General features: G+C 40.5%; 3 protein-coding genes across 4 annotated transcripts; 1 reads left to right on the top strand and 2 right to left on the bottom strand.

The window, feature by feature from the left end:
* Nucleotides 1-12923: 12923 nt before the first annotated feature.
* Nucleotides 12924-27463, bottom strand: VDAC2 (voltage dependent anion channel 2). The gene is made up of 9 exons (XM_054163335.1): nt 27304-27463; nt 23173-23244; nt 22162-22211; nt 19858-20010; nt 19723-19775; nt 19057-19284; nt 17543-17693; nt 16585-16642; nt 12924-14575 (listed from the first exon to the last, which is right to left on the bottom strand). The coding sequence occupies exons 2-9, from the start codon at nt 23237-23239 to the stop codon at nt 14484-14486; spliced, it is 852 nt and encodes a 283-aa protein (XP_054019310.1). The 5' UTR covers nt 23240-23244; nt 27304-27463; the 3' UTR covers nt 12924-14483.
* A 15706-nt stretch (nt 27464-43169) lies between these two features.
* On the bottom strand, nt 43170-59016 carry SAMD8 (sterile alpha motif domain containing 8). Of its 2 annotated transcripts, none has more exons than XM_054163704.1 (6): nt 58878-59016; nt 51021-51628; nt 49193-49288; nt 48362-48479; nt 46885-47035; nt 43170-44752 (listed from the first exon to the last, which is right to left on the bottom strand). In XM_054163704.1, the coding sequence occupies exons 2-6, from the start codon at nt 51599-51601 to the stop codon at nt 44448-44450; spliced, it is 1251 nt and encodes a 416-aa protein (XP_054019679.1). In that variant the 5' UTR covers nt 51602-51628; nt 58878-59016; the 3' UTR covers nt 43170-44447. The 2 variants fall into 2 exon arrangements, with proteins under 2 accessions (XP_054019679.1, XP_054019681.1); XM_054163706.1 differs by lacking the exon at nt 58878-59016 and adding an exon at nt 58201-58310.
* A 6464-nt stretch (nt 59017-65480) lies between these two features.
* Nucleotides 65481-67436, top strand: LOC104297661 (dual specificity protein phosphatase 13-like). Its single transcript, XM_009897640.2, has 3 exons — nt 65481-65641; nt 65938-66155; nt 67237-67436. Exons 1-3 carry the CDS (start codon nt 65481-65483, stop codon nt 67434-67436), a joined length of 579 nt encoding a protein of 192 aa, XP_009895942.2.
* The last annotated feature ends 4497 nt before the right edge of the window (nt 67437-71933 follow it).

The following is a 71933-nucleotide window of genomic DNA, read 5'->3' as shown; positions in this document are numbered from 1 at the left end:
TATCTAGTCAAAAGAAATAACACCTTACTAAAGTCTTAATGACCATAATAGCTTTCAGATGGAGTGGCTAAAGGAATATACATGTTTGCATGCAGAGCTTCTAGCTGTGGTGTACATTGTAATTTTACTTTCCAAGTAGATAACAAAAAATTGTAAGGGTTACAAACACAAAAGGAGACACTAACAGCTGGAGCACCCTCTCAAATATTCCTGCTTTCAGAGAGTGTAGACTGACCCATCCTAAACATTCAGAAGTCACTGGAGGATTGATCACAGACCCTGTAACTAGTTATTAATTTCTAAGTTGCATGAATCCTCTTAGTAAAGCTGAGCCAAAGGCGGGGGGGGGGGGGGGGGGGGGGGGGGGGGGGAACCCACCACCACTGTTAAGTAACATTTTAGCAACATTCAAAAACAGACAAACAATCATAGTTCATTAATTTCAAAACTCCTGTTCTTTGAATGGTGGGAACTGGCAGTCCCTGTCACCAAATCTAGAGGAAGACATTTCAAGAACCTGGGGATAAAGCCACATGCAGGGGGCTAGCATTTTGCCTCTGCTTTGGATTCTGCTCCATTTTAAATATGCAGAGCATAGTGTGAGCATTTAATCAAACCTGTCTCCATCCTGATCACGTAATTACCATTAGAAAGAAAGCAATGTGTCCCTAAACTATGGATTGATGAGCCATCTGTAAGCTGAAACAAAGAGCAGAAGGAAGCTTAATTGAATCAAATATTTAGAATACATTACACTCTATCTTTTAGTTACTCAGAAGTTGGCCTTCTCTTCAGGCTTCTGTCCTGCACATCTGGAATTAATTTCCACTAACTGCATTTACTCCTTCAACCTTACTATAAAGTGTCTGCTGATAATATATAATTATGGTTTCATTTAAGTGGTGACTCACCTTTAGGGAATTTGTGGGGACAGTGGGAATTTAGGTTTGCATTAGGTGGTGAAAGTGGACCTCATGGTAATATAGCATATGTTTTTGTTTTCTCTAGTGGTGAGATTATGCATGGGAACTTACAGATCTGCCCACCCCTCCCAGGTGGAACAACTGTCTGAGCTCACGTTATAGTGGCTCCGAATTTTCCACACCTAAAGAAGAGCTGACATGGGGGGTACAGCTATTGCTCAAACCCTATCAGCCAGCCATTCATACAACACTGGCATCTCCTCTAGTTGCAGGGACTGACCATGGAGAGGCCAACAGAGGTGACAAATGCGCAGCTGCAACTTGCTTAGAAGCAATGGGGCTGAAGGATAGTGCATTAAAATCAACCAATCAATTGGTCCTCTTAATGCAGTAACTCCCTAAAGCCACCATGAGAATAAAAGCATGTAAATCCTAGCTACTGATCTAGTTTTTCAGTCCCTGCTCCAAAGATGTCACATTTGAAATGGTGTGGTAAGATACTTGTATGGGTGAAAGGGAAAGGAACAGAAGACTGTTTCAGAGCAGACTTTGCATCTCTACTAGCTAATTAAGTACACAGCAATCGCTTGGCAGTGTTGCCATGCCCCCATTTTATGCTGGCCTTCTTTGATACACCCAGGGGAAAGGTAGCAAGAGCTTATCTACAGTTTAGAAAACACCTGGGACTCAGACTGGGTGCCTCCAAACAGAAACAACTCACTGCAAGAGCAGACACAGCAGTTCTTGAAAGATCAAGGATCACTTCTGCATCTTCAGTGCTGTGGCTCTTGATCATGCTGGGACATGTGTGGGACAAAGCAGGGAGCATCATCAGTCTCTCACATTGCTGCAGGCCTAAAGGAAAACTGAGCTTCTGGCTGTAGTGTAACTTAGAGGTATTTGTTTGAACCTCTGATACTGTTGCCCCTCCTTTTAACAAACTCGCTGAGTGTTTTTAATCTGTTTGAGTTTAGCCACATCACACACAGACTACACTTTCTGTGAACTGCCGCTTATGGAAGACAATTAGCAAGCTTTCTGTGATAAAGCCCTTAGGATACCAGGAGAAGGAACATGCATAAAAATCTCATCCAGATCTCCTCCTTCAAAGTATGAGCAACTCCCCATACTCCCCAGCAGCCTAGCAGCTCAGACCTGAGGCACATACCATGTCTCAGGCACTGCAGTCTTGATGATATTTGGGTGGCAACTGCAGCAAGCACCATTATCTTGCAGCTGGTGCGTTTTTGATGGCATAGTAGCACAGCCACCTTTATCCCTGTGTTCTCTTTATCACTTGAAGAAATCCATCCTAAACGGCCACAGCAGGGGTGAATAAGTCAAGATATCAGTACTGTTTTAAAAGACTGTTCTTCCTACTGGTTGAGATGAAAACAGCTTGGTTTTATCTAATCATACAGAACCTGCCTCCTCCATCTCTTGCACCACCCTTGCACTACCACAAGGAACATGACCACGCTGAGTGGCTCCATGTGTTCTTACAAACAACAAGAATGCCAACACATTTGGATAATTTATGGGTTCCTCAAACACAAGAGGTCTGAATCCATGTCTGAGGAATTTGCAGTATGTTTGATTTTACTACTCATTCCATTTTAACAGAGCACTAGCATGTCCTTCACAGAATGAAAATGTACAAAGGAGAGAGAGGGAGAGGGAGAGGGAGAGGGAGAGGGAGAGGGAGAGGGAGAGGGAGAGGGAGAGGGAGAGGGAGAGGGAGAGGGAGAGGGAGAGGGAGAGGGAGAGGGAGAGGGAGAGGGAGAGGGAGAGGGAGAGGGAGAGGGAGAGGGAGAGGGAGAGGGAGAGGGAGAGAAAAGAAAATGAGAAAAGAGAAGCGTTGTTCTGGGGAAGGATTTCAGATGAAAATCCAAACAAAAAGTACTGAGCAGGAAACAGCAAAGCAAATGCTTCCCCCTTTGCACACTTAAGCTGCAAATGAGAATTTCATGCCATAGTAAGCACTGAAGTTTACTCAAAGAAACTTAATAATTTTTTCTCTGTCTCCTTGCCCATTGGTTCCTCAGCTCTCTGGTCTGCCAGGCCCTTCCCCTGGGCAGTGGTGCTTCTCTGCTGCATGTTGTGCCGAGTGATTTGCACTGGGGTGAAAGTCTCTGCACAAGTATAAAGCATTACCCCTGCATAATTCCAGTCACACACAACTTGATCTCATGCATTTGCAGCTACTCATGTTTTCTAAGTCACCTGTTGTATAATAATAATTTTTAAAGCAATGTTTTGAAAAAGGAAATGAACAAACATAAAACCCGTAGAAGAGGGAAATTAATGTGGGATTTCAGACAAGTTATTTATCTTCCTTTTTGGCTCAGTGCAATATTGTAGGAATAAACACACAACTAGCTGCTTTAGTATTTACTCCTATTATAGGAAAAGTAAACATTGATGATAAGTCACTGCTTTCCAGGATTAGATTTCATATTTTAGAAACTGCTTTAAATTAATGCAGAGGCAAACATTATCTTTTCTTATTCATATATTTCCCTAATGAGTTCTAAGCAAATTGTGCCTACTTATATTTTATGATTTTAAATAATTAAAACATTTTATGGAGGCAACTAAAATTCTCCCCAGAGTTAGCAGAAAGATTATTGATTGAACAGATCTCAAGCTACAAGGCAAAAATTATTATTTAGTTTAAAGGCTCATAATTTTAATCCTATTCAGCTACTGAAAATCCAAGAGACAATTTTTACAGCAACCTTTTGAGTTATACTGGGGTGGGGACTTGGATTATGTTGGTGAACTGAAAGTAGTAATTTTTTTAGTTCATGAAATCAGATTTTCAGAAGATAGTTAATGAGAGAGTCTTACTGCTGCTGTCACAAGTAAATGCAATGTCCAGATACTGAATGCATACATGACAACACGGTGTTCATTACCCAGGACAGAGCCTGGCTCTACATTCACAACACCAAGAATTGGAATCAAACCCACAAATACTAAACATCAACAGAAATAGTCCACTCTCAGTAGAGAACTAATTCACAGGACACACAGTCTCTGCGTGTCATGTTGTGTGGCATAGCCACAGGAGTCCCATAGGGTTATAACACAGATGTTAGTGGCCTGTGGCACAATCTCTAGCAACAAAAAGGAACAAACAACCAAAACAACTAAATCACAACAACAAGAAAGAAACAAGAGAGACATCTTTTTCACAGACAGGTGCAAAAAAATACTGTAGAGAAGAAACAAATACTTGGAAATCTTCATGGAAAGGAAAACCAGCAATAACTGAAGGTAAAATTTAGCCTTTTTTTAAGGGAAACCAGATAGAACCTCTTGCTCACCCATGATGTCACTTGTATCATTTAATGTGTGGAAGAACACATTAGGAGTTTTCATTTAAAGGTAAGAGGGGGAGAGGGGAAGAGGGGGGGGAGAGAAAAAGAAAGAAAGAAAGAAAGAAAGAGAAAGAAAGAGAAAGAAAGAAAGAAAGAAAGAAAGAAAGACAGAAAGAAAGAAAGAAAGAAAGAAAGAAAGAAAGAAAGAAAGAAAGAAAGAAAGAAAGAAAGAAAGAAAGAAAGAAAGAAAGAAAGAAAGAAAGAAAGAGAAAGAGAGAAAGAAAGAAAGAAAGAAAAGAAAGGAAAGAAAAGAAAGGAAAGAAAAGAAAGGAAAGAAAAGAAAGGAAAGAAAAGAAAGGAAAGAAAGAAAGAGAGAAAGAGAGAGAGAAAGAGAGAAAGAGAGAAAGAGAGAAAGAGAGAAAGAGAGAAAGAGAGAAAGAGAGAAAGAGAGAGAGAGAGAAAGAGAAAGAAAAGAAAATTTAGAAGTAAACAAAAAAAGAAAGAAATTAAAAACTAAAAAACCCAGAACAAACTAAAAACAGAGAATCAAAACAAAAAAAGGGGGGAAAAGAGAGAAGAAATTACAAACATTAGGCAAATTGTACCTAAAGAACCAAAATGCTGACTTCTAAGCATTATTGTTTACACTATAGGGCCTATTCTTTACCCTATAACAGCTAAATTCACATGGGCTGTGGCTCAGTGTCCTGGTTTTGGCTGGGACAGAATTAGTTTTCTTCCTAGTAGCTGGTATAGTGCTGTGCTTTGGAATTAGTATGAGATAAATGTTGATAACACACTGATGTTTTCATTTGTTTTTAAGCACTGTTTGTACTAAGTCAAGGATTTTTCAATTTCTCTTGCCCTTCCCATAAGAAACCTGCAGGGGCACAAGAAAGTGGGAGAAGACACAGCTAGGACAGCTGACCCAAACTGGCTGAAGGAATATTCCATACCATATGACATCACGTCCCGTCTATAAACCTGGGGGCAGTTGGCCAGGATGGGCACATTGCTGCTTGGCAAATGGTTGAGGATTGGTCAGTGGGTGGTGAGCAATTGCACTGTGCATCACTTGTCCTTCTTCAGTTTTATTTCCTTCTCTTTATAACTTCTTTTTCATTGTATTTTTTTATTACATTTTTTTTAATTAAAAAAAATTAAAATCAAATACTAAACTATTTTTATCTCAGCCCACAAGTTTTACTTGTTTTCAGTTCTTCTCCCCATGCCACTGTGGTGAGCATGGAGGAGTGAGGAAGCGCCTGCAACTAGATACCAGTTTACTTGCTGACTGGGGTTAAATCATGATGCTCAGTGCTTGCTCTATTTCTTTATAAGGTACATATTTCTGCATTTGCTTACTACGACTCAACATTGCATATGTCTGCTTTCAGGTAAAAACCTGAAAGGCAGGAGCAGTAGTAACAGCTGCAACTAGCAGAAGTATAAAGTTGTGTCAGATGACAGTGGACACCTCTGAATCCAGGTGGAGCTGGATATACAAGGGACAGGGAAGCAGTAGTGAGACCTTCACAATGCTCCATGCAGAAGGACCCATCCCTGCCTCCACCTGTGACAAAGTCCATCTCCACAGCTACAGCTGAGTAAAAGCACCTCAGTTGCCTTCACCAACAGCTTCCACCTAGCTACTGGTAGCTCCTCAGCCTCCTGGGTACATCAGCAGGATACTGCTGTGCCATTTCTGCAGTGTCACCTTCAACGTCCTCTAGCCATCTAAATGTCAGCTGCTATAAAATGCTCCCCTAAGACACTAATACATTATCTCACTGTAATTAGTGTGGTCGTTCCGAAGCAGAAAGCCACAGTTAATTGTGCAACTACTGTGCCGTCATGTATTATATCAAAGAGATTAATACAACCTGAAAAGAATTGCAGAGCCCTCCTTAGATTTCTTGGAAGAGCAGAACTGGATTATATTCTAATGAGCCTCAAAGACATTCCCAATGCAGAGCAACAGTAATTCATTCTTAGAGTGCGATTACAAACAATATTTACTAGGTCAAACTATTGATAAAACAGGTCCTGTACAAAAAGCTACATTTTCTCAACAAGTGTGTAAAGCAAGCTCCTATGTCTCATCTGGGTCTTCCCATGGCTGTTGGGAATTTTAGGTACAGTCATTTCCTGGGAACTACTCCCACCAACAGAACAAGCTAAATAAATTTGCACAAGTAATCTTAATTTTCACCATCCCTATGACATATGGGCAATCGTTTCAGCATTATAACTCTTATGTGTGCTTCTTCATGACTTTATTAGGTGTTATTTTACTTCTTTCACCTTGAAGCCAATAAACTGAGAACCTATAAACAGGAAGATATTTGGCTTCATCCAGCCTGTGCAAGTAGAGAATCCCTAGGTCTCAGAAGAGCCATGAGGCCTTGTCACATTTCTCTAGCAGAAGTAGTGGAGCAAATTAAGGAGCCACCAACAGAAGTTTTAACTGCCTTTTCTGAGTTTAATTATCTTCTCTTTCTCAAAAACAAATTGACAGTAACAGCTACAGCAACTGTAAATCATCTCAACTAACACCATGTACTTTTTCTCCAAGGGATCAAAGGCCGTCAAGTAGAAGGGAATTAAAACAGAGGAGAGAGAATAACAGGAGAGGGAACAGAGGATTTTCCTACCTTCACATTTTTCCTATGAAAGAAATTATTAAAATTAAAGCCTTTCATTTCCTGGAAAGTCTACTTCTCCACCTCTTTTTCCTTCTCTCCCTTGCTGCTAACCAGGATGAGGTCTTTGTGCCTGAAACTCTGCCCCTCAGCTAGCCAATTGCTGTGGTGTGGGCAACTCAGCTCACATGGCCAAGGCAGGCACGTTCCCACTCAAAACAAACACCAACACAGCTGTGCATGTGGGGAAGGTTGCTACAAATGACTGCAGTGAGACTTGCCTGGTACACTTCTTTGCTACAGCTTGCTACAAAAAAAAAAGAAAAAAAAAGTAGAAAATCCATACTAAAGTACTGTACCCTGAAAAGGTATTTCATAGAACCATAGAATTGTTCTGGTTGGAAAAGACCTTCAAGATCATCAGATCCAACCATTATCTAGCTACCAAGCCTAGTGCTAAGCCACATCCCTAAGCACCACATTTATGCATCTTTTAAACACCTGCAGGGATGGGGATTCAACCACCTCCATGGGGACCCTATTCAAGTGTTTAATAATCCTTTCATAAAAAGTTTCTTCTAATATCCAAACTAAATCTCTCCAGGTGCAATTTGAGGCCATTTCTTCTCATCTTACCACAGTTACTAGGGAGAGGAGACCAACACCCACCCCATTACAACTTCCTTGTGAATTGCTGTTTACTTTAATTCATTTCATAAAACATTGACTCCTGACACACTGAAGAGAACCACTAATGCTCACCTGTTGCTCTCTCTGCCAACAAAGACACTGCAGCTGGTAATGTAGAAGGCGGTCATTTCCACTTGCCACATGCATGGCAATGTCTGTCAGAGCTGGTCCAGAGCTCAATTGATGAACCTCCCAGGCATGACAGTGAGTAGCCTGCATCCAAACACTATTACAGCAAACAAAACTAGCCTCTCCTCTACTATGGGCTGCTCCCCACCTTCAACTAAAATATCTAGCATACCCCCTTTTCAACAGCCCTGCCATGTGAAGAGGTTGATGGGTGGTAGCTCTCTTCTCCATCCCCATGCTTCAATTGCTTAACTGGGACTTAATTGCAAAGATGGGGGATGAGTTTGTGAGGTACCTGCATTTAGCAGTGCAAAGTCTCTGTGCTGCAGCCACATGCCCATACTGCTGGCACACCATGTGGCCACCACAGGGGCTGTTAAGCCCAGGCATGGTGCCTAGTGCCATCAGACATTGCAAGATGTCGAATTAGCCAACATTTTGAATCCTTCCCCTTAGCCTTCTGGGGCTGGTTGGTTTGTTGGCAGCTAGTGCGCCCAGTCCTCGTCAGCAAGCACTTCACAAAACTGAGGGTGGCCAGGACATCTCTGTGGAAATCAAGGGATCTTGAGCCTTTTGGAGCTTTCTACAAAGGTGTTGTCAAGTCAGGAGGAGGCCATCAGTTATGAAGATAACTTCCTTCATTAATTAAGAGGGGATGCATCCAGGAATCAGCTGCCATCCAGTGTAGGGAACAAGGCCAATCACTCTGAGGCCATTGCACTCCCGGCATTCTTAGACACGGGGCTGAAGGACATCCGAATGCCACCGTACGCGGGGGCTTCCCTCCTCTGATGCTATTGCTCTTGCTCAGAATCAGGCTTAGGCTTACTTCAGCCTGTGTTCCCCCGTTGGCTGCGAAAAGGCTCCCGTGATACGCGCACTGCGGGCGCTGCTACCTGGGAAGCTCCCCAGAAGGGCTAAGGAACACCAGCGGCCACCAGATGGCGCCATTAGCTCGCGGCCAGGAGGGCAGCGCGGGGCGGAGCCGCCGCAGGGTTTTCCCCAAGCGGGAGCAGCCCCAGCCGGGTCGGTCGCACTCCTCCAGGCTACACAGCAGCAGTGAGCGGATTGGGTCACTCACAACAGTAAATTACAACAATGTTTTGTCAGTAGTTGCAGCGGAAAAGGTTTCGATTGCATCTATGCAAAAAAAACACCACCACACCCCACCTTGAAGCCAAGCCCTGAACATAACAAAACTTGTAATTTCTTAAATGAAGCAGTGTTCCTAATAGACTCAGTTAAGATGTGTTTTTAATAATGCCACCATGGAGCAGTAAAATAGCCAAGGATGAAGCTCACTGGTTCCTTGTGAGCTGCCTCCTCAGCTCTCCCACTTGCGCTAAGCCCAGATTCAGGGCAAGCACTTAGGACTATGCTAGCACATCCAAACCTACTCCATGAAGTACACCATCAGAAAAACTATATAATAGCCATTTAGTATTTTAGTGCTCACAGGAGCACAGGCAAAGTAAACCAAAAAGATACCAAATTGCCTTAAATGCAAAACCATTAAGCTGAGCCATTGCTTCAGCATTAGGATTTCCCCCCATCAATCCAGATTGAAGAACATCTCATTAAAAGATCCACAAAATTTTAAGAGTTCTGATGTGTGTGCTACTGTTAGCCAGCAGTAATTGTACTACAAGTACTGCTGGATTTTCAACATTAAATTCTTTTTTAAAAACAGGTCCTGTAATAAAGGTCAAACATTTGGAGCTGGAAAAAAGTCTTGACTGCTTGCTGTTGCTAAAGGTGCATCAGAGCTTTTCTGAACACCAGTAGGTAGGTGTAGATATGAACCAAATAGCAGTGTATAATACCTCACAATTTTTTAATCTTTAATTGCCTTTGATGAGCACAAAGCACTGCTGGGTAAAGCACTGGCTGAACAAATGGGTCCAAAGAGGAGTGGTCAATGGAGTTAATCCAGCTGGCAGCCAGTCACAAGTGGTGTTCCTCAGGGCTCAGTGTTGGGACCACATCTGCCTAACATCTTTATTGAGGACCTTGATGAAGACATAGTGTAGCATCAGTAAGTTAGCAGATAACACCAAGTTAGGTGGGAGTGTGGATCTTCAGAGGGTAGGGAGGCTCTGCAGAGGGACTTGGATAGATTGGATCAATGGGACATTAATAGGATGAGCTTCAACAAGGTCAAATGCCAGGTCCTGCAGTTGGGTCACACCCCCAAGCAACGCTACAGGCTTGGGGCAGTGTGGCTGGAAAGCTGTCTGACAGAAAGGGACCAGGGGGGGTGTTCTAATCAACAAGCAGCTGAGTATGAGCAAGCAGTGTGTCCAGGTGGCCAAGAAAGCAAATGGCATCCTGGCTTGGATTAGAAATGCTGCATCCAGCAGGAGTAGGAAGGTGATTGTCCCCTTGTACTCAGCTCTGGTGAGGCCACACCTCAAGTACTGTGTTCAATTTTAGGCAGCTCAATACAGGAGAGATGTCAAGGTACTGGAGCAAGTGCACAGAAGGGCAACAAAGCTAGGGAAGGGCCTAGAGAATAAATCTTATGAAGAGTAACTGAAGGAGCTGGGGCTGTTTAGTTTGAAAAAGAGGAGGCTGAGGGGAGACCTCATCACTGTCTACAACTACCTTAAAGGACATGGTGGATGGGCTGGTGCTAGTCTCTTCTCACAGGCAATTAAAGACAGAACAAGAGGGAACAGCCTCAAGTTGGCACTGGGTAGGTTTAGACTGGATGTTAGGGAAAAAATTTTCACAGAGTGATCAGGCATTGTTTGACCCAGCACCTCATGGTAAGAAGGACATAACACAACTAAAAGGCAAGCCCAGGAACAATCATATGGGAAACATCAGTAAAAGAGCAAGTATGCACACTACAATAATTGATAAAATCTGTGGGTTTATTCCTATTCCAGATCAGGGACAGAAATACTCCACTGCAAAGGAAGATTGACAAATCATAAATCCACTTGCAACAGATATAGTCCTTTCATACCCCTTAACAAGCCAACTAGCTTTTTTTTCGGGGGGGGGGGGCTGGGGGGGACTCACCTTTCCCCTGGCTCACAGGAAGCATTTGTACCTGCCATTAAGACACTGCTGCTGCAGGTGTAACCCAGTATGTCATTAGTGGCTTACCTTCCATAGAATTGCTTCTGTCATTGCCGAGTGGTATGATAAGGAAACAAGAACCTTTGACATAAGCAGGGCTGAATCATCTGTGTGGGCTGTCTTCTGTTTGCTGGATTATATTTCCTATGAAAGTGCAGTTACCATAGATTTAAATGCATCTTCACAGTCAGTAGATGGACTACTGCAGTAACATGCCAAATACCAGAAGAGAACATTAGAGGGCAGTAAGCACACTCTACTACTACCTGGCTTTATCCGTGCCAACAGCCAAGCATATCAACTTGAATTGACTGGCCTCACAAGGACAGACAAGGGATGAGGGTTGACCAGAGTGTATGGGGCTTACAATATATTCTACCTTCTGCAAGGTTTGCTGTTCTGGGTTTTTTGCATTTCTGCTCCAGTTTCCAGGCTGAGGTTCGTCTCTTTTGTTCCATTTTGCACACAGCAGTGGCAGTTTTTGCAGACTTGTCTGCATGTTACACCAGTAACTTTTCTCCTGTTTTTGTGATTGTCTTCCCTTTGTGTAATCCAACACGCCTTGTCCTTATCTCAAGTGACACTTCTGCTTTCCTGGCTCTTTTCTTTCCTCTTCGCCCACCAGAGGGGAGAAGGAAGAGAAAACCTGTGTTATAACAGGACTGCTGGGACTCAGCTGTCAGTTGAGTTAAAACCAGGACACCACGGGAAAGGTAAAAACCTGTGCCCCAGTTCTTGGGAATAAAAACTTTCCATACGCATTCCAAGGCAGTTCCAGATTTTCTGGTTTTGAATGACTGCAGCATGAACATCAAGCTGAACCACGTGGAGATGCAAGGTTAACTGAAACAAGCTGAAGAATTTCTATGGCACAGAACATAAAAACGTTCAAGTCACTTGCACAGTAACTTATAAAATCGAGGGCAGCATGATCTCCTGTAAAAGGGTCTTTTATTTATGAAAGCATGATTGAATCTCCTGGCAAAACGCACAGACCACCTCTACTCCAGCTGTACCAGGCAGGAATGCAATGCTGCAGTCCAAACAAACAAGACGCAGGGCAATGCTCAGGTCATTGGTTATCTTGAGTGCCTTTATTTTATTCAGAATGACACCTGAGGAAAGGCTAGCTAGCACTGAAAGTTATTATTAAGGCGTTTTAATGGTTCTATCAAAATGGAGCTATTTAAACTACCAACGCTCCTCACCATAACACTCCAATGGTACCACCAGCTTCTGTGACAAACTGGAAAAGCGAGTCTGACAGCCATTTTTATAAGCTGCACTTGAGAGATGTCAGGAGACACTGAATTTCCTTTTCACACTCAAAGTGGTGATTTTTAACAGAATGTTTCAGGAAAACTCATTTTTGCAGTTCTCTTAATTACTGCAGAGCCCTTTTTATTTCTCCATTCCAAAAAATGAAACTACTTACAGTTCAAAGGCTACAGACCAGTACAGTGATGCACATGAAAACAGAGTAAAATGGGTAGGTTCAAGCTTTCCACTACATATTTGGATGAAAGGTTGAGGAAAAAAACTCTGCAGATATGCTTTTATTTTACTTTCCTCTTTGTGATCTTGGGAAAAACAGCTGATGAACAGGTAGTGAAGTAAAGAATTAGAGTAGTTCTTAAAAAAAAGTGTCAGACCACTACATGGCTATCAAAAGTTTCCAAAACCAGAAAAAAACCATCACTGTTGCAGCTGTGTTTTAAGGATGCAATCATGCATCACTATCAAGAGTCCTTTATTTACCCAGCTGGATGTGGTATACAGATACATAGCATTTTATTTCTCAGAAGCCTAGACACACTTTGTGAGGCACCAAAGATGGTTCTATTAATAAGAGAACCTGTACTAAAATCCTCATCTGGCTGCATGGTCTCTAGATTTAAGTGGTCTAGCACACAAAAACACTTGAAACTAAGTAACGTGAGCAGTAAGAGCAACACATTGCACCTTACATGCTTCTTCCATCATCAGGTGGCAGAACTGCTCCTTAGAAAAGGGTATTAAGAACAGCTGTAAAGCACAAATGTTGCCAAGCCTTCATTACATAACAGACTAGTCAAATTCACTGACAAGCCTGCCCAAGAGCCTAACCAAGAAGCATAAGCTCTGCTGTCTTCCACAGGGAAGGTGGTTTAGCTATTCCACAGCTAGAGCCTAAACACAAGCAGTTTACAACACAGTACTCAAGAATCTGCATGCAAGGGCAACAATGCTGGATGGAACAAGACTTCAGACAAATCACTAGGACTTTTACAGGGGTTAAGTCTAATCCAGTATGAACAGAACATAGCCAAAGCTTCCTGATCATAAGCTAACCACCTACTCTATAAAGGAAGTTGCTGTGGACTACAGACTGCAAGACTAAGTATTAAGATACCCTTTTCTGCTATGAGAGACTAAGAAGCAGGCTCTAGGCACTCCCCTGAACTCAGTGTATCTCCATTCTTTGGCTCATACAGCAGGCACTGTACATTATACATAAAAAGCATTCACAGCTAGTTACAGTTAACCTTAAGTGATGTTATGATCACAGACCAGCTGTCCCCCATACTTCCATTCCTTGTTAATTCTAACCTGGCAAAACATGAGATTTTTGCATGTTTCTGGGCTCAAAATGTGTATCTGCCATGATTTATTCATAAAAGGGAAAGCAAAACCGGATGCATTTTCCTCTATCTTCTTTTAAAATTAAGCCTTTATTTCAGTCATTTTAAGCAGAAACCTCTCACAGCAGTTGGGATAAGCAGGCTGCTATACCATTACACTGTCACATTCAGTTGCAGAGATAGGTCTCACTTCATACAAATATAAGCAAAAGGTGTGTTTGTGGTGAGGTTTTTCACCCCTTGGGCAGAAGTATTAAGGAGCAGTTCTGAAATGATTCAGTGTGCCAAGTACACAATCCTGCACTCTATGCATCAGGAAGCCAACCAGTAATGCAGTAAATCTTGTCTGTGGAACACAGGGTAAACTAAACCATTGTGTCATGACAAATCTTACCTGACAGAAAAGCACATTCAAATTGCTTGAGGAATCCAATTGATCAGTGAAAACCATCTATATTCAGTGTTGTCATGGGTGGGGTGGAGGTCCTTAACTGCACAAAGGTATAGAGCACTACTTTGATTATTTCAAGTTACAGCTTAAAACATTTAATTTAGCACTACCCTCATATCTTAATTCTTAAAATATATGAGGCACAAGTATGTGTGTGTACTTGTTTTATTCACGATTTATCTTGGGATACCAAATGTATTTCTCCTTCAGGTGATTTAACAAAATTGTTGACCTCATTTAAAAACATCCACTGATCCATTTTTCATTCAATGCCAATATTGAATGTTAAAAGGAACATAAAAACAAACATGCACACAATTGTACAGGTTTCATAAATGTCTATTTCATTATTTGTGGGTAGCGCATTAAACAGTTAAATACATTTAAATAATGTTTAGGTGACTGCACTAATGCAGAATTTTAACTAGATGGGGAACCAATTTAACTAGAAACCAGCTAACAAGTAACTGTCTAGATACTTCAAATACAGTGCTTTTTCTAGGTGATCCTTCTTGGGGAAGAGAAAAAAAAAAAGAAAGCCTGCTGGTCACATTGGAAATACATTTTAAGGCCAAATTCTTCTGATATCCCTTCTCTGAGGCAGTTTCTTCGCCTTTTTAAGCCTCCAATTCCAGACCAAGACCAAGTTTATGGCCACCAGCATTGATGCTCTTTCCATCTATCAGGGCAGACAGTGTAAGCTTCACACCTGTAAGATTTTTAAGCAGCATGTTTACAACACACAATCAAAATAGCTTTCATACAACTCAATCTTCATCACTACAAGTCCCAGCTGTAGCTCTATTGCTATTTCATTAATTTCCTCCTAAGATTTCTAGAGAAAAATTCATTTATCCATGAAATATACTGGAACCTATTCACATGAATCAAGCTAGATGCTTTGTCTGAATACCATGTTATAAAGTGGACATGCAAAGTCCCTATCTGGTAAATACACAAGACTTCTTTTTTTCTACATTAAGGTGTGTAAAGGTGTTATGGGGGACTCCAAACCTCACTTCCCCCACCTCCATCAGCAGAGGTTTGAAGGGGGGAAGACAAAGCTGCACCAGGGGAAGTTTAGGCTCAAGGTGAGGAGAAAGTTCTTCACAGAAAGAGTTACTGGCCATTGGAATGGGCTTCCCAGGGAGGTGATGGAGTTGCCATCTCTGGAGGTGTTCAAAAAAGGATTGGATGCGGCACTTGAAGCCATGGTTTAGTTGGTCATGACGTGTTGGGTGATAGGTTGGACTTGATGATCTCTGAGGTCTTTTCCAACCTTGTTGATTCTGTGAAAGGTGCAAAATTGACCTGCCCTCTCCATGGGGGACAGGTAAAAAGGCGCACATTCTTCCCGCCAGGAGCTGAGGTCTCTTGCATGTATTCACCCATGGGAGAAGCCCATGCTGAGACCTGGAATTGTGATTGGCTGGGTTCTTCACACCCAATATATATTGGTACTGGACACATTGTCTAGGAAAATCTTAAATAGAGTGACCAGAAACCGGTCTAGGCTCTCATTTTTAGATCAGTTTTGGCACTTGTTTTGGACTCACTCTGCTCTCTCTCTAGATTCACGGTGAAATTGAAGAGGTCAGCACTTGGACTTGGCTTCTCCCCGGACCTGCCTACCCTGCAGTTCTGCTCCCTGCCTGCCATGAAACTTGCAGCTTTGCTTGCACTGCTCAGTGTCACTCCATGAGTTTTGCCCCATGCAAGCTGTGTCTAAGGACACTTTAGCTTTGGCAGGTCCTTTTCCCGTTGGATTTGTGCCACATGATCTACAAATTGGATTATAAACTTGCAGTTCTGGAGCCTGCCATGAAAGAGAAACCTATGGACTATCTTTAAATTCCTACTCCGTTCTCAGGAGTAAAATCCGACTCATCAGCTTTCCCTAAGGTCCTGGCTTATCTCAGTTTTGTAAGTGGGATGAAGCTATTTTGTGTCTTAGCCTTTTCCATTTTCTGAATTCTCTAAATTGTACTAAAGTTGCCCATAAGCATTCCTGTACAATTCACGACTGAATAAAACCTGCAAATAAATTTAACTAGTCTGTATATAGTTTTGGGGTGGGGTTTTCAGGAAGATAAAGATAACTATCTCTTTATAATTCCCACCTCATTCATTTAACCCCAATCAAAACAAAAATGAGAAGGGAAATTATGTATAGAAAGATAGACACTTGTACCAAGGAACAGATGCAATGAAACTACAATTTGTACTAGTTTTCAAATAAGGAACTACCCAATGGTAATATAGCATTCACAGGTGTTCTCATATTTAAACAGAAAAATTTAAGGGTTTTTTAGTAAATATGAAGAGCAGGAAAAGTGTTCTTCTGACAATTGTTATTAATTGCCAAAACCTGCAACCATTCCCTTTAGTATGGCTGGAGAAAGCAATGCTAAAAAAACAACCGAACAAAAAAAAAAACGTACTTCACACAGCCTAAAGTTAGGCTGTCAAACACAATACAGTCCACTCCTACACAAGTCAATCAGGAATGTGATGCAGAAAGCCCATTACCTGCAATGGAATTTGTCTTGTTTGGATAAAGACTTCATTTGTAGTGTAAGTAAATGGAAAATGTCTACTATTTCTTAAACGAAATTATCATGAAAAAGGGAAATAACTGCATATAAATGCAGAGATCTCCAAGATTTTCTTGTGATACATGAAAGATGTATGTGAAATAATTAATGCAATAACTCTTACCTGGCCTCAGGGTCTGGGTATAACCCACTCCAACTAGACTAGAATTGTTCACTTTTGCCTGAAAAAAAGAGACAAAAGCAATTGAAACGCTGGCAATTGACTGAATGGTTCTTATCATTCAGAAGCTACAATAAACACAGCAATAGTGCCATTATCAACTTAACCAAAATTTACTTGTTCTCTCAGTATCTCTGTGCTTACCTGATTCCCTCTTCCCAGCTATGCCCTTGCTCTTTAAATATGTTACTTTATCTCTAAGTTGAAGAGCACAGAGAACATAAGGGCAGGGAGAATCTGCAACTTAGCTCAGCAACTGAACTTTCCCACCCGCCCCCTTTTCAGAAGGCCACAGCAATTTATCACCTCAGTCTCCCAAAACAAGCCACTTCAGAAGAATCCTCTGTGTTCATATGGCTACAAAAGGATTAAACTGCAGTTCAAATCAACCAAGCTGCAAACATTTCATATCATCATCATAAAGAATGTGCAAAATTATTCAGTTCACTTTGTATCATTTTCTCTACAGGAAGATTTCAACAATTCAGGTTCAATTCCACTTCACAGAGAAAACCTCTGAGCCCATCACCTTTTTAACCAGTACTGTCAGAGTTGCTGCCATGAGAATGTAGCAGCTCTCTTCAAAACCCATTTTAAGTGTGTGTGTGGGGGAAATCTGTAAACTTACAGAACTTAATTCAAAGAGTTTTTCCTTTCCTTTTTTTTTTAAGTTCTCTAGAGAAGCACAACATTTGACAGTCAGACTCTAAATGAGTTTTTGCTTTATGCAAAATTACAGAATTTTAAAACTTGGTTTAATTTTGACTGCCTGGATTGTAAGCATACTTCCAACAAGACTTCCTGACCTATTACATCCTTTTGTACCAGTAAGACCGATTCACAGAAACTAAAAAAACCACACTGTGCTTAGCATAACACTTCCAGTTAGAGGCATACTTACAGAGATGGAAGCAGTGGAATCCAACTTGTATTTAGCTGCAATGCCAAAGCGAGTGCTGTTGCTACCTGCTGTCCAAGCCAGGTTTACAGCAGTTTCAAGATTGTCACTCACTTTCTGGTAAATTGACCCACCGAATTCTGAACCGTCATTGCTGCACAAATCAAGAATGAGAGTTACTTTCTCAGATTTACATAACCCCAACATTTGTTTGGTTGGGCGTTTTTTGAAACTACTTCAAAACTTTCTTAAAATGCAAACATATGAACTGCTCTTTTAGGAAGAACTTCTTCACTGTGAGGGTGGAACAGATTGCCCAGAGAAGTTGTGCAGGCTCCAACCCTGAAGTGTTTAAAGCCAGGCTGGATGGGATCTTGAGTAATCTACTGTAGTAGGAGATGTCCCTGGCCATGGCAGAGTGGTTGGAACTACACAATCTTTCAGGTCCCTTCCAATCCAAACTATTCTATGATGACTATGAATTAAAAAAGTCATTTCACTTTTTTTTGACAGAAGAAAGGGAAATGAACAAAGACTTTATGGCAGAATTAAACTGCAATAATTCATGGGGGAAAATAAAAATAATATATTTCAGAGTGCTACAGATAATTCTCACGTTGATGTTGAACTAAATACTTGAATGCAATTCCAGACCACATCCTTACAAAACTAAATGGACTTTCTGAATTCTAGAATGCTTGAATACATAGGCTATACCTAAAATTTAGATGGCCTTGTGTCTGACTGAAATGAACTCCTACAGCCCGGACTGCAGTGTTTTGCAGCTTCTTCCCATACCCTTCAACTTCCATAAACCCAAACAGAATCCCCATCCTATCCCTCCAAAAGGATAAAGTTCTTGCTCAAAAACCAAGTCATTTCCTAACTGAATACATTACAACACCACTAATTTTTATTAAGACTGAAAACACCATGTCCTTTAGCAGGTTTTGACCAGCTTACTCTGGAGAACATTAAAGATCTAAAGGCAGCACATCTGAAGAAAACTCATGAACAAGATGTTTACACTTGTTTAGTTACGCTCTGCTTTGTGCACTCTTCATCCCAGGCAACCAAGATGAATTTACTTAAAAGTCCAAAAGTAAAAGTTCATTCTTGCTTCAAAAACTGCCTTCTGAAACAGTGCAACGTTAATTATCACCTCTAACAAACCCGCCACCCTTAAATTACAGCCAGATACAATGCAATGGCAAAACTAGAACAAACATTATGATCAGCTATATATAACTGAACAACCACACTTCCAATTTGGATGTATTTCAGGTCTTTAATGACCTGTAGCATGTATTGAATACACAGCAAGTGGTAACAAGCCATGGGCATTTACTGTTTTGAGTAAGAAGGATACAAAGTAATAGTTATCACTTATACAGTTTTGTATTGAAAAAGCACACTCCACTTCGTGGCCTTGCAAACACCTCTTGGCATTTCAAATCTTCGTATTCTGACTAGAAGGAAAGCAGAGAAAGGCTGCGGACACAATTTTCAGTACTTACACATTAGTGTGCAGTTGGAAGTCTCCAGTCTTGTAGCCCACAGAGAAGTTATTTCTTGTCAATTTTGATTTGGCACTATCAAAAGTCATCTGATAACCAGCAAGCCAGCCTTCATAACCAAAGACAGCTGAACCATGGATTGCAGGCCCAGCAAAATCGAAGTCAACATCACAACCTAGGTTTAGGCATTCACGTTTATAAGCTGACTTAATTTTACCACTTTTCTTTCTGAAACAGAAACAGAATCATCTTAAGACAAGGCTTGACTTTTTGCAATAAAAAGTGCCAAATTTGAGCCATGTGACTCTACACAATGTATTCAAATGTCATATACATGCAACCTGCATACTGGGCCAAAGCACAGCTAACCCATCAAGAAAGTACAGGGCTACTGCAAACAGGCCATTTTTAATGTAGAAGTGTCCTCATGCCTCCAAGTATTTCTATTTCAGAAAACAAGCAAAGTGGGCTATTGTGAAACATCTTATAGTAGCCCTGTAGAATGAGATGTGATTCTAAAGAGCAGATGCCTTTTGCACTGGGATTTGATAATTTTGATCAATAGCAAACCACAGAAACATCTGTGCCAATACAACAGACCAGATGAATGTCTGTCATGGGTGTCATTAGTGCCCTAAATAAGGTAGAAAGGTTAACAATTCTTACCCTGTATTTGGTGAGAAAGTTGTATCAAATGTCAACTTCAAGCCTTTGGCAATCTAATGGAATGGGAAGAAGATAAAGCTATAAATTCAGGTCTGATAGTTAGGTAAAACAAATACAAACTCCCCTAACTTTTACCTGATCTTCAATGGCAATTTCTGTTCCCAGAGTGTTATCTGTGTTCCATTTTTCTGTGAAAGTCAGTCCATACTCAGCCCACTTGTATTTGGTCTCCAAACTCCCATTCACTTTTCCAGTGTCTGTGTTTGATGAACCAGATGTTGTGAATTCCTAGAAATGAAAGTGTCCATGTTACACAGAAGACATGTGATCCCAAAAGCATTTCTGAGTGCCAAGAGAAACTACTTGCCTTCAGCCAACACTAAGATCTTGTTGTTCTAAGAAACATGGGTGACAATTTGTGATGGGAGAAGAGGGAAACACCATGAATGGGAACTAGACAACCCATGCCCATATGGAGGCCTCCACCCAGTCCCCATCTCAACTGCAGTGTTTCTGCCACTATCACAAGATATGCAAGTTTGCAATGTAACCCATAAGCAAGGACAGTAGCCACCGTAAGTATTCTCTTTAAAAGCAGAAAAAAGTTTCTGAAATACAAAGTGAAGTCTGATACTCCTAATGAACAAAATAAAAATCAAACCAAGAGCCAAAAAAGCACATAATGCAACTCCAGTAAAATTCTTTACGAACTGCTGAAGTATTTTCATTATTCCAGTCAACCATTTCCAAGGATAAATCAGGGACAGTTATGAAAGGTCACACAGAATGCCATCATTTTTCACATTGGGGGTGGATGGTTCTAGGGTTTTGTTGCCTTTTAAGAGAGTTTTCAGTTGAACTTATGCACCAGCCTTCTTACACAAGTTACAGGCAACATGAATTTTAATGGCACATTTAAAATTCTTGTTCCACTGACGCTTTGATTTAATGACACACAGGAAGAACATTCACGTTTGAATTGTGAGCTAGGGCAACAGTCTGGTTTCATGCTTCTGGTAGAGCCTTACTTCGAATTCTTGGAAGTATTCAAAAGTCAGCAATATCACCCACATTTCCTTATTAAACTAAGTAGTCCCTGACATGTCTCACTATTTGGAATCTCACGGAGAACAGAATAAATAGTTTCTGTGTACAACTATTGAGAAACTAAGGCAACATACAGCAGAAATGCAAGTCTGGTTTGCAAATATATGTTAAGGTGCTCTGTCCACTGAAATAATACTGCCCTTCAGATTATTTTTTTTTTAATTACTATTTCCAACTTCTTTAAAAATATAAAACAAACATTTTGACTTCCTCCATTTACAGTATTATTTTCAAATCAACTCCCCACATTCATCCCTGACACTCAGGGGTAAACACAGATTTGAAATCACAAGTCCTTAAGCATTCATATTTTCACAGCTCCAGACCTACTGCACATCCCAAGCACATGAGATTGTTCTTTAACGGTGCCTGCTCAGATTTAATCATGGCCAAGACATTTACTTGTACTGTGTTACTAAACCACCCATGCAGTTCCATACTTCCAGTAAGGTCAGTTTCTCGGCAAGTGACAAGGACTACACAACTTCCAAATACCTTCAGCCTTAACTTCTTGCTTTGTCCTATTCCCTACTGCACAAGCTATATGCAGCTACACTTTCTCCTGCTGGAAAGGATGGCTTGTAACTGATACTGGATTCAGAAGAGGTCTTGGATTTTTCAGAGTTTTACCAATGTTACTGGTAATCCTCAAAAGAAATAAGCTATAACAACAGCTACATCTAAACCAGGGCTCTTGCAAACTGTGCTTCAATGGGGATACAGACTTCTAGAAAAAACACAGCATACAACCCATGCACCTTGTTTCCAACAGCTAGTTACACTGTTAAAGCTTCCAGATATGAATAAAAAAAATAAATCTGTCTTTGTATCTTGCAAAGCCTGTTCTAGAAATACAGAGAAGTTACACGAAGTACTTCTTGCATGGAACATTACTGCAACACTGTAATACCTTTAAAGAGGAGCCTAAGATTTGATGCGCTAATTCCCTGCCAACTACTTCACACAAGCGTCAAGATGACAGAGATTTCTACTAAATACAAACACCATCACAAGGTACTTTAGAAATAAATTCTGCATACTATGATTGATATATTGAAATACTTCAAAAATGTGTCAACTATTTGTTCACCTTCAGACATGAGAGACAACTAGTAAGTCTTTTTATTGTATGAAGCTAAACAGTGCAATACATCTGTTAAATTCAGAATGAAGTCAGGTCTTTAGGGGCTCCTGAAATTATTTTATACTCAAAGTTTATCATTCATATAACCTGCAAAGTACTTCAGAGCATCTGCAAGAGGTGCCCTTTATGATTATGTATCAGAATATATACATTTAAAAAATAAAATAATAGAAGGTATTTAAACTCACCACTCCACTTGCAGATTTTGTTTTCACATCCAGTTTCACCAGCCCAAAACCTTAACAAACAGAAGCCAAAGTTACACCAGGAGGCTTTAACTAAGTGTGCACATTTTCTAAGAAGCTGGTTTTCCAAGAATTCTCAGCTGTGACAAGTATATACATATATAAAACCAAACATAGGCTGACCTCAGTAACATTCCAATTTTAGATGCCACAGCATGCGGCCACTCCAGAATAGGCCAGGAGTTCTGTTCTATCTCCACAACATAAAAAGAGGGGAGTAGCCTCTCAGTTACATACTGTATATTTAAGTACAAAACAACAACTTCCAAGAGTAAATTTAGTTCCCAGGATGGCATTGGCTATCCCAATGCACAAGATTAGTCTCTCAATACCAAAAAGAAATATGCCAAAGTAAAAAAAATTGTAAAAATACAATCACTAGGAAATACACAGCCATTGAAACTATAGTGTAAGTAGGGTTTATGCGAGTGTTGATTCACAATGTTGCGCTTAGAACTGAGCAACTTGGTCAAAAAGCCCCCAGATGCATTCCCAAAGACCAGAAAAAAACAGTGCTGTAACAAGGCAGAATTTAATTATGCAGCTGCATGTTATTAAAGCATTTCAAATGTTGAAGGATCCTTCATCCCAATAGCTATTCCTCTTTCTATTCCAAACAAGCCTAGAATATTGCTGGTATATATCCCTTTTCACATCACCAAATGTTGTAGCAAATGAAGTATTCTCCTTAGTTAAACTGCACTTGCAATTCTTGAATACTTGTACACCTCTCACATTTATGCAGCTATAGCAGGAAGATCTAACATATTTCACATCAAAACAGCCTATAAAAAACCCTCCAATGATCTGCTAGTTAAAAGTAAGAAAACCAGGGTACCTTCCCCCTCCCCCAAAACACAGGCACTTTCGGTATTCGGTTTTACGTATCTGCTTTACAAGGCAATTCATTGCTGCACCACAAACACCATGTTTTACACGAGGTACTTTTCTTACCATATCCTTTATTGAAGATATCTCTGGCAGATTTGCCAAGGTCTACATAGGATGGAGGAATCGCCATTAGAGCTGAAAGGTAACAAGGTAATTAGTAGTGAACCTTCTACCATTGTGCACATAAAAAATGCCACCACAACTCCTTAAAGATACTATTTAAGGTAGAGTCACATGTGAAGGCAGTTAATGGACAGATGGCTCAAACACTTACAGCGTCCTGTTAAACACGTAGAGATTTTCAGTGACGGTCACTGTGAACACAGTATTTTCTAGGCTTAGGGTAGTTTGCTTGTAGAGAAGAGGCATTGCAAGACCACCTAACTTCATTTTTCAAGTAAATTTCTCCACACATCTTTAATTACCAGAAATGAACATTTCCAGGGTTGGCAGTTACTACCAAAACAAAGGAAACTGCAAATTTTAAAAACTGTCATTTTTCCAGTTATTTCCTGAAGTTCCACAGTCAAATTTGACAGACATGAAAACCCCCTGAAAAGGCCTACTAAGTTCTGCAATATCCTTTGCCCCATATTTTAAGTGGTAGACATACAATTTAAAAAGAAACATCCAATGCCATCAACCAGCAATCAGTCTGATGAAGTTCTCCCTCCCCTACCTATAGCATACGAAGTTTAACTTTGTAAGGTTGTGTTGTTAGTTTGAAACAAATAGTAGAAGTGCCAGGTGTGTGAAGAGCTCTCTTTAAAGACAGGGAGCCTCACTATTGAAGAGCCTGTCATTCAAGACTAGCTATGATCCAGCCTCCCAGGCCCAACATATAGATACCAGCCTAAGGTCTCAGACAGGCCTGTATCGTCCTCCTCCCAGTGAAGATACACTCTTAACTGTATCTTCCTGCAGGTACACTTTTCACATGATTTCAATAGCGAAAGATCACTATACAGGCCCTGTGTTTTAAAATGTTGAAAGACAGAAGACAGAGCATACAACAGAGTAAATAACTCCTCTCACATGCTGTTAAAGGGGGAGAAAAAAAGGAGGGGCAGAGAGAGGGGGGAATAATGAAACCAACTAGATAAGTACCATGAAAAGGCTGAACACAAACAAAAATCTTGTGTTTTCAAATTGATTGGTCACATTTGAGACCCAAGTTGACAGTTTTAATCAATCTAAGAAAAACAGATGATCATAACTAATCACTTATCTTGTCCTTGTGTGGAAAAATATCTTCAGAACCTCAAAAATAACAAAGGTGGTGCTCTCACAAGTTAATGTTTGACCGAAAGCAGAAGTCATTTGTATAGAGTACTTTTAACCAATATTTAATCAAGTTTTCCCCATGCACACAAAATTTTTCTCCTTCTAGTTTCATGGCCTATCTACATAAAGGGAAAACCTTCCTGGAACATCCAATTAAAAAACAAAATAAAAGCTTCCTTTGGGGCACCATTCCATTAAACAGACTGCTGTTTCAAAATAGCATCCACATAGGAGAATAATTAAAAGAAAATAAGGTAAAAAAAATGTACAACTACACCTGTCATATACAGCCTAATATGTCTGGACTGCTACTATTTCTTTTTAAAAAATATCTAATTTAGCAAGCAATCAGAACACGTAAGACTGTTCCTTATCTTTCTACAATTTCCAATGGAGTCTTCAGAGTACCTTACTCCACCTCCCTAAGCCGCAACAGGGCAATTTCAACCTCCTCTGGGCAGCACTGACACTCAAAATTAAACTTAATAAATAAATAAATCCCTCCTTTCATTAGTAAGGAGTTCTAAACTCTATAACCAGGTCCCTATAGCAAGACATGCATCACTTGTTCAAAAACAAGTCTGTCTTTGCATGGAGTTCATCTGTATCTTAAAAAAACCCCACCACCACCACACAAACAACCCCACACAAACATTAAAATTACCTGGAGCATAGACCCTGAAGTTTAGAAAGGGTTAGCCCAAGTACATGTGCATAATAAATAAGTCTTGAGGGGAAAAAAAAAAAAAAAAAATCTACAGAAGAAGAGATACTAAACCAAGTGATGTTAAATTGTTCCTACTATTTCGTCAATAAAAAGCAGGTGGTGGACCAAAATTCTAAGGAAGTGTGCAAACATGACTTAAATTTCTGCCGTACAAGCTGTGCAACTCATTAGCAGTTTAAAATAACTTAGATAAGCTTTATCTGTGTATTTTTCCTTTAATTAGTGTCTCAGTTTTAATGAACATCTTTAGAATAATTATTACTAAAGTTTTGTCCTAGCCTTTAGCACAGACATGCTTTTAGAGTATAAATAAATGACCTCTTTGGTTTTGTTTTCAGTGTTTCCACTCTGACTAGACAATCACTGCAGACAAGAGAATTATACTAAGCAAGAATCTTCGGAGAAGTTAACAAACTGGTATCCGTGTCCAAAGCCAAAGGCTTACTACAGTGAAAAGGACGTTGCAGTTTTATCTGGCCTAGTTAAACATCCTTCCCATTGCAAGGTAACTGACTATCTTTTAAGACGCTCCAGCCTACAGATGTGAGTTTTGTCACAAAAAGTTTAAACAGTCCTTATTAAAACTGTCGCTGCTGTTCTAAGCCTACACTAACAAGGACAGATAAGGACAAAAGCAGAAACCTAGAATTAATTTTGGATATATTAAAAATCTGATAAGCCATCACCATCATCACAATGCTCATTAAGACACAGAGACAAAACCCCAACAAAACAATTGTTCCTGTGTGTCCTCCAATAACTTAGTGAGGTCTGCAAATACTTATAATCAGAAGTCATTTTCTCCAACCCTAAAGTTTTTTACTTTAAAGCTACTAGTTAGGACTAAAATGTAAGTACCATTTACCAAGACATTTGTTGTAAGAGCAACTATGAGATAATTTATTCCTCATTTCCAAACCACAAAATCTACTTGAATCAAGTGGAAGCTCCACCCTGATCTTTGTTCCATGCCTCCCTAAAAAAAACAAAGTTTAATTAAGCTGTTAGTCAAGAGCTACAAACATCCTTCTGTATAAAGAAAAAACAATCCAAGAAAACAGAAAAACGTGTTAATGTTATGAGTTATTATTACATCACTGTCTTCCTTCGATGTAGTCTTTCACAACTCTCTCAGACCCTACAATTAAAGGAATGCCAGGGACTTCTATAAAGATTTCTAATAATTTTAAGATCTCAGGATATTGAAGGTCTGTCTACAAAGGCTACAACAGGCTACAATTTTTAAAAAAAAAAAAATCACCGAAGTATTCGTGCGATTTTTAAAAAATGCCATTAACTACACCAAAATCGCATTGCAGTGTTGTAAACGGCAATAGCGAAATTTACATTACTCGAATACCAACTTGTTCAAATATAATGGGCATACTGGCGTGACCTTTAGACTTGCACTGCTACTAAATCTTAAAAAAAAAAAAATAAATCACAAACCCCAAAACGATCTCATTACCCTTGCTGCAACTCTCTCCCTACTTCTCGGAGGTGGACACACTAGCCTAGTAACCATATCAAGGCTGATTTATAGTTTCTACGGAGAAGGAAAAGAATTAAGTATGTGAAAATTAACTGCATACTCAGAAACTAAAAGCAGGGGTAAGGCAGAGACTCCCAGTAAAGGGCAATGAAAGGGAAAACGGTAGTGCGAAACGCCAGGCCGGGACAGACGGGAATCCGGCACACCCTTCCAGGGAAGCGACCGGGCGGCGGCGCCCAGCGACAAGTCTTTCCCCCGTGTCCGGGCCCAGGCCCGCCGCTGCCGCCAGGGCGAGCGCCGCCCGCTGCTGCTGCAAGGTGAACTCCTCCACGCGGCCATCTTGGGCATCCCGGCCTGACCCCCTCCCGCCGCGCGCGCCCCGCCGCCCCTTATGTAACCGCGGCTCGGCCCAGCCCGGGTCCGCATGCCGAAGAGGGCGCGACACCTGCGCAGGCTACAGGGGCAGGCGGAGGCGAACGACGCGAACGAAATCCCCAACACGCACACACTCCCTCCCAGCCTCACCCGCCCTGCCATTAGCCCAGGCGCTGAAGGCGCTCCCCGTCTCGCCACCCCCGACGCGCGGTCCCCGATCCCGATCCCGCTCGCCATCCCGCCACCCGCTCGCACACGGGCGAGCCCCGCCCGCTTCCCCTGCTCCCACGGGGCCGGTCACGGCCTGGACCGGCACCTGGCTAGTGAGGAAGGGCAGCGGGGCCTGGCAGAGCAGGGCTGGGGATGCGGGAGGGTCTCTCCGTTAGAAGGCCGCGCTGCTGCAGCCGCTGGCACTGGAGGGCGAAGTGAAGGAGACACCGATCCGCCCGCCCGCTGCCGCCGCGCAGGACCCCAAGCAGCCGGGGCCGCTTCGACCACTGCCTGCCTCTCCCACCGCACCGCGACGCCGCCCGGCCGGCTGGAAGCGCCGCCGCCCAAAACACAGAGTCGGAGGCTGGCGAAAAACGGTGCACCTCTGAGCGAGGAACCGGGCAAAGGAGCCGCAGTCCAGCAGGCGCTTGCAGGACAGCCCCAGCGGTGCAGAAGGGTCCTGTGGGAAGGCGGGGCCGACGGGGCAGGCGGGGCCGCCTGGCGTGGGAGGGCGGTGATGGCTGCCCCAGGCGACGGTGGGTGTGGAGGATGACGCGTCCTGGGGCTTAGGGGCGGGGTGGATGGGGAAACAACCGTCGGGGTTGCGGCGGCCGTTGGATACCTCTTTTAGGGGGAAGCGAAACCGGTAGTGATAGAACGGTCCAGAAGAGCCCAGCGCCGCGGGGAACGCAGAACAAAGGCCGCAGCAGGAACCGGCTTGTGAGCCATCTTGTAGCGGCCGCATCGAAGGAGCGTTTCCCCTTAGGAGAGTTCTAAGTCAGTTACATTCTCTTCCACATGGGGATGCGAGGCTGAGGTGCGTCCCTCTTCAGCACACAGAGGAAAATCTATGCGCAGGGCCACTGCCCTTCCGAGAAACTGCTGGTCTTTCAGGGCCCACCTGCCGCCAGTCTTGGCACGCTGATTCTGCCTTGGAACAGCCACGGACACCAGCTCTGCAGCCGGCCAAGGCTGTGCCGGTAGCATTTGCGCAGGGAGCATGTTGAAAGCAGCCCTTGTGCCTCACAACCCTTGGGGAGCACTGGAGTGATGACACTGCGCAGCATCCCTCCAGAGTAGTGCTCACCTTCACTTGCCTACTTCCTACAAGCGTTTGAACACGTTACACCTAACATGCACTCCTGTTGCTGCCCCAAACTCCACAGACATACAGCAACACCCAGCAACACAGCTGTCCCAGAGCTGATCTGACAGCTTGTACTCATCTAACATGGTTCACTACCTCTTTCAGGCAAGTGATGCAGTCTCTCCAATTGCCCAAACTCCATTTTTACCTTCCAGTCACCTCCCACTGGAAGACACACACAACCCGTAACAAAAGCCAGCTCATCTCGGGTCAAGAGAAGCAATGAATCTCAAGAAGCTTTCTTAGATGTCCTCCCCTGATCATAAATAAGGCCTCTTAAAGTGCAGCAGTCACCACAACACTCTGCACCAGGAATCCACTGAGTCACCAATGCAGACCATTGCTAGGCCAAGAAACTGCTGGATAGGCTATTCTGAAATTCATAGTTCTCCCCTGCTTGCTTGGATTATGACATCTAAACTTTCCAAGAAAGTAAAAAATATTTACAACTAGAAATTATATTTGCATGGTATGAAAAATACATACCATCCAACAATTTACCAGAACACATGGTACAACAGTAACTTCCCAGGTTATTATAAAGAGCAGATTAGTGATAAAGCCAGTCAGCAACTGCTGGTTATATCAAAAGATAGGCAACTGGTTTGGGGTTTTGCCTTTTTGGTTGGTTGGGGGGGGGAGTGGTGTAAGTCAAATACTTTCATATTGGAAGACCCAACAGATTATGTTTCATTTTGATATTTTTGAATAGGACAGCTTGGTGTTCCACAGAGGGATATGTATTGATGAATCATGAAGGAAACCCACATGCTGAGATCATAAATAGCAATAAAGAGAAAAAGCAGAAAACTGTCTTATGCGAGGGAACATACATGAGAAATAAAGGGTTGATTAAGTAAAAATAGGTCGTAGCATCAACTGTTCATTAAAGATATGCATTTGTTATTCATACCCGTAGTATATATGCATTCTGAATAAAAATTCAACTACATGAGACATCAGCATTTTGTCACCTCTTTTTTTTTTTTTAATATTAGTATTTTAGTCATGGTTCAGCTCTATATTTAGCAAACTGGGAAAGTAATGACTGCCCCACCCTGGGGAAAAAAAACACAACAGTGAATCACTTGCTTTGTGAGACAAAGCAGAGACAATTCAAGACAGGCAACAGCACACAAACTCCTCTGTGTTAACATTCCAGGCATCTGTAGTGACAGCCTCTGCCTATTCCTCACTCATACAATCATGCCTTATTTCTCACAGCATATCTGCTAAAGTTTTGAGTGCCAAGAAAGGCCCGCCTTCAGGCCTGCAGTAGCAAGCCATCTAAATTGTTCTGGACCTTTCTTTTCAGTGCTGTCCTCATACCATTCAATGCACATGTCTCCTGTGCAGGTGTGCTCACTCTAAATGGGCCTGCTTCCACTGAAACTAAGCAACTCTGAGTTTGGGTTTTGGGATGGGGTTTTTTTGTGCCACTTGAACAATTGCCCCTTCATAGGAATACAATCATTTGCATGCATAACTGACAGAGTCATGTGCTTTACTAGTGCCACTTGGAAAAAAAATCATGCATCACTAAGAATATTGCCATTTGAACACAAGCTCTGCTTATTTCTCCATATATTATAGTCACTTAAGTAATGTTTTGTGACCAGCAGAAAGTGAGCAAGTGGCCACGGTGCACATTGTTGTCTTTCAAACAGCTTAGATAAGTTTATGTTCATGTCTAAGATGAGCCTGAAGGCATTGCCCACTCTCCCCTCCAGATGCAGACTTTCAGTCTGAAGATTCAGTGAAGAAGAAATCTTCGTGAAAGTCTAGCAATGAATGACTAAGTAAATTAGGACTCCTCACTCTGAAACCAGACCAGAGCTCATTAAAATATAACCATCAGGGAAAGTGTGGAAAAGATCTTAAACTAGCCGGAAGCAAGTTCAGAACAAGCAAGAGAGAGGTGGGGTTTTTTCCCACCAAAAGGAATGTTGTTCAGTAGAATTATCTGCCACAGGAAGCTGAATGTTTATATGGGTTTCAGGAAAAACTAGAAAGGTTTGTGGAAGAGAAATACAGAGAGGATTGTTAATTACTAATCTATTCAACCATTTTGTATGGCGGAAAGGCCTCTTTGGAATCAGAAAATCTCTGAGCTGCAAGTAGAGTTTACCCTGTTCTTACACTTTTTATTTAGGCACATGTCACCTAAATCATTGCTTAATTAATCATCTCAGTGGCAAGGTTAGGCTAGCTACACATTTTGTTCAATACAACTGCCCTTATGCAAGCTTCATGCCTTTTATTTTTTAGTATTTTTTCCCCCAGTTTAAAGTAGTCTTCTTTCAGCTTAGCTTAAACAATTAGGAGGAAGTTTAACTTAAATCACATTCTAAGATGCCCTTAAAACAACAGATCTACACAGAAGCCAAAACATTTAAATCATCTGATACAGATAGGTAACCATATAATTCCTTATCTCGGAATAAAGAAAACCAACAAATATTAGACTGCAATTTTAAAATTCAGAGGGCAAATAAAAAGCAAATTTGAGAGAGCCAACAAGGGACACAACTATTTCACAGGCTCTACCTAAGGCTAATAGAGACAGCACCTTACAGCTACATAGATAATGAAAGCTGATTGCCTGTAGCTCTACAACCAAAGCAAAGTAAAAATCTGTGTCTTTCTTGTTATAGGGACACTGTGCACACTATTGTTACATATTCAACGCTAAAGCACTCTCTTCCCAAACAAACAGTAAAAGGGATGTGAAAAGGATTCTGATAAAGAGAAAGGAAAAACTGAAATGGAAACAAACCCATGAAGAAAAGCTTGCACTTCTTCATTCTTCTGGATTTATCTTTGGTTGATCATAAATTCTTTTCCTTCATTTTTCTTTCTGTTGCAGTTCGCATTGCCTCAGGAGCTCATTTTTAAAAAAATCCTCAGTAGCTCAAGGAATAAGTAACCTTTTACCAATGACATCCTGAAATACTTGTGAAGGGAGGGGCTATCAAGTAATCAAATGCTGATTTGTAAGCAAAACGCAACCATTTATGCAAAACTCATTGAGAAACTCAGAGATACAGCCAGTGTTCTTATATCACTTACATGGAACCATAGATTTTAATGATTTTGCAACAGTTCTCTAAGAAATATTAGACATTCCTGCTCATGGTGCAGACTGTAGCAGTTACTGTGTCAGATGGATGCATGGCACTTTGTTTTAGATTCTTCATTTTTTTTCAGTTAACTGAAATTTTTCACTAAAAGTTGAATGAGAATTACATGCCTCAGAAAAATCAGTGCATTTTTTACTGAAGAAATTACATTGCAGAGCAGCAGGCTTCCAAGCCTTTATTCACTTAGCTGAAAACAATTTAGTTGCCTTCATGAAACTGAGTGCTTCTCATTGTAAAGCTTGACCCAGTGAGGGACAAAGGTGCACAAGAAAATGAACAATGTTTTTGGCCTTGCCTCTTACTGAGAACACTCCATGATTAAGCCTAAATTCTATAACTAACACCATGAAGGTAAAAAGGAACAAAGCAAAGATGAGCACTGGAGGAAGAGAAATGCTCAGAGGGTTGTGTTGAAGTCATTGCAAGTTATGTACTGTGTTCAGAAGTGGTCACAGAAGGTTTGGGGAGGGAAAATGGACCAAAATTTGTCTTCAAGCAAATCCTTCCCTGAGGAAAAAAAAACAACAACAAACCCACATGCTTCCTGGCATCACAACCTTTTACATTATTTCTATAATGTCCCTGTTATGCTAATAATGTGATGATGATGGTATTTACTGTAAACTGCTCTGCATGCACAGGTCCAAACCTGGATGCATCTCTACAGTAACAGCACACATTGTTGGCCATTAGATTTTTGATGGAATATGTTTTCACCATCAACAAATACACAGTGTAAAAACATAAATAATATTTGCTGTCATTCCAATCCAGACTTCAATCAATTTTTCCCTGAAGGCATGTTCTTGTTAAGGGCACTTCTCTCTTTAGGGTTCCTGTTTGTAGTAGGCTTTACAAAAATAGCAAGTAATGGAAGACAATGGTTGAAGGGTTTCAGGCTGCTGCAGGCAATAGCCAGGTTGAAGGGTTTCAGGCTGCTGTAAACCTAAGCTCCTTCACCAAATGATCTTGAACTTCAGGGAATCTGCAGCCAGGGACAGGCTGGCTGAGGTCTGACATGGGTATGTGTCTTGGTTCCCAGAGGCCAAATGCCATCATCCCCTCTGGGTAGGTGAGACAGGTTGGTATAGGGTAGGACCACACTGCAGGAGATGGGTCTTTAAATAAGTGGAATACAGGACATTCTGGAAGCAGGTGTGTTAGGGATGTCTTCGTGGTGTCAAGTGACAGGATGAGGCTTAGCTGGCCAGTAGGTCCCTGCACTGTGCTGTGGTGGTCACTTTTTGGTTCTGGGTGCATCTTTCACCTGCAGTGAATGGGTGCTATGCCAGTGACCTCTGAGCAAAGTCAGGACCAACCATCACCCACCCTTAAAGAGCGTGAGGCCTCAATTTTACCTTGTAGGCACATAGGAATAAAGTGCCTGCTGTACACATCCACGCTGTTCTTCAGCCCCAGCAGTCAAGACGCTTTGCTGAATTAGTTCCCTGACTGCTGCCTTTCAAGAGTACAGGCAGTGGAGGGCAGGCTTTCCCGGCTGGCTGAGCAAGGCCAGGTCAGCTTGCAGGAACGAAACTGTAGATGCTGAGAGCTCAGACTTTTGCAAAAGTTGTGTTTCTTTCCACTATCTTTGTAAAAACAAAGTTACATCCTGTATTACACTGAGTGCTTGTCAGTAGCTCCCACATCACCCAGCAGCATGTCCCACTGGGAACCACAACTTAGATGGAGTTGATGTAAAACTGATTGATCTGAGAACAGATGAGTTTCATTGGAGCAATTTGACACAGATGGTTATCTGAGAGGAGAGGCTTATGTTGATAGGACAAACGTGTTACAAAGCCTACAAGAAGTGATTTATCTACAGATCTGTTTTGACAGCTCTCATGATAACAAATACAAAAGTAGTGAATGAAACCTTTTTCACCTCTATGATTTCCTTGGAAAACTGTGTAGTCCATGCCCTCACATGGCATGAGTATATGTACAGTATATGTACAGTGAGCAACCTTTGCCAACATATGCGAATTCTCCAGTCCTTCAAAGGTTTTAATTTTACACAGACACACACCCTCCTAACCAACCAAAACCAACAACAGAAAAAAACAAACCCCAAACCCAAACAACCAAACAAAATGAAAACAACAGCAAAACCAACCCCCCCAAAAAACCCAAAACAAACAAAACAAGCAACTGCACTATAATCTGCGCTCTCTCCATGGCAGATTTTTCCTCTTTCATAGAAATTTGACTATGCATATGTACTATCATGTTCTAGATATGTCACAGGTGCTCAGTGCAGGTATCAGTACAGCAGAGCAAATGACAGTGATTCTTATAATTAGGTTTGCCTAACAATGCCCAGTAAAATGTTGTATTTTAGTAATATATTATTTCATTGACTCCTCCTTATTTAGTCAGAGTGAAAATTCTAATAGAGAAATTTGTATCAGCCTGAACAGCTTTTCTAAGGTTTTGATTAAAATGTTCAGTGCTTTACAAAGGAAAAAGAATGTGTTTATCCCAGTGAAAAAGTTCTTGTAATTGTTTAATTGTGAAGGTTCTGTACTTTTCACATTGAAACAGATATTTCAGACATCACATGGAAGGATTGATGTTTTCCTATCTGGCAAAACTCACCCATTCAATCTAGAAACTTCATGAGGATCTCCCATGGTACAATTTGGCAACTGATTTCTCCAGAGGGTATATTGATGGAGCATGCTCAGTCTCTCCACTTAATATAATTGGTCTGAGCCATGTCCCAGGAGCAACTGTGCATACAGCTTAAGTGAGATGAGATTTTTTAACATGCTTTTAACTCTGTATTGTAAACCTGACTGTGATTCTGAGCAGAATGGAAAGTTGCTACAACCATTCAGGAGCATGAGACTCTCAAATGCCTCAGTGCTGAGGAGCGGAGAACAGAGAAGGGTATAGAAACAAAAGACAAGACAGAAGCAAAAGTAAGTACTGACACAAAGGGATAATGAACTGTGAGAGGAGCAAAGGCAAAGACATCTGTTGACAAGAATGTAGAACCTGGGACTTTAATGCAGATTTTCCTGCAGCAATTAATTTCTCTTCTATTTAGGAGTCTTCGTGCTTCTGCAAAAAGGGAGTCATGACATTGACCTCTTTTGTAGAGCCCAGAAAAAAGTGAAATGTTGAAAAAAAGTTGCCCTGCTTTCCACCCATTACATAACTACAAATTATTATTTTTTAAAATGTCACATTGAAAAGTGTGTGCACCCAGATGTAAAATTAACAGAGCATGTATTACACGGGCAGATAAAATACTGCGTTAATATCTACAGACAAAAATCCAACACTAGTCAGAAGCACTGAGGAAGTGCTGGGACAGAGAAGGCATCTGAGTGGTCTCGCATGTTGTAGGCTGGCCAGAAATGGACACCATCCTTCTGCTAAAAGCTCCATTTTTCAATTACTGCAATTCACAGCTTGGAGAAACAGCCTGATTAAGAGAAAACCAGAATGATCTATCAGACCACCTCTGGGAAGGAGTCATCTCAGGCACAGCCCAGAGGCCTTCAGCAAGTGCTACACGTAGCAAACCACTCTCTTCTCACTTATTTAATGCAGCCTGCAGGACAGCACACACTTTTCTATGTATTTCCAGTCTCATGATTGGCAGCTTGCGATTGTCACACGACATGCTTTGGCATCAGCCAGGGGGATTATTTTTAGTAGGCAGGACACAAACAGAGGCAGAGCCTTCAGCTAAGTACACTGCAACCCTCTTGTTACAAAAAGACTGATTCACTTTTTGGCACTAGCATTAAAGCTTTTGGCTAATAAACTGTCTGTTGCTTCTGATACCAGCAAGCAGTTCCCTCCGTAAGAACTGTTTATCCTGGGATGGGGAGCAGGAGAGCCCACCTTCTTGCAAGAGAAGGCAGCGCTTAATAAGATGCACTGAAAGCTACCAACAATCAAGGGTAGGGCTGCAAAGATCTAGGCCTAATGTTAGCTGTTTAGCAAATCAGAGCGAACAAGTAATTTCACCAGAATTTGTCACAGATCAGTGCCAAAATAAAAATGTAATGACTCATAAGCAGTAGCTGCAGTCTGAAGACCATAGCTGTGACCTCTAATTACTACATCACCCAGAACATTTATCTATCCAGAAATAGTTTGAAGTATGTCACAGAATCACAGAATGTTAGGTGTTGGAAGGGACCTCAAAAGATCATCTAGTCCAATGCCCCTGCCAGAGCAGGATCACCTAGGATCACACATGTCCAGGTAGCTTCTGAATGTCTCCAGAGAAGATGACTTCACAAACCCTCTGTACAGCCTGTTCCAGGTCTCACACTGAAACAGATTTTCCTTAGTTTCATGTGAAACCTTCTATGCTCCAGCTTGCACCTGTTGTCCCTTGTCCTATCATTACCTATCACTGAGAAAAGCCTATCTCTGTCTTCCTTGACACTCACCCTTCACATATTTGTAAAGATTAGTGAGTTCACCACTCAAGTCTCCCCCAAGCTGAAGAGATGCAGCTCTGTCAGCTTTTATGCACATACTTGTAACAGATTCATGTAGCATGCATCACAGAATCTCACAATGTTAGGGGTTTGAAGGGACCTTGAAAGATCATCTCCTCCAACCCCCATGCCAGAGCAGGATCACCGATACCAGATCACACAGGAATGCATCCAGGCAGGTATTGAATATCTCCAGAGAAGGAGAAGCCACAACCCCCCTGGGCAGCCTGTTCCAGTGTTCCATCACCCTCACAGTGAAAAATTTTTTCCTTATGTTTCCATGGAACTTCCCCCTCAACTTCCACCCATTGCCCCTTGTTCTGTCATTTGGCATCATCAAGAAGAGCCTGTGAGAAATTGTTCTGTTTGGCTTTCGCAAGGGGAAGGTGGGTGCCGGCGTGCTGGGCGCGCGGGGTTCAATCCTTAAGCTGATTGGCTGGTTGTAGTCTGTGTTGTGGAGGATGTGTGTTGGGAGAGAAATGGAGGGAGGGCGAGGCCTGAAGACTGGCTGGGTCGAGAGTGCAAACCCTGTCCCAGCCCTGACTGCAGCCAGCAACAGGCAGCACTGGGAATGAGGGGGGTGGGAGTGTGCTTGGGAAATGTAAAGGGGTTTGTGGAGATATTTATGAATATGTATGTTTGACGTCTATATAAACTCAACTTGTGTTGTTATGGCATGCCTCTAGAGAATCTGCTATGCGCCCAGCACTGTTTTGCCTTTATTTTGTAATAAACTGTATTTAAAATTTAGCAGTGAGCTCCTTTCTCACAAGCCTGACTCCATCCTCTTGGCACTTTCCCTTTACATATTTATAAACATTAATGAGGTCACCCCTTAGTCTCTTATTCTCCAAGCTAAAGAGCCCCAGCACCCTCAGTCTCTCCTAGTAAGGAAGATATTCCACTTCATTAATTGGTTTTGTGGCTCTGTGCCGGACCTATTCAAGCAGATCCCTGTCAATTATATTTTGTCAGCTTTACTTATTTCCATACTGGAAGAAGAGCTCATAACACCACCACACCTATGCTTTTAAAAATCATTTTGAGTTAGTCCAAAGATAGTTGTGAAAATATGCTCTGTCTTTGTGAACTATTTTGACAGCTTTGTGAAAGGCCAAGGTTAACAATTCATTATACATTTGGAATGATGTACAGTAAATGAGACTGACACCTGCACATTTAGTAGAGAAGAATAAACTACTTCCTTGGAGAAGAGATGGGATGCAATGATACAACTAGTTTGCAGATCTTAAAGGTATTTTGAAGTCATTCAATTAATCAGGAGTAGATACTGTTTTGTACCAGTTTTCTTTATGAGAACAAAGTGATCTGAAGACAATCAGAAGTTGATTATCCTCAGATTCTATCAAATAAGAATGTAGGCTAGTAAGAGATGTTTCACTTCCATTTTAACACCAAACTCAAGCCCATCTGCATAGATCCTGTTTTATTTCTTCATTACAGATAGCAGCTAATATTTATCTTTTCAGCTGTGGTTCAAATATTAACACTGAGAAGCTGTCCTGAAGGGACAAAAAGCCTGGCAGCAGCCAGCAGGTCTAGTTTTTCAGGTAATTGCCCACGTTGCCCGGGCTTGTCTGAACATGCCTTGGGATCCAAGTGGGCCAAGTATGGAGAAAACTCATTCTATAGGTTAAAGTGTCAGGTTTTTAGCGCTTAATCTTCATTATCATTGGCCATCATTGTCTCAGGAAATCTATAAATGCCAGCCCAAAGAGCCAGTGCCTTGCCTTGCAATTGTCCAAGCTCTGGGAAAAGTCACAAGCTTTGCTTGGAATCCGAGCTGTGCTTCAGTTTACCTAAACAGACTGCAAGACCCCTCGCTGTATAGCATTGTAAAGCCCAGGAGTAGGCAGATGTGTGTTGCTGGGCCAAGAGACAAACCCCAGGAGGAGCTGAGAGTCCCCAGGACAGTTTTATCGGAAGAAGCACCAAGCACCACTGCGAAGATTGCAGCTGAAGAACATCTCCTAATAGGCAAAGCTACAAAGCCAACAGCCCTGCAAGCCTTGGCAGCAATCTCTTTTCTACAAAGCTTTCAGCTACAGAGCCTTCAGAGATAAACCCTGCAAGTGCTACAGCAATAAGCTGCAGACAACAGAAAGGGAAACTATTCCTGCAGCTTTCAAGTGGTCGATGCCATTTTGGTTCTGTTTAAATCCCCACGCGTGCTGCATGGTATCATATCAGTGAGTAATTACAAAATCTGATTTTTATAAGCATCTGTTAAAGGTCTGTTGCCCTCGAGAAACGGGAAATCTCTGGCATGTTGCCGATATTCCCTTTTTTCTTTACAGTGCATTTGTTGTTTCTGGATTTTTGCTCATATTGTTTAAATTGTTACATGTTCCTGCTGGTGAGATATCTGTTCCACAACTGAATATTTTGAACCAGTAATTAGGGTTTATTACTATTTTACATGGTTTTTTAATTAATAAAATTAATATTTTTATTAATAATGTTGCCTGTTGAATATTAACCTCCTTATATTCATAACAAAGTGCAAGGTATTATGGCTTTTACATCTATAAACAGTACTGTAGCATACTCTGGAAAGGAGGCAGCTATTTTCTATGGAAGTTTTCCCAACATGTTTTAGTTTTCCCAATCTGTTTTATAAGATTTCCCATCTATTTCAGAGTCATAGAACACCTCTCCTATGAAGACAAGCTGAAAGAATTTGGGCTATTCAGCCCAAAGAAGAAAAGGCTCCAGGTAGACCTTATAGCTACATTCCAGTATTTGAAGAGGACCTACAGGAAGGCTCGGGAAGGAGTTTTTAAAAGGGCTTGTGGATAAAGGGGCAACGATTTTAAACTAGAGCCAGGTAGATTTAGTTAGACATAAGAAGAGATCTCAGAACATGGAATACATTTTCTAGATTTTAATGAAAAAAAAAAAAATATTGAAGTGATCTTCCAAAATAATTTGTAACTGGCAAAACCAGCAGGCACACAGATATACATGCTATCAAGTGTGCATTTTCACACCAGTAAAACAGAGCTTTGGGGAAAAAACTTTAAAACTTAAGAATACACATTTTTATGGTCACAAAGCTAACAGAGACAATGAGTCATCATTTAAATCAATCAAACAATTGTCCTCTTTCAAATATTTTATTTTAGTACTTTTAAATATGTTTTAATACAACAAAGATATAAAACCATATATTAATTCAATCTGAGTTTAGAATCAAAACAATATTTACTTATTTACAGTACTCACTTTAAACTTCACTGGCATACTTTCTAGCTATTAAGTAATACTACTTTCTGTCAGAACAAAACTGAAAGAACTGTGCAGTGTGAAAAGCCATGTTTCTACAGCCTCATTAAGTACCATATACAATGCAGTTTGTGGTTTTTTCACATTTGACAGATTTCTCATATTTGACAAAAATTGACTGAAAGAACAAAACTAAGTTACTTTCTACCTAGGCAGTCATCAAGCTAATAGGTCAAGTTATTGTGCTCCACATTTATCATCTTAAGTTCTTACACAACTATTACAAACTGCCTTTTAAAATGTGCATGTTATTGAATTATGTACATAACACTCACTGCAAATTTCTTAAGATACAAATGGTAAGTATGCAGGATACTGCTACAGAGAAAGTTTACTCTTCACAATACTAGCGTGTTTGAGGGGTTGTGAGGGATTTTTTTGGGGTATTTTTCTTCACATAATGAACAAGACATCAACACATTCAATCCAAGGGACTGTTTCCCTAGAAATACTGTTTCAATTAGAATAGCTTTCTGATGTCTTTTCAATGTCAAAAATACATCAGAAATAACAATCTGTATGAATCATCAGTGGCCTGTCAAGTAACCCTTGATTGATAAAGTCTACATGCAAACACAAATTCAGAGAGTAAGCTGGCTTACTACAGATTTCTGCCAAATGTAATTCCATCTTGACAAGACCATGATGGGTTTTGTAGTTACATGTTAAGTTTTTATAAAAGGATCCTAGGTGACCCAAAAATACCCACAAAACCCCCAGAAAAACAACCAACCAAACCACCAAAACAAAACCAAGAAAAAACCCCAATTATTGTCTATAGCTTACTGCAAATTCTCCCCAACTTCAGTAGAAACTACACTGACAGAATGAAAAACTAGCAGTTGTTTTAGTTACTTGTTAATACTCCAGGTCCACAAAACCACTTTTCCCCCCCAAAATCATCTGCTGTTTCTTCAAATGCATATTTAATGATTAATACCCAGCTCCTCAATAGTTTTGGTGCTTGAAAACATAGTGGACTTTCATTTATTACAAACTAGCTAAGTAGTAGTGGACAAGCATAGTGGAGAGTATGCAAACACTGATTAAAAACCCCAAGGAGATATTAACTGTTGCAAAAGACTTGCATTTATGTCTGAGTTTGCCCCTTCCCTCTTTCCCTTCAATCCTCTTTTTGGCACTACGTGACACAGCCATTCAGAAAAGATTATAGAAACCTGCGCTGTTATCCTCACCGAAAGGCTTCAATACTTCTAAATCATCTCATTTAATATAAAACCAAGGTTGTTTGTGGGTTTTTTGTTTGTGTTTTGTTGTTGTTGTTGTTGTTTTTGCAGTTTTATCTTCTGAGAACCCAGTTAACTAGTAATTGCTTCAGATGTCTGGAATGTTTTCTTCTATAGTAAATGAGGGGGAAGAAATTAGGGAAAACCAAAAAGAAAGTGACGTTGCCTATTCCCATTAACTGTAGCAGTGTATCACACACAGCATGCACTTGGCATTATTAAGAAAATGCCTACATTTAAATGGTAACCCTCACTGAAGTCAAGAACAGTGATTTGCTAAAAGAACATAATTTGATTCCCCACAAGCAGCATACTTAGAAGATCCAATTCCTGCTAGTCTTGGGCATATACTTCAAGCCTACCTATATTTCTGTACCAACACTTTGCACAAGTGTTACCATGTTTGCCAGAGGACATGAAGGTAAGTAGCATATTTAGAAGCGTTCTGTATCATCAGTCAAGAACAGCTGGAGGAACCTTTCTTGAAGACCCTTCCATAAGCTTTTGTTAGTGTAACCAGAATTTGCTAAAAAGCCACATTTGTGAAACTCTGATTTCTGTGTGGAGGTGTAATGTCATAAAAAAATGATAGTTTAAGGGATCTTCCAGAAAGGAAAACCTACAGACAAAAAGTAGGAAACTTATTTTAAGAAGCTGTATAATAAAGTACAACAGGACATGGAGGAAGGGACGGGGTAACGCCTGTGTCTATTGCTTGCAACTACATGCTTACATACCTCCAGTTAATCAATAAGGAAGAGCTCAAGACTCAACTCTTAAGCACTGCTAGATTTGCTTTAGTAACATAAAAATGTGGCCTTCCTCTTCTTTTGTATATCCAAAGTCATTCAGTTAAGACTTTTCTGTCTGAATAATTTCTGCAATTTGTAGTAGTAGGCTAATGTTGACAGACACTTGCACTTGCTAACATAACTCACTAATTCATTCATTCCTCTGAATTCAGATTACTTGTGTGCTCCCACAGACCACAGAAGATGATTTTGCACAAAATAGGTGCGGCAACTTAAAGGACAGCAAAAAAGCTGCTGCATTAACATACGTGGGAAGGACAACCCTGATCATACTTGGCTTTAAATCCACATCCCAATGATGCTCTGCTGCCTTACTTGAAAGTGCTTGTCAGCAGCAGAGCAGCAGCAAAATGCTTTCAAAACACTGATTCTTCAAAAAGAAGGTACATAATTTTAAGCCTCTCAGTTACTTGCAACTAGTTTCCATATAATGAACAATAACACTTACTTTACCAACTTAGAGTGACCTGTGCATTTTTGTATGCAAGCTCAGATTCTTTTGTCTTCTATCAATTTCAAGCCTACCTCTTGCATGTTTATAGGACAGAAAAAAAATAATTTCCCAAACAGGTCAATTATCCTGACAAAGTTCTAACCCACTTCAATGGCCACAAAACCAACCTCTGTGTATTACTTATCTTGGACTCAGGTATTCAGCATCAAGAGAAACAGCAGTAAAGAACAAGTTTCCTTTGAAAAACACCAATAGGCAGTGCTGATTTAAAACATGGATTTACTTAACAGAATTTGAACAATTAAATTAGAACAATGAGAAGCCTTATGTTTCAAAGTTTATGAACTTCATTTTTTGTTTAAATAGTATTGAAATGAGACAGCTTTACCTTTTGTAGACATTGTTACACTGGGCTGGACTTAAAAATTCTCCTGAGTGCCTAAGTTGCAAAGTAATTTTTCAGTTTAGACACAGCTATGCCAGTTAGTACTGACATGGTTCTTTTCAGAGTTAACAGCTTTGCAAATTTAATTGGATACCTCTCCTCATGCTTTAACTTGGAATACAATTCTGCACATCCTAAGAATATGTGTTTCCTAGAGTTAAAAAAAAAAAAAGCATTCATAACTGAGTGTGCATTGCAAAGGCAAATATAAATTAATAAATATAGCTGTTTCATTATAGAGTCTCAAAAGGAATAAGAAATGAGAAAGATAAGAACAGGAACTAAAAAGTCTTTAAATGTTCTAGCATATTTTCTCCCTTTGTTTTCCTTAGTAGTAACCATACTTCTGCAATGAATGGCAAGAGCCATCAGGCTACAGCAGACTGAGTATAGTATAAATCTGCAATTTTGCTAAAAAATTGGAATGTTACAAATATAAAAGTCTCCCAAATAATACAACGTATGCATGCTCAATACAGCTGGCAGAGATACTCTAAGATGCACAAATCCTCTGTGGAATAGGAGCTAAATTAAGTTACAAAAGTAATATACTAGGAGGAAATGAATACAGTATAGTTACTAGAACCCAGATTTATAAAAGAACATAATAAAGAGTAGCCCACAGTTGGTTACAAATCTCCAAATACAAAACTGTCTTGCAAAATTCCAAAGGGACTTTTTTCCCCCTCCAAACCTAAGTATGTTGTAGACATTAAGTCAGCTTGTACCAAGCTGTAAGTGCTTCGTGTAGCTTTCCAAAGACAACTTAACACAAACCTTTTGCATATATCACCTATTCAGAAATTGCAATAACCAAATTAGAAGTCTGTACTACTTTTATGTTTTGTACCTTTAATCCCTCAGTTTTCATTTAGCACAAATATAATTTTAAGTCTCTACAGCCAACACTAGCATTGTCCCCTTACGTAAGAGATCCCACTACGTCCCACTACGTAAGAGATCACCATGCAACCCTTGCTTACGCATTATGAACTGAAAGTGTTGGTTTGGGGAGTGTTTTGTGGATTTCTGTTGTGGTTTGGTGGTGTTGGTTTTTTTTTTTTGGTTTCTTTTTTTTAACAACCAAAATCCAACTGCTTATAGTACTGTTATCATTCAGTGTAGTGAATGAGCAACTTAGTTTAAGAATTGGTCTCTTCCCATACTTGTTGTAATGTGTGTTTATACATATTAACAAATATACTGTGTATGTATATACAGAGATATTCACCATATTGTTAACATCAGAATGCTAAAACATACATCAACATGTGCACTATTTCCAATACTCACTATTGTTACTTTTCCTGAAAAAGTTACTACATGCATCTTCCCCACCCATTTATGGGACAATAAAATATATGAAGGCAATTGTTCAGTTTTTTTCAGTGTTAAAGAGCTGCTCCAAAAAACATGCACAGGTTGGGGTATAAAGCAATTAAAACCACTCAAAAGTTATTTTGTGGCTTTACACTCGCTAAAGCTAAATTAACTACTTTCATTGGATGTAACAGTTACTTTAACTCGTTTATTTAAACTCAAAAGGGAAAACTTCAAGTGCTGGAACAACTGTTATCAACAACTGATAGACTAGACTAAATAAGCTCTCATTAAAAAAAATTTTTAAAAATCATCATTGCATAGCCACAAGACAGACTTTCATTTTGGCAACCTGTATGCAGACCATTTATACTGTCAACTATACTTTAAGACTTGTTATTTAACAGTTCAGAGGCCCTTTTGGCAAGGAACTACACTGTTTTCTTCATTGTGACACAGCACTCCTCGAACAGAGATGGTTTTGAAAATTACATTTATGACTTTTAAAAGGAAGTCTTTATCAAGTTCTAATTTTTTAGTCAGGCTAGCACCTTAGGTAAAGGAGATTTGGATCTGTAAAGTGTATAATTCTATTCTGAACAAGCACACATTTGAGGTTAAAGCTACATAAACATTCACATAGAACCTTACTATGGGTAATAGCATTCCGCTTTATATTCATGGTTCCCTGATAGCCTTTACTAGCCCCTGCACTGTTTTTTGTATTTTAGCAACAAAAACTCAAAACATATCCCTGTGAAGTATGGGAACCCCATTTTATGGCTAATAATCTAAGAAACAAGACAAGGAAGAGGAGATCAGAGTGAAAAATGTTACATTATCCCCCAGCTAGCCTTGTAGGATCTTAGTTATGACTCTTCATAGAAATCCGAATTGACCCACATACTCTTCAGCCAATCAATCTTTTCAGTATAGTAGGTTTTGAAAAGGGCCAGCAATATTCATTGGGAACAGTACCATTAACATTGCATTCAAAAAAAGAAAACATTGGAAACCAGATCCTTGCTCTCCTACTCTGTTGATACGCTCTGGTATTAGCTAGTGTATGGTAATACAAAAAGAGTCTTGTAGTGATGTAAAAGGCAATGAAGACATCTATAGAATAATGTTCATGTGCAGCCAAAATGAAGAAGATTCCAAAGAGATTCAGGACCCATGACAAGGTGTGCAAGAAGTTCCAGCTCCTTGGTGTATCTAGGAGAAAATAGAAAGTTAGTGTCTCAAAAATCTGGGTCACTACAAAATCCAAGCCTAGACTTTGCCAATTTTTATAGAGATTTTTCATCCAAAAGTGTGAGGAAGTCACTGTCTTCATCTGGAAATACTGTTTACATCTACAGCAAACAAACACAAAAAATTCAAAACATGTAAGTGTCTATTACTTAATTACTTAATTTACAAATACAGCTATTACTCATTTTGGGATTAACAGAGTATCCTGAAACAGTGTAGGACCATGTAAAGCAGAATTCTTTTCCCAACCAACTTCTTTTAATGAAAATCATACCTTTACCATGTCATAAAGCATATATTACTCTGCTATTGCAGTCATTCTGCCACAGGTTAACTCAAACTAATTACCTTAGCATGGTATATTATGTATCAAATCATACTTTGACTTCACAGAAAACCACTATTGCTGCATACATTCTCACTCATTATGAGGTTTGGTATTTTGGCTTCATGGATTATACTAAACCTACAGACATTTACCTGGGTATTTTGTCTGACTGGGTCAGTGGCAGATACAGGAACAGTATCTTCCCCAGTATTCTCTCTGTGGCAAACTAGAAAGCCTTTCTAATTTTCTCGTCTTGTTTGCTCTTTCAAATGTGCCGTATTCATCCTTCAATTCATCTAACTGTACTTGTTCCTTTCCTGTCTGCAAATGAACTGTCACAAATCTGAGCAAAATATCAGCAATCTGATATTTTATTTGTTTGCTTAAGTATTACAGTTTGAACTTTGAGGAGATGTCCTAGTTTCATCAGGAATTAAGATAATTTTCTCCCTAGTAGCAGGCATAGTGCTGTGTGTTGGATTCTGGACAAGAATAATGTTGATAACACAGGGATGTTTTAGTTGTTGCTAAGCAGTATTTTTTCTAAGTCAAGGACTTCTGAGCTACTCATTCTGCCCTGCTGGTGGAGGCTGGTCGTGGACAAGAAGCTGGGGAGGGGTATTCCATACAATATGATGTGATGTGCAGTATATTTACTGGGGGAAGTTGGCCAGGGGCACTGTAGCTCAAGGACGGGATAGGCATCAGTCAGCAGGTCCTGAGCAAGTGCATTATGCATCACTCATTTTGTATATTCTATTTGTATTATTTTTCCTCCCTTTTCTGTCCTATTAAACTGTCTTCATCTCAACCCACAAGCTGTACTTTTTTTTCCTCCCTTCCCAGTTGTCTCCCCATATTCAGCCACCTGAATATGAGGCAGCAGTGTGTCCAGACAGCCAAGAAGGCAAATAGCATCCTGGCCTGTATTAGAAACAGCATGGCCAGAAAGACCAGGAAAGTGAGAGAGGAGGGAGCAGGGGGCAGTGTGGTGCTTAATTGTTGGCTGAGGTCAAACCATAGCAGGAGGACAAACAGCAGATATTTTTAATACTTAGAATCACAGAATCATTTTGGTTGAAAGGGTCTTTTAAGAATAACCATTAATGCAGCACTTCAAAGTCACCACTAAATCATCTCACTAAGCACCACATCTACACATCTTTTAAATATATCCAGGGATGGTGACTCCATCACCTCCCTCAGCAGCCTATTTCAGTGCTTAATAACCCTTAGGTTACAAATTTTTTTCTACTATCCTATCTAAGCCTTTCCTGGAACAACTTGAGGCTGTTTCCTATAGCAATAAGGCCTTCCCTCAACTTCCTTTTCTCCGGACTAAACTACTCCTGTTCCCTCAGCCATTCTTCGTAAGGTTTGTTCTCCAGACCTTTCACCAGCTTCCCTGCCTTCCTTTTGACACGCTCCAGCACTCTGATGTCCTTCTTGTAGTGAGTGGCCCAAAACTGAACACAGTCATCAAGTTGCATCCCCACCACTACCAAACAGAGGGGGACAATCACTTTCCTGGTCCTGATGGCTACCCTATTTCTAATACATGCTAGGATGCTGTTCGCACCTGGGCACACTGCTGCTTCATACTCAGCTAGCTGTCGAGCAACACCCCCAGGTCCTTTTCTACCAGGCAGCTTTCCAGCCCCACTTCTCCAATCCTGAAGTATTTACACTCACACCCTGGGCTGACACCAAGCAGCATGTATTCTTAACACTTAAGGACATTTAAGTATTGACACTCTGTACTTACATTCTGTGACAAAGAAGTTGAGCATGGTCAGGACAACAGTGTGGCCACTGAACATATAATCTCCACATGTATGTACTCCAGTCAGAGTCATTCCAAAGCCACTCCATATTGCAAACGCCCGCTGGAGTTTTGCCCAAACATTGCCATACAACTACAAGACAGTGACATGAACCTTCAGTAAGTTCCAGCCCTGCTGCCCAAATGCTATGTCCCTGAAGGTAGCTGTTTAGCACTCTGTATGTTTAATACTATTTATCGTGTTGGGTCTTTTATTAAAACACAGGTCATAATATCTGTGGATTTTATTGTGACAGTGAATAACACTACTAACTACAATTACTAATTATATTACGCAATACGGAATTAACCTCTTATGAATACTGGAATATAGAGCAAGTATTTTGTTGCAAGTGATTTCTGTACAGAAGCTGCCCCCATTTTGAGTATATTCATCTTTGCAATATGTCACTGTTAAGTTTCCAATATATTCAGTTCAAACCTCTTCTAACTAAGAGCTAGAATAAAAGCATAAAATCCCATGTTCTATGAATAGCTCTCATTAGAAAGGGTGAAATAATAATTGCTTTGTCTTTTTCCCTGAAACTATGCATCCAACAAGACAAAGAAGCAATCATTTCACTTTCAGCCTTTTTTCACGACATCAGAATCTTAAGTGCATGCTTTCCCAATGCATTTACTCTGGTTTACAGTGTGAAATATTCTGCACACACTTCCACAAACAATTATTTCCTCTCTGAAGTGGAAAGTGCTCCTAAGAATGCTTGCCTGCATAACAGCAATTAATGAAGGGGCTGGAGGGCAACAGGAGAGCAACAACCCTGTTCTTGCAAAAATAAAACTAACATCATTGTGGTGTGGGTTTAAGACTAACCGTAGAGTTGAAAAGTCCTCCAAGAGGCTAGATAGGGACAGGAAATTGTAATCTTTTGTTGTTTTATGTCATAAGCCCTGAATCTGCTACCTAAACAGGTTGCAGAGTCAATTCAGCCCTTGTCTGCCTCTCTTTCCCTGCCCAGTGCAGTTCTCTTATCTCTGGCAATGTGGGGGAGGTTTGCTGCCTGTCTCAGCCCTGGCAAAGCTAGTTTCGTAGCTGCACCATTAGGCTTAGTTTGGGGGGGGGTAGGGAGGAATGGTGGGAGGCCTGTGGGGGTCACATTGAAACCTGGTTTGTTAGAAGGATTGTGGCTTGAAGAGCTTATTGTAAGCTGAAATGTGAATTTGGGTGGTTAGCATTTATGCAAATAGTGTAAATGTTTGTAAATAGTAGATCCATTTACATTTCCAATTCTGTGTGGAGCATTTTCATTTTTCTGCTTTTGGGAGGGGTAAAATATATTTTCTGTCCACTCTAAACTCAACTAAGACATTATGGTTACAACAATCTTAACTGTATCTTAAATGAACATTCAAACAAAGGAAAGAAGGAAAAACAATTTAAAGCATTTTAAGTTTTTACCTTTCCAGTACACTGCAAGTGCTGTCCTGGCACAGAGAGGGAGGTAACAAACATTGTAATGCAGCGTAATAAGAACACTGTCCCCATGAGGCTGCACAGCCTTCGCAGAAGTATAGACCTGGGAAAAGTACATAAGAATTAATTGCAAGAGCCCTAAAATATAGTGTGTGTGCTGTTTTTTTAATCAGAAAAATTATGATAAACTTCTCCCCCAACACTCCAGCTTAATCCCATGAAGTCCATTCATCATTGCTGCAATTAACTGCATGTAAAACCCCCAAACTTTAAAGTAGTAGTGCAAAGGTATGGTTCCCACATGACAGGGTGAGGCAGTAGCAAGTTTACTGCCACCAAACGGTACAGCTCCATTTCTTTGAAGCTACACTTATATTAGCTTTGGCACTCATACCTTCTGTTGGCAAACTGGCAAAAATCAACAAACTGGTAAAAATTTAACTCAACGTATGCATGCACACAAAAGGGCCTTTGGTGACAAGAAGCTGGTAGGATGGCCCAGTCATCTTGTGGAATTTCATTCTCATAGGATTTTCTTATATACAGAATTTTTACAGTATGGTAATATAGATTAACTCTGAAATACAGATGTTCTGAAGAAAGTAACATAAATCTGGTAGGAAAATAATTTCAGATTACTCCTTTGTAAGATTAAAAAAACCCTACCTTTCTTTATTAAACCCTTAGATCCATTTTAGCAGGGATGTATTAGAAGCTCATAAGACTCTTAATGAATGAAATGTCTTGAACAACTGTAACAAATTCTTGTTACAGTCCTTTCTCTGAATCAGTTAACTTGAATTTTACATACTGTACCTGTGTTTGTGAAGCAGAAGAACCAATAGCCAAATGTAGCAAAGAATTACACCACATACTTCAGTCATAGCAAAAGCCCATGGTATCCTAGGAACACTAAAAAGGGGGATGAAGCAAGAAAGTTACAGTACAAAGGCTTAATTTTCCCTTGTTGTACTGAGAATAAAATCCTATAAACTTCTAACTACAAAACTAACTTGTATTAATCTCACAATAGTTCAAATTACCACCAAAACCTTATTTTGTTAGACTGAATAGACTATGAATTAATTTTTAATTACATCATCTCCTTTCTAGTAATGTGCTTTCAGCAGACATTTATATGGAATGCACTAAGGCAGGAAAATGCTAGTACACACTCTTAATTTACATGTGTCATTTACCAACAGGATGTGTTCCTCTACCTGTTGTTTCCCAACAGCCTTTTTCATTCTGACACGAGCTTGCATCATGTAAATTATGCTGCTGCTTATGCTTGTAAGAATGCCATGTCAACACAAATAATGAAACGCTGCAAAGCTTAAAACCTTAAATACTTGTAATGAAGGACAACTACACAGGAAAGTGTCAGGAAAAATAAAAATTGAAGTTCAATTTTGGTTATAATCACGATATGCAAATATTTTAGCCTTGCTTGTCAAGAAGTGTAAGACTTTCCTGCACCATTAAACATTTTTATTCTGCAATTTTACCAAAATGCAGATTGACAGATTTCAAGAGAGGCTGCTCCTCATAGTTTTGTGTACCCTGTGATTCAAAAGGGCAGCCAAGTGCTGCTTCAATGCAGCTTTGTAGTAATTCTCTCGCATTGTTTTGTGAGCTGTTGGTTTCTGACCTCCCTGCCCACTGAATAGTGTGTCAGCTCCCTGTGAACAAAATCCAGTAATGACATAGCTCCCATTCTTTGTCACCTCTTCCACTCTGCTGGATGTGGTCCATCCTTGCTGAGTTATATCTAAATTTATGGGGGATTCCACACACTTAAGATTAGACTCCTACTGACTTCATGAAAACCACTACTAAAACAGAAATTACTGGCAGGAATAAGGAGATCATGAAGACTGAAGTCTTAAACAGTTTATCTTGTCTTTTAAAACTCTCCAGTCAAAAAATTCTCCATGGTGCAAGTTTACTTCCTCAAAGCAAGCATTTAGCTTTTATTCAATCTGTAGTCAATTATTAAAATCTCACATTTGTTACTGTGGCTCTTTTTTGCCTAAAGTAGAATGTTTTCTTTTTAAAATGAGCAAGTACTGCATAAGTTACAACGGTGTTTTAGTATACAGATACTCTATGGTTAAAAAAGATGCTGGTTTATTTAGTCTGCTTCAGAGGTTCCCTAAACCAACATCCTAGGTTGACAGGGGAGAGGGCAAAAATACAGCATCAATGCTAATCCCTTCCAATTTCCTTACTCACTGGCAGACCAAAATATTCCTTCATCAAAAGTTTTTCTTTATCAAGACACGTTAAGCTTCATAGCAGCATATGGATTTCAGAAAAAGCATATGGCTCCCTATCTATGCCAGCTGACCACCACTGTTTCTACTAGAGCGAGAGGCTGGACAAATTAATTCCTGTGTTGTGATTGGCTAGTAGAATAAAATGTAAACTGGGCAGAACAGCAGCTCAATTAATTTTCCCCTGAGAAGACTAAATGTCTGCCTTTAACTGATGCACATTTCAAAATCAGCAGAAGGGTTTACTACACTCTAATTAGTGCTTTGCAGACATCTCTAAGAGTACATGAAACTTTGAGACTGAAGAAAAGACAGCCTATACTTTAATCATCATGTTACTACTTCGCTTTAAAAAGAAAATTGCTTACCTATCTAGAAATATGTCTGGTAGAGGAGGATATGTTTGCATGTCAGGTACGCGCTCATGTACTATAACCATAACAAATGATGTAAAGCCAAACACTATGAAAACATACACACAACTTAAAATTGTCTTCCAATATTCTGGGTCCAGTCTTCGAGTGGAGTGTTTGTTTTTGCCATTTGTATATTGATACTGATCACCATTCAAGTCAGTAATTGGTCCATCATAGTCCCGAGGTACTTCACCATTACAAAACCAATCTGCACTCTGCAGTGAGCCAATATTTGGGCACACTGTGCCAACATGACCATCACTGTTGTAACCCAGCTCTTCCAGGACATCAATATGTTGCTTTTGTAGTTTTCGTATGGACAACATTAGTCTTTTGATATCCCCCAGGATTTTGATTTCCAAAGGAGGGGATCGTAAATCATACTCTGTAAGCGTCAGCAGTGTAATTCCATCTAGCCTATGTCTATTGCACAAAACATCCACATATTCACAGAAGCCTTCTTCTTTCAGCCACTTGGCCACATTCATGGTAGTCCAACGTCGAATGCAAATCTGGTTATTGCCCGCCATCATTCTTCTCTATCCACCAATAAAATCAACCTGTTACATATCGGAAAGAGACAAGACTTGAATATTCAAAGGAAGATTACTAAAATGTCAATATACTTTGTGTGATCTTAGATGCTTAATTACCCAAAGGCTTTTTATAAGAGCCAGCTAGGAAAAACAGACACATAATTTATTAGGTAAGCAATATGAAAATGTTTTTAAAACATTTTTAATTCAAGAACAACATTTTCTAGAAGCACTCAGCCTACTTTTATTCTTTTGTTAGAAAAGAATAATGAAAAACAGTCCAAGTTTGTTAATTACACTAGGCAATGAAAAATAGATTATTCTGTTTAAATATCAGCTTAGTCATTGGTCTTCTCCACTGTTTGCAGTCATAAACTAAGCAAGAAAGCACAGCCAGCAACCATGTAAAATTGAATTAAAGCTCAAATAACACATTATGGTTCTAAACGCTACATAGTTTTAAAACATATACCGAAGCTTTGGCAACATGACATTTTTCCCTGACCTCTTCCAAGTAAAACTATCAACAATAACACTGACCAGAGGCATGTTAGTTGTATGTTGATGGGGCAGCCATCACATTTCTATCTTTGTTTGCTCTCAATAAGTAATGTAGATGCTTATTAAATTGCAAATACTTAAAAATATTAACAGTAGTAGAAATTTAGCATTAGCTTTAACTCCAAAGCATCTTCCAAAGTGATAGGAAACATAATAACACACAAAACAACCCAAGAAAAATATGTATTCTCTTCATATGGATTTCTCAATAATTGCTTTGTTGACTCTAGAATGCTGTTTGAATGAACTCAAGACATCTCACCAACGTATTAGTCACATGGACCTGACAAGTCTCCAGAATGACTTAGACCAGGCCGGGGGGAGGGGGCAGGAATCAATCATATAACGTTCCATGGAATGTATGAAAACACTTTTGAAAGGCTACCAGTGATGTAAAGTAATGAAAAGCTTATCCAATATTTAAGACCCACAGTAGTACAGAACAGATTTGTGCATAATTTATATTTGCTAGCTTTTGTACAGCTACCATCTAGGAAATAGTCACAATTCCACAGCTCTTCTGTACTTCAAAAAAAAAGTCTAATTAATACGAATGCTTCGATTAAGCCAACCAAACCTCAGAAAATGCAAGACAGTACAATACACTAGTGCCACACAGATCACTCAAGGTTGTCAGAATTAAAGCACGGAAACAGTATATTTAATTGATTATTTAGCTTCTGTATACCGTAAACAGGTACTCAATGAATATTCCACAGGTTTACATTTTTTTAAAAGGGCAGAGGTCTTCTAAACCCAGAAGTTCTTTCCTTCTCATTTCTCTTTTGGAAGAGGTACTAATTGCTAGAAGTAGCTCTTATCATAATTATTTGATGCAACTTCTTTTTCTTCCAGCTTACATCTGTTAGCTTACATGTAATAGGATCTTAGGCTATTTTATTCTGTATCAGAGAAGATTGAATTTGTCAAAAAAGACTTCTCAGCAATGCAAAAGAAACAGTTTAGAAGAAAAATGAGCACACAAATCTAGAAGAAAAATGAGCACACAAATCACAGTTGACCTTCTAAGAGAATTAAGGGAGCAATACTTCTGAAGATACTCCCTCAGGAGTTGATTGGACATTAAGATCTGGTACTTAAGGCATAGTTTAAATATCAAAAAACTCCATATACAGTCAATATGCATATAAACTCAAACACATAGATTTACAGTTGCCAAAACATCCATAAACCACTACTAGAATCTCTGCATTTACTATACCCTTCTTTCTCCATATAAAAGGGTACATTCCAATTTCTATGTCATCTTAATATTTTTTGAAGCCTTGCTCAAAACAACTGTAACAACTGCTTCGCTTACACAGCTATTGAAAGAAATTCTGACATTCAATTTGTAGTTAATGACCAGTTAATTGACTTACTCAACTTACTTTGTCTTCTAGCCAAAGCAACTTCTGAGGGCAAAGGCAGGAAACTTTCCCTAACCTACAAGAATCATGTTCATCTGTCACAAGCCACCTCACCCTACTGTTTCTTCATCTGGCACTGCAGGAATAAATATCAACCCTTAGCAAAGGTGCAATAAAAGTAACCTTACAACACTGAGTAAGCATACCCATCAAAGGTCATTACTGACTGAACGGGCTGTACCTGGGAGAAAGTCTACACTAACCTTAAAATGCACCTGAGTCCTGCTCCTGTTTTTAAATTCTGTCAAAGACAAAACACATAATCAACTGGAAAAGACAAACCAATAAAAGAAGCATGCTTTTACACAAAGCTGGTAGCTGATTTCTTCTCAGTAGCAACAGTTAAACTCAGTTTTGATGACAAAGCAATTTCTTTGAACACAGAAACTGCCTTCTCCATCAGGCTACTCATTTAGTGACAGTTTATATGGTAGAAAGTACTTCCTTTAAGAATCTTAGCACCACGCATACAATACGGATCTCTGTGCCTAGCTGCTTGTGTTCATTTTTGAAGTTTAAGAACATAACATTTCCAACATTACCTGTCTGCAACACAAGACTGACTTAAAGTAGCAGGAGAGATTGAGTCACCTAAGTAACTGCGTCTTCTGAAAGAAAACAACACTGGAAACTACTTTGCCTTCTACATTAGTACTTTTATGGCTGAAAGCAAATAATGGATAACATTATTTAACTCTGAATAGCACACATGAGTAACACAAAGCAAGCAGACTTCTGTGTCAGAAGGAAAAATATACTTTTTGCCTGACATCAGCAATGTCTGTAGCTAGCTGATTACTTTCCTGTTACTGTGACTTGATATTTAGTCAGCTGATCAGCAGTACGTGTGTCCTGTTTCCCTTTTTCCTTCCCCAGCCTTTCAGTCAGCAGCATGAACACTATGAACTTTGTGTGTATGCGTGTGTTTGGGTTTTTTGTTTTGTTTTGTTAAGAAAAATGTTGCTTTATAAGCCACAAAAATTTCTACAATTTGGCTAGGGCATTTTAAGCAATGACATGTCTCTGAGAAACTGAGTATACCCTGTTAGCACTTTTCCAAAGGATTACCCATGATTTTATCATGTCTTCCTCTACTTCATTACTACTGGTCCATCATTAAGTGTCTAATTTTCCTAGCACACAGACTTTTGAGTCAGTATATTGAGATAAAAATGAGGAAAATCGAATGTGATTATCACTACTCTAGCCAAGGAAAAGTGGCATTAATATCACACTAATGTCAGGCTGTAATCTTGTTACAGAAACACCACAGTCAGAGCTGAAGGGTTAAATAACATCCTGGTTAGTTCAAAGCAGTTAGCAGAACGCTGTCTAGATTTGTTTATTCCAGACATGCATGCAAAACTCTACCAGCACCACTACTGCTTCACCACCTGCCTGCATGTGCCTGGGACTGCCTGTGGTTGTCCTTGCTGACATGCCTCTTGATTTTTTTTTTCCCCAGCTAGGTTCAATTCTTACCACCCTTGGGAGTAATTTTAGCAAGGATGCTTAAGAACTATCAAATCTCAAAAGATTTAACCCACATTTCTTTGTGGAAGGTTCCAAGCTGAAGTCCGAATATAGGCAATTCTAATTCAGCCCCTACTTCACAGAGTTTGCTGGCCTAGAAGCAAGACATCGCACACCTTGGGGAAAATGGTTTTCTGTACAAAGGCTGCAGGTTTGCAACACAGACAAGACCCAGACTCAAGGCCCTGGCTACCCAGCACAAAAAAGCCACACACAAAACCGTGTGCTACGCCAGCCTGCAATAATAAGGCTACTGTCACATACCAACTTAGTAATGCTGTGCTGGAAAAAGAACATACAGCACTGCCTTGTTATGAATCAGAAGTCTCAGATAGTCTGCTGACTTACATCAGAAGCTTGTCACTTGCTCTTCCTGAAAACTCTAAATTCTTCAGTGCTTATTTAAAGCAAACAGCACCAAAGGTTTCATTGCCATATAGCATACAGTGACTTAATCTTTACCTTCCAAATGCCACCATATACAGTACAATATCTTGTAAACAAAAAGAGAAAAAGAACATTTACAAAAATGATTCTTGATTTTTCAAGAGCTTTTTGATATAATACTTGCCACGCTCTATACAGAGCTGATCAAATATAGCAAAATGACCACTTTGAGACTGACTGAAAAAAATGGACAAATATTTCCTGTAGCCAGTATACAACAACATCACATGCAGAAATATTCCTGTATCCAGTTTTACTTAGTGACTTTGCTATCAGAGCTGTTTCATAAACATTTCCAGTGAGATTTTATCAGCAGTACTTTAACTGCACTCAAAGGTCTTAGTGCTATCTACGAAGGTAAAGTTAGAAATCACATGAAGTGACACTTTTAAAATTTACTGTATGTCTTAGGTTTTAAACCAAGAAAGATGTGCTTTTCAATAACTACTTCTTGAAGTGCCACATTGTGGAAAATATAGAACTGATACTGTAAAATCAGAGATTAGCTCCATATGTTTAGAAGAGTCTCTCTGTCAAACGCCTCCGTGCAAAACTGACAGCAGCTACTACACAAAGTCCTGAAAGCTAAACATATCTGTCTTAAGAACCACCAAAAGCAGTTACATATTGCAGTAAGCTGAACAGAATACGTACTGCTCCCTGACTTTTACTCCTCATTGAGCCACAAGGGTTGTACTATACTCAAGGAAACACTGAGTGGCTCAACTCCTCATCTACTATCCAGTTAACAAAACATGTTTGATCCTACTCAAGTCACACACAAGTGATTTTAAAAAACAACTGGTCAAGTACTCCACCACTTATATCAGGATGTAGTTCACAGCATTCATTAGTATTTGTACAAGATCTCAAACCTTTCACATGCTAAATGTCAGATGTCAAGTGTTTTTTCCCTCCAACTTCAAGAAATGGCATATCCATTTCTTAATAGAATGTTTGCTGCTCTTTATCCTTACACAACTTAGCAATAAAACAATTCAGGTTTGCTTTTCCCTTTTTTTTTGTATCTTTTCTTCCCACAGCCCCATCTTAGGGTGGAAACAGAGGAAGAAATGCACAAATCTCCACCCATATTAATACCAAAACAGTATCTGAAGTTAAACCGTGTTTGTTCTTACTCTTCATAGCCATTTACAACCCAACCTTTCTGGTCCAGTGAAAGCCACCTTCATTTTAGATACATTCAAATAAAAATGAAATAAATAAAAAAAACCCCAACCACCACAAACCCAACCTTTAAAAGTTAGGTAATTATCAAATAAACATTTATAATAGAACATCATTTACAATCTCAACCAGCTTAGCAGGTTGCAAAACTGAGCTCTGTACAAAGGAAAGTGATAGTACAAAGCCTCAATGTTTACAACTTCTAGGCCAAGCTATGTTTTCAATTGTACAGTACCAAAAAACCCAACCCAAAACCCACCACCCAACTAGCCACCAAAAAGACCACATAAAACAGCAAACAAGGTAGTTTAGAATTCTTGCTCTTTATAAACTCACAGAATGTTTCCTTCACATCTCAATAGCACTTTCCCAACAAAAACTTAAAAAGCTTTCCATAGAACTTCCTTACACTGGGTATAAAAATTACTTCAGTCCTGTGAGTTAATTCCCTCTTTTTTCCCATACAACAGAAAGCAAAATTAAGAACAAGGTCACAGGAATTCTGCTGCTTCTGATATTCAGCAAGAGGCACCTCCTAACATGAAGAGGCATTTAAATCCCAGGAAGTGTCTTGCTGAGCTATGGAGGTGGACCAGACACCATGTTAAGCTATACCAGGGAGCTCTGTGGAGACAGAGCGTATTTAGCGTTGTCATCTTACAGCACAGAATGCGTGTCAAGTTCTCATAAAATGAATTTTGCAACCTGAAGCATCAAATGAAAAAACATGAGACCACTTTAACTCCATCTTGAAGGCAACAGATATGTGAACATTAAAACTGCTTCTCATTTGCCTTGTCTTCCATTAACTTACAAAGCTGACAAAGCCTGCCCTTTCAAAGTATTTTTAAGAAATACCAATCAGCAATTGCTAATTGAATAGCCCGAGAGTCCACCTAACACATGAGCAACAACATGCAACAGACTGAATGGGTAACAGTTCCTCGAGTTTCAAGTTTCTAAACACAGACAGGCCTTAAATTCAGACAAAATCTGCCCCACAGGCAGACTCCTCCATTTAATCCCGAAACTCAAACAGCCCATATACGAACCTGCAACAGCACTTTTCCATGCTGCTCTATCAACTGTCAAATCCTACACGTTCAAAAACTTTTTTTACTCAAAACCAATACTCTGCCCTCAGAAAACCCATCAACTTTACCCAATTGCAGAGCAAACAGTATGACAGCTAAATACGTTTCGACATGCTATGACTGTTTTGTTATCGAACTGTAAGCCTGCCACACAGCATCATTTTCAGAAACGATTTGTTTCCTGTGCAAGCTGACAGAGGAATGTGAAACCTAACAATTTCACTCTCCTCCCAGACCTGCCACAAGAAAAGAACACAGCAGCTGCACACCCTGAACCTACCCGAGATCTGCCCCACTCTCACTCAGAAGACTGCGGATCCTGCTACCTCCCCGGCACACACACCTTCACACTCAAGACTCCCAACGACGCTTCTTCCCTCGTTGATTATTTTGAAGTAGAAAACATACAAAGTTCAGGACGAAATCGATACGACCAGGCACAATGCCTGAACCACCTCACCCATGACAGACAACTTAAGAGAGAAACACGCCTGATCTTTAGTCTCTCGGCAGACTGGTTTCCTCAAAAGCTGGCACCGAAACCTCGGGGATACTCCGTCGAGAGCCCGCCAGCCAACACGGGTCGACCGTCAGACCTCAAGAGAGACGTGTCCGTGAAAGATGCGAGCTTTAATTAAGGTGAAGCGGATTTTAGTGCAATCAGATAACACAGGAGGCTTCACCCCAGCCGCAGATGAACCTGTAAACGAAGCTATTCTCCAACACGGCAGCTGGAGAGAAGCAGCCCTTTTCGCTCCCGAGACCCGCGGAGCCCGCCGGCAGACCCCAGCCCGGCCGCAGCAGGGGTGGCGCACGGGGACCAGGCGGCTCGGGGGCCAGCTTCCAGCATCAAGGCGGCTTCTCCGCTTCCCTGGCCGGCAGCGGGGCAGCCCCTGTGGGCCCAGAGCCGAGCGCCGAGCTCCATCGCGGGGCGACGCGCGACCCCCTGTGGGAAGGGGAGGAGGGGAGAAAAGGGATGAAGAGAGAAGGGAAGCGCCCCCACAGCTCGCCCCGCCTCACCTGCCGCCGCGGCAGCAGCGCTAAGTGGCGGTGCCACAGCACCCGGCCTCAGGGCGGCGACAGCGGCGGCTTCTGCGCGCCCTCCCTCCCGCTAGCGGCGGCAGCCACCGCCGCGACCCCATCACCCCGCCGGAAGTGGCGGCCAGCAGCGCCAGCGCCGAGCGGGCGGTGGCGGAAGGGGTGGGGACGGCGTGGGAGCAGCTTCCGGGAGGCTGTGCAGTGGCAGTGGTATGTTTCTTGGCTGCAGTGCGTCGCGTGTGCCGGCTTCGTACGGCGCACCGGCCCCTGCCACCCGCGGGCTGGCTGCAGCTGCGGCGGGCCGAGGACGTAGCGCGGGGCCCGTCTGTGCGCAGCGGGTCCCTGCCGGGTTATTACCGTGGGCGCTGCCGACATAAGTTTAGAGCAGTTGAAGGGTTGGTGCCTACTGGCATCTCGCTGTGAGCTGAGGGGTTTGGCTTCCTGGGCTGGCGGGACCATTTACACCCTGCTGTCCCTGCGTTAACGTGCCCGCTGGGTTCAGGCCGTACAGCATGGGAAGGGCTTACTGAAGCTGAACTGCCTCATGGAACGGATGTCTAAAATATGTGGAATTCGCATCTCCTTCCAGCTGAGAGACTGAAAATTCTTAGATGGTTGGCATCTTTTTTTTAGAAGTCAAGGGAATGAATCATAATTCTTACAGGGATATCTGAAGGGAGAAGCAGTGATAATTGATTTTCTAACTGAAGAACAGAACAGAAACCCAGCTACGGCTATAAAACTATACTACTGGAAGATAACTGCGATACGTTTTTTTCCAGTATGAGCTCTCTGGCAGTGATTGAGAAGTACCTTGCAACTGCCTGGATGTGAGAACGAAAGATTTCTGACTACACTAAGCACCATTTATTTGTGAAGAAACACCGTGATCCTGACGTAATTTAAAACCCCACAAGTGTAGTAATGAACATATCCCCAGCCTTCGTTTGAAGGCGTATGTGAGGACATAGTAGCAGAGAAAGCAAGACCCTCATCTTGCAAATTTTCGTATCAAGGAATCATTACAAAACTTTTCTCTTTAGGTGCCTTTTTTTTTTTTTTAAACCATTACTGTTTTCTGTTGCTTGGAGGAAGGAAAAAAAAACAAAAAACAAAAAAACAAAAACTAGCTGATGCAAAGCACAAGTGTGAACAGCACAGATGACTTTTGAAAGCTTCAACAACACACTAACTTCAGGAGCTTCATAATCTATAAATAATATGCATGGATGGGGTTGAAGGACACACACAAATTAGAAAAGAATTACCCCAGAAGTAAATTTATATATCAACTGTTGGTGGTAGTAGCCAGCCCTTTGCAGCAGCATAACAGTCTAGAGAATATTTAGGATTTCCCTTGAGGATGATGTAATTACTATGAGGTCCAAGACAAGTCTTGAGTTGTAGCTTCAGCTGAAGTAGGTGCCAGTGTAGCTCCATTAAGTTTACGACACTTAGCATTTTCAGATAATCTGGCTTATATTCCTTCTCCACAGAGCCAGGGGAGGGGAGTGAAATGTCTTTTGCAATGCTTGTGTGCTGCTACAATAAAACAAGGAAATTTTGTGTTTCAAAATGCTTCAAAACTATGTCAAGTCTTGTGATCAATCTAATGCAAATGTCCCCAGTTGTAAAATCCCAATTTTAAAAGTCTGTATACATTTTAAATAGATCAAATGCTGGATATTCAGAAAAGAAACAAGCTGTTAAAACTTTTGGTCACTGTCACATGCCCTGGTACTGGTTCAAAGATGCTCATCTCTATGCAGTCTGTTCCATCCTACTTTTATTTTTTATACCAAATGATGTGTAGTTTCCCAAATAAATTGGAGCGAATGTTCCACTTTTTTGACAGTTTAGCAGCCTCTGCAAACAGTATAGGAATTAAGTGCAATTTTGGTCCTTGCAGTGTTCCCCTTCTTTCCTTTTACATGCACTAGATGACAAAATGGCAAGTCAATTCATCAGTGACAAATCACAGAACACATACATACAAAATTAAAAGGCCCTTCTCTTGCTATTAATAATGTGTCTATTAATAACGGGCCTATTAATAAAACTAGTTGAAAGTAGTATTTTTTTTAACTCCATGTCCACATATTCATAATCAAACTGACTACCAGTTATCTGACATGGAAAACAAAATTACAGAGTGCAAGACAATTCAGTTAAATAAGAGTTTGTGCTTCTCTGCTATGTGCTTGCTTTAGTTTTTCTGTTGTGAACTGTTCTTCACCAACTGCCAGTCAATCACAACTTTTTGCACGCTTCAAGTGATGAGTTGGTACAACTTACAATACATTGCTGCATCTGCTTGTATCTGCAAAACTGGTTTTAGCTAAAAATAAGTAAAACAATAAACTAAAAATTGCTGCCAAAATGACTGTAGCAGGCTACAGAGTTATCTTGCTACAGAATAGATCATCAGCACAGTCCTGGAGCTAACTCACCTTTTGAGATCTCATTTGGAAATGCCAGGAATGTGTTGGTTTGTTCAGAGTGCTACAGCTTTGTTGTGAGGGTTTTCTAAGATAACCACGCACTCAAATCCACCAGCTCATGTGATTGCAGCAAGGAGGCAAAACTAAAAGCAGAAGCTTCCTTATCCTGTTTTCCTACACAGTTTATAGCAAGACCAGCAATCCACCTACAAACAGCTTCCCAAATTCAGCCTCCAGACTTTAGAAGCCCAGGTCAGAAAATTAACCATAATTACATGTCCCTGTGAATCCAGGACTATTACATCTGCAGTAAAAGTGGAGAAAACAGATGTACACAGCCCAGACATGTGTCATTGGAGAGAGCTCTCTGCCTGTCTATGGAGGCTGTTGGGCTGATTTGCAGCAACATTTTGGCAAACTCAGCCTGGAGAAAACCTTGACCCATTGATTTCTATCTGAAGATATCACTACTAATGGCTTTTTCTGCCCTGTCTAGTTTCATCAGCTAATAAATATTTGAAAAAAAAAAAATCAAACTAGTTTGCACAGAAAAGTGATAACACAATTTAAAACCTGTAACTCTTAAATGAAAGTAGTCATGTAATAGCTTCTTAGCCACTACACTTCAAAGTTGAGAACTACTTCTCCTTACCAACATTTCAGGTTCTGATAAAGAATTAATTATCTAAATAGTTTGTGCTTTATTTAACAGAAATTTCCAATAAACCTCATTCCATCACTTTGAGTTCTGTCACTTGATGCCATGTGACATTAATGCCTTGATGTAAGTTTGACAAGCAGTGCCAAGGCTGACATGTCAGTCTGAGAAGTTATGACAAATTATATTTCACAGATTTTTTTTTTTTTTAAAACTACTGCAGATTGCAAGAAAAAAAGGAAAAAAGATCTTTAAAGTGTATGGGTACATTTTAGACTGAAAACTATTTAATTCATGTAGTTAATTCATATACTGTATTTATTCAACATTCAGGCTCACAATAAGAAAATTAAAAGGAAATTGATATTGAAACTTCCCAGCTAACTCTTGATACAATATATTATATATTAAAGGGGTGAAAATGTGTTAATGTAATGGTGATTTGGAGGTGGGTTTTTTTAAACACTCTGTCATTAGGTAATACTGTTAGCATTTAATAATCTGAAATGTTCAATCTATCTCAAATCTCAAGACCGCACACAGGAAAGAAAGGCTTGAGCTGAAAAGAGAATGCACTGCTTCTGAAAATTCTCTTCCAGCAAAGACTACAACATAGCAAGGAGGGGGCTAGTCTCTTCAGAAGTACTAATTGATCTAAATCAGGCCTTTTTAAATTTATTTTTCTGGGGTTTGGGGAGACTTTTTTTTCAATCTTGTATTTGTAGAGATCAGGTCCTGCCTTATAATTTCTTTGTTATTTCTGTACTTCAGTTGAAGCATACTTCGAACAGTCATGTGTGAACTTCCAAGCACCTATTTTATCTTCAAACGTCTTACTCCTGTAATGGAAGAAAAAGAGACTGAGTACCTAAGAACTAACCAAATCAGTGAAACAATCATTTTTCAAGGGACAATAAGCTTACTGTAAGGGGAAAAAAGGAAAAAAAAAAAAAAAAGAAAGAAAAAGAAAGAAAACAAAAGGAAAGACTAAACTAGTAAACTCCATGTGATAATCAGAAAAAATTGCTCCATGTTAGAAATACATTAATGTTGTAGAATACCACAAAACTCTGTCTCACTTAGTACTGACCTAAATTACTACAATTCAGTTAGTTCAATTTTTCAATAGCTGACTATCCCAAAAGTCAAATCCTGAAAACAGGCTGATGAGTGAAATGAGTAGAACTATGGCAGTTGGAGAACACTGTATCCATAGAATCATAACTAGCTGAAGTTCATGTTGTATCATTTTCACTATAAAAGCTTCCATCTTTGAGAATATGCTTTCACTAGAGATGGGAAGGTGTCACTGGCATCAGCTAGTACTGATAGCAGTATTTTCAATACATGAGCCTCCATGAATGTCCTGGTTTCAACCACATTTTTCTGGTAACCCCATGCTGCTAGAGCACTCCATGGCACTTTGCAGTGTTGCCACCTATTACATTATTAGCCATGGAATGTTTGCTTTAGATTATTGTACCAAGTACAACCTACAAAGTAATCACAAAAAGTCTGAGTAGAAAGATGGCTTCTATTGGATGCTCTGAAATGAATCACATTATTTTAACTGAAACAGCAACTATTTCAAGATTGCATGTAACTGCATACAGATGTTTGGCTTTCAGCTGCCCACTGTTCCAAGAGGAGAACATCCACATTCTTGGCATCTCAGAAAGCTCCTACTTCACAGAAAGCTAATTTTACCTCTATACAGTGTGACCATCTATCAGCTTGTTGCTTTTTACATTCATCCTTAGTAGTTTTAAAAGGGCCAGGATACAAGCAAAGCTGTAAAGGGCCAAATCCATCTGGGCAAATGATTACACCTGGAAGGAATCACCTGCTGAATTTAAGGATAAAGCTAAGTTTATGGTTTTAATATTTTTTAGTATTTGTATTTAGTCTAAACTTACATAATCTAAATTAAAACAATTCTTCACAAAGTCAGAGATTTGTGGACAAAATGAAGTCCTACAAGAGCAAAGAGCAAGAACATTATGGAACAAAGACTTCAGCTTTAGTTAGAAGAGTTAGCACTTTTGGTGAGAAGGATCTCCAGCTTCCTGAGAGTTTCATGTCAAGGCATGTATCAGTAGCAGAAAGCCTGACTGTCCTGGACTGATACACAGGCTTGATGACCGAATCCCATGTAAACACATAGAAAGAGAGGTATGCTGAGGTATCCGAGCCCAGTGCTGCAGACAGAATGACAGATGAGGGAGAACATGAAGCAGGAAAATATGCTCTTGTTCTCTCTAGCGAGGTTACATCGTGTGGTTTAGTGCATAACAGAGCTGGTCTGAAAGCCAGATCTCTGCTGTTTGTTTTCAAGACAGCTTTTGGGGAATAAAAGTAAGTCACTCTCACAGTTTTACATGTCTTATTCACAGACTATTTAATGCTTAGAAGACTCTAGGTGTGGAAGGCTTGAGTTTTGAAGCAGATGGGCATAAGCTATAAAATTGTTGGAGGAACACAGGGTGTGGAGACCATCCTTCTGGAGCTTATGTTGTCCTGCTCATCAGCTTTCATGTCACAAACTCTGAATTCTTAGTGTATTTGGGGTAGAGGCCAATAAAGTTTTACAGCCAAAAAGGGCCAAACTTAAACATGAGTGTCACCTTTCTGCACGAACCTGATTGGCTGCAAATGGGTTGGGCTTACATGTAAAAACACCTGCTAGTAAAGCCTCACCTTGAGCCTCCACCCAGAAACCTGAGAAAAGTAAACCAAATTAAACAACTTCACGTTCTCAGTTAGTTTTCCTCATTTGCAAGCACAAATCAATCAGCTTAGAAAGCACTAGTTTACCACAGGGAAAACAAAACAACACACGAAACAAAAAACCCCACAACATGCAGAAAAACAAGGTAACATAATAAGTGCATATACATAGTACTTGAAGTATAACTTTAACCGTTTTTTCAGTCCTCTCCTCTGCTGGATATGGCTTCTTTCACAGTTATGTTTTTAAGCACCCTAAAATAAATGGGAGATAATTGTTGCTGGGAGAGAGCTGCCACTCTTGCTGCATTGAACAGGTTTCTGGTTTCCCTTAACAGGCCTTTAATTGCTTGCGACAAGTGGCCAGACTCACTAACTGCTGCTGCTGCTGCACCAAAGACACCACTGAGGACAGTTACAGCCATGTCTTCCCGAATGTCCTGCAGGCTGACACCCCTGGCACTGAGACTGCTGTATGGCAGAGCAATATGGCTCTAAGGATGAGCCCTGGGGAATGGAACGAGGGCCCAGTAATGCCCAGTTTGGTACATGCATGTTTCAACTGGCTGTGTGATGCATGGGTGAGCAGGGGACACTGCAGTGCAGGGGTGGCTTGGCTCCATGTTGGGAGCTGCTGCCTAGCACCTGCTCCAACCCATCTCCCAGCCTCCCCCGTGACTGCCCGGGGGCTGGCAGCACCCCAGCACACAGCACTGAATCTCAGGCTGGTGGGAGCCTGGTCTCTTCCTGGCTTTCAGCATGTCTGGGGTGGAGGCGCTGGGCAACCAGGGACCTGAAGACGCCGGGGCATGCACAGAGGGTGTCCCCTCCCTTAAAGAAATTGAGCAGCTCCTGAACACTGGGCGGCCCTCTTGCAACCATGTTGATGAAGTGTGGCCTAATCTCTTTTTAGGAGACCTGTAAGTACAGCTTCACAGACACACCTCGGACATACATTCTGTCTGTTAGCGTGCCTCATAGGTGTGGCTTTAGCTGGCTCATGGTTCTGCTCATTGCTTTCATTTACACCACAGGCATTATGGTTTCTGAGATAAAATGATGATTAAGCTAGCACTTCTGTCTTGGTTAGTCCTTAGAAGCAATACATGGGCTGACACTCCAGCACATCGCTTGGGAAATGCAACCATAGTGCTTCTCCTGCTCTGTGATTATCTCCACACTCATCTTGATTTGTTTGTCTTTGTGTTTTCCGTAGCGTAACAGCTCACAACAGATTTATTCTGTGGAAGATGGGTGTGACCCATGTTTTAAATGCTGCCCACGGCACAACATACAGCCATGGAGGCCAGGACTTTTATGGCGCAACTATTGATTATTATGGTGTACCAGCCCATGACCTCCCAAGCTTTGATATAAGCCAGTTCTTTTTCTCTGCAGCACAATTTATCCACAATGCTTTGAACACGCCAGGAGGTATGAAATGATTGTATTTGTAATTGTTATGTGACTTGGCAGCCAGTGGAAATGGGTCATCTCCATGAGCACAGTGGTGGACCTGCCAGCTGTTGGTCACCTGTACCATGAGTGTCAGGAAGGGGGAGTAACGGGATATACACAGATATAGCTCTAACTAGGTCCTAGAAATTTGATGTGGGAAAGGGAATGAGCAGTGCAGGAGAGAGATCTAGGCAGAGAGAAGAATAGGCAGAGTAGAGAGAAACATAACTGGAACAAAAGGCTCTTTCAAAGAGGGAAGAGTGAAAATATACATTTTAAATGGAAACCCTCTTTTGAGGCAACTGTATTTGTAAGAACAAACAAAGAGACAAAAGTTCTCATTTCTACAACCATCAACTGCATGAAAAGGAGCATATATTGCACGTGAGCTTCCTGTGTGAGCAGGGCATGTAGGGCTGTGCCCCTAAGGAGATACACCTTTACCCGAAGAGATTTATACTGTGTTGCACAAAACAGTGAGCTTCTTGGCACTGGTACAATAAAATACTAATTAACCTGTATTATGTAAAAATCCTTTTCTTACCATGAGTAAACTGGCATTAATCGAGCTGTCTCAGACTGTATCACTCATTCTGCTGTCAAATTGCAGCAAATTGCTTTACTATGCAATGGTACTAGGCCAGCCATTTCTCTTGGTGGCTAATGTGTTAGTGCCATGATGTCAGGACAGATTTTAGCATTCTTCATGTAAGCCCCTCTGAAATCAGTGGATCTTATCTTACAACATTGTTCTCACAACAGTGAAGAACAACTTCATTGCTTTCAATGGGGTTTTCTTTTATTTACCAGTGTTTCTGAGATCAGGTTAGGCTCTTGTAGCACTTCTCATATAAGTGAGTGTTGCAATTGGAAATTAGACTCAACTGTTAGCACTTCATGTGATCTATCAGAAGAGTAAGAAATGCATCAAGTTTATAGTGTTACTGTGACTAGGCTGGAGAAGGCAGAAGAAGTTTGCCTTCCCTTTAAATTAAATTTCATCCACTGTACTGCTTCTCTTCCATGGTTATAATTATTTTTATTTTTTCTTAACCAGCTAAAATCTTGGTGCATTGTGCAGTTGGAGTAAGCAGGTCAGCTTCCCTAGTCCTAGCGTATCTCATGATAAAACATCACCTCCCATTGGTTGAAGCTATCAAAACAGTGAAGGAACATCGATGGATTTCACCCAATCGTGGCTTTCTGAAACACCTGCAAAATTTGGATGTTCAGCTACGGCAAAAGAAGGACTGCTGAAAGGGCAAACCCATTTACATTCATTTTTCTGAGCTTCAGTCATCCTAGCCATTGTGCCTATACAGCTTCCTATGGTCAGTGCATGCTGGAGTGATTAATATGGAGCCAGTTTGTTACTGGTTTTGCATTAATGCCAGAGGCAAGTTCAATAATTGCATCTAGCTGAACAGTTTGTTTGAGTTGCCTTTACTTGAGAGGGTAACATAATAGGCTTCCTCAGTTTAGTTACAGTTCTCATGTACATGGTCTCATATGAAAACTTTTTTGTGTTTGAGGCCTGGTGAAGTGGTCTCTTAAGAGCCCAGGCACTGCTATAGAAACATTCCTCTTCCCCTATCCTACTAAATATTGCAGTGCTACAGAAAGCTGAGACAGCCTGAAGACCCACACCAGCAGAATAAACTGCAGCTCTCTCTGCAGTCTCTCGGTCAGCAAACCCACTAAACTTTTCTTGTGTAAATATGTTTTCAGCAAGATAATGTATGTTATGTATTATGTTGAGGATATTAAGACAAAGATGCCAGATCTCCAAAGCACTTTGTAAGCTTGAACTCATTAATTCACACTCCCTTCAAATTTTCCCAAATTAGTTCTGTGTAAGTGGATTTAGAATAGAATAGAATAGAATAAACCAGGTTGGAAGAGACCTTCAAGATCATCGTGTCCAACCCATCAACCAATCCAACACCACCACCTAAACAACTAAACCACGGCACCAAGCACCCCATCAAGTCTTCTCCTGAAAACCTCCAATGACGGCGACTCCACCACCTCCCCAGGCAGCCCATTCCAATGGGCAATCACTCTCTCTTCCTAACATCCAACCTAAACCTCCCCTGGTGCAGCCTGAGACTGTGTCCTCTTGTTCTGGTACTGGCTGTCTGGGAGAAGAGACCATCATCCATCTGTCTACAACCTCCCTTCAGGTAGCTGTAGAGAGTGATAAGGTCATTTGAATCATCCCAGGTTTAACATTGGTAGGAGTAGCTTAGCTTACACTGATGGGTAGGCTTTATTGATACAAATTAGTTTTAAGATGTTTTGAGGACATTACTTTTCCTATCACCACTTACTTGGTACTTAAACCAATGTGATTTTTAATACAGCAACAGCATTTGAAATTAACTTGTTATCTTATGGTGAACCATGAAGTGATAATCAAATCTATTTTTGTTCTTTTTTACTCATTTGATTTATTGATTAACTGACCTTGTAAACCTTCCCTGACAGATTAAGTAAATAAATTTCCACTTTTTTGCATTTGGGGCATGGCTTCTGATCATTTTCCTCTGTGGTGGAAGAGACTTTCAAGGTTATTATAAGACTTAAATAGTGGTGACTTGTGAGCCAAAACTCTTCCTTCCCCAACCCTCTATCCTCCTTAATTATTGGAGAGGTTATGTTGATTCTGCTTAGCATTTAGGGGAATGTAGAAATCCCTTCTTATTTCACTCTACACAAATGCTTTGCAAAATAAGCATATTTAAGATCCATTCCAACGTCAATGTTATCATCTGTTCAGATTTTTCATTGACAAGATAAAGAGAAGATGTCGAACAAAAGATCAAATAGAAAATCAGATTTAAACCCCCAAAGTGCTGGGACAATCTTTATACCTCAGAAAGTAGCAGAGTGGTGGTAGAGGAGCTGGGTTTGCTTTTAAGTTCTCCAGTCGAGTTAATAGGGATTTATATGAGTTAATATTTCATTATAATTTATACTTCACATTACAGTAGGTTTTAGTCTGGAAACCTTTTGAAGATATGGCATTGAAAAATCTGAAATTCATGTGAGTGAAATAATGCATCTTAATGGCTTTAGGCTGGGCAAAATTTGACACATGTGAGCAAGATTAATGGAACCTCCCATCAGGATAATGCTTTGCATACCCCTGAACATCTATCCCACAAAGCTACAGCTGTGAAGGCTGATCCTGTCATAATTTAGTACCTGCTCTTGGAGATACTACTCATTCTGGGAGAGTACTGTTTCACCAGGGTAGAGAGGAGTACAGCATGAAGCTGAATCAGTGTGGCATTGATGCCAGCAATGTCATGATGATGGTCATCTAGAGCAACACTGTGGAGGGAATGCATTAGTTAGAAACTGCTTTCAAGAGCACTGGCAAATCACAGAAGTTATTTTAATCTGTGGAGTGTGTTGCCTGTATTTCCTGCCTGCCTGTAATGCTCTTCCTTATATACTGTTCAGTTTTGACTCCAGGTCTGCTCAGGGAGAAAGACTCCAGTCAAGATAAGCAAAAGAGGTAGAATTAGTCCTGTAACTTTATGAACTGGAAAATACTGTCTGCTGTGATTTGCTAGAAGGAAAGGAGACCACCTCATCTGTTACTTACGTTGCCCATAGTTCAGGTCATAATGTGACATAACATTAGCGCCTCATTGTTTTGCACTATCAGCAGGAAAACTTGTATTTCAAATATTGGTTTGTCAAGTTAAACTAAGGAGCCAAAACAAAAATACCTCACTGCTGGCACTTGTGTTCAGAATATTCACATCTGTCAACAGAGTCTACATCAAACCAGGAGACTGAAGGCACTGAATATTAATTCCTAACTGAGGAAAGGTTCATTTTGAAAGGTATTTAAATAGCTAAAGGTAAGCTAGGTACACGCTGAGCTGACCAGAGCACCTAGACTCATGCAGCAGTGCCTGCAGTCCCTTCCAGGAGCCCACAGGAATTGTCATGTGATGAGGAGCTAATTACCCTCCATCTCTTCTGAAACAAATGGGAGTGCTGGTCTTCCTGCCTCAGGCTTACCTTATCGTGGGGTGTCTTCTCAACCTGTCCTTAATTCCTTTGTATGGTTTTTTCAACTTTATTTTCATATTTAGCTGAAGACTGCACTGATAAAGCTCACAGCAGAAAGCATATGGTTTAGAAACAAACTCTTCCCATCAGAAAGGACTATGCCAGAAAGAAGAGTTAGATCTCCTCTGGAGAGGATGTGAAAACCAATTTTTTGTTCTTTTGAGTCACCTTGCCAAGTGGGTCATAAGGGCTAGTACCAGCTCAGCACAGGCTGAGAGTGTGTGTCTGAGAGCATGGTGAAAAGGACTGTCACAGCTACAGCTATGGAGGATTAAATTTGCTTAAAGCAGTCACAAAAACACAGCATCACCTGAAGGCAATCATGTAAAATTCCAGTGGAAAGTCCTCTAAATTTTATTTTCCAGTACAATAACTAAGGGCACTTATTAAAGTTAGTGGAAGCCATATCTAAAACAGAGAAGAGGAGGTTTAGGTGGGCTGTGTAAAGCCTTGCCATAAGATGTTGCAGAGGGTAAAAGACTCTAAGTGTTCAAGGGTTAGCTGGAAGACTTTATGGTAGAGAAATCCATCCAGTGTTACAAATACTTAGAGACCATCTACATCTGGAAACCTATGATCTGTAGATGTTAGAAAGCAATATAATACATGCTTGTGTGTTCTTATTTTCTGTAGACATCCACTTACAGCCACAGTCATGTGCAGCATAGTGGGCTCAGTGGACCTTTGGTGAGGCTCAGAACAGCTGCTCTCATGGTCTTTATTTTGAGCTCACCTCTAAGATGAGCTCTCCCCTCTTTCCTGGTAGCTTATTATTAGAACTGGGTCAGATAAGGCATTTGGGACTGTGTCTCAATTGCACTGACCAACATTTCTTTCACAGGGAAAGCTCTGTGCTGTCAGACACAGCATTGTAGCTTATGTGGGGAAGGGAGTAGTGGTTTTTTGCCTAAGACTCACTTAGAGCAGACTTTTCATTTTTGTGGCTGTTCCCTCTTCCATCACGATGTAGCACTGAGCTAATCCGAGGAGGCGTCAAGGCGTGTACTCTATTTAGAGAAAGCCACCTGCTTGGGAACGTCAAGTGGCAGAAAGAAGCATGCTTCAGCAAAAATACTCCCCTGTGGATTCTACAGCAGTGGCATCCAGACGGCTCTCCCCAGCCTAAATCTGCCTGTGACCACCAAAGAGAACAACACCTGAAGACACTCAGACCCCAGGGTCAGCCCAGGAATGCTCTCAACCTGGCACTCTCACTGCCCAGGAACTGCCAGATATTTTGGACAGCTGCAAGGTGGAATTAAATCACATGGGTGAAGAGTATCCTAATCTCTACATAGGCAATATGTAAGTGTTATTTAAGGCTGAGCTGTTCTGAAGGGCTAGGGAATACAGTACTTGCTAACATATGCTGTCCAACTACTTTATTTAGTTAGCGTTGTTAAACTTCAGTGCCTTAAAATAGGCCTAAGATTACCATAGGAGAAAGTAAAAGAACTATCCATTATAAAAAGAACCTATAGAAAGAATAAAATTAATTGAAAAGTGAATAAGACTCTCTTTATTGCTTTGCATTATTTTATAATTATTCAACATCTAGATTTTATGAATGCTGCAATATGTACCATACACAAGATAGACTCATGATCCTGTGTAGGCTTAAAGCTGAACTATGATTGGATTTTATCTTTTTCAGTTTAATTTTAA

The sequence above is a fragment of the Dryobates pubescens genome, chromosome 8, assembly GCF_014839835.1.
Source record: "Dryobates pubescens isolate bDryPub1 chromosome 8, bDryPub1.pri, whole genome shotgun sequence".
Classification (NCBI taxonomy): domain Eukaryota; kingdom Metazoa; phylum Chordata; class Aves; order Piciformes; family Picidae; genus Dryobates; species Dryobates pubescens.
Note: the sequence above shows the minus strand (reverse complement) of the source record. Positions and strands in the feature narration are given on the sequence as shown.

Bases quoted from the DNA above. Each gene is read 5' to 3' on its own strand.
- VDAC2 (XM_054163335.1), bottom strand. From the start codon at position 23,239: ATGGCGATTCCTCCATCCTATGTAGACCTTGGCAAATCTGCCAGAGAT. The intron at 22,212-23,172 runs GTAAGAAAAGTA...CTGTTTGTTAAG, and splicing joins TATCTTCAATAAAGGATATG to GTTTTGGGCTGGTGAAACTG. The intron at 20,011-22,161 runs GTGAGTTTAAAT...TTTCATTTCTAG, and splicing joins CAAAATCTGCAAGTGGAGTG to GAATTCACAACATCTGGTTC.
- SAMD8 (XM_054163704.1), bottom strand. From the start codon at position 51,601: ATGATGGCGGGCAATAACCAGATTTGCATTCGACGTTGGACTACCATG. The intron at 47,036-48,361 runs GTAAAAACTTAA...ACTGTCTTGTAG, and splicing joins ACTTGCAGTGTACTGGAAAG to TTGTATGGCAATGTTTGGGC. The intron at 44,753-46,884 runs GTAAGTACAGAG...ATTTTCTCCTAG, and splicing joins CAACTTCTTTGTCACAGAAT to ATACACCAAGGAGCTGGAAC.
- LOC104297661 (XM_009897640.2), top strand. From the start codon at position 65,481: ATGTCTGGGGTGGAGGCGCTGGGCAACCAGGGACCTGAAGACGCCGGG. The intron at 65,642-65,937 runs GTAAGTACAGCT...TGTTTTCCGTAG, and splicing joins AATCTCTTTTTAGGAGACCT to CGTAACAGCTCACAACAGAT. The intron at 66,156-67,236 runs GTATGAAATGAT...TTTCTTAACCAG, and splicing joins TGCTTTGAACACGCCAGGAG to CTAAAATCTTGGTGCATTGT.